The 72,089-nt window shown below is 27.5% G+C and overlaps 3 protein-coding genes across 3 annotated transcripts; all 3 read right to left on the bottom strand.

Moving 5' to 3' along the window:
- Positions 1-13,044: 13,044 nt before the first annotated feature.
- On the bottom strand, positions 13,045-17,776 carry LOC135926143 (troponin C-like). Its single transcript, XM_065461866.1, has 6 exons — positions 17,651-17,776; positions 17,567-17,600; positions 14,427-14,570; positions 13,700-13,813; positions 13,458-13,592; positions 13,045-13,362 (listed from the first exon to the last, which is right to left on the bottom strand). Exons 1-6 carry the CDS (start codon positions 17,651-17,653, stop codon positions 13,325-13,327), a joined length of 468 nt encoding a protein of 155 aa, XP_065317938.1. The 5' UTR covers positions 17,654-17,776; the 3' UTR covers positions 13,045-13,324.
- An 8,517-nt stretch (positions 17,777-26,293) lies between these two features.
- On the bottom strand, positions 26,294-41,521 carry LOC135925999 (splicing factor 1-like). Its single transcript, XM_065461629.1, has 12 exons — positions 41,431-41,521; positions 40,961-41,386; positions 40,841-40,916; positions 40,304-40,456; positions 38,040-38,160; positions 37,213-37,365; positions 36,609-36,977; positions 29,393-29,662; positions 29,130-29,221; positions 28,811-28,896; positions 27,252-27,314; positions 26,294-26,807 (listed from the first exon to the last, which is right to left on the bottom strand). Exons 1-12 carry the CDS (start codon positions 41,456-41,458, stop codon positions 26,587-26,589), a joined length of 2,058 nt encoding a protein of 685 aa, XP_065317701.1. The 5' UTR covers positions 41,459-41,521; the 3' UTR covers positions 26,294-26,586.
- A 5,147-nt stretch (positions 41,522-46,668) lies between these two features.
- Positions 46,669-68,761, bottom strand: LOC135927690 (adapter molecule Crk-like). Its single transcript, XM_065463850.1, has 7 exons — positions 68,641-68,761; positions 56,609-56,731; positions 54,840-55,005; positions 53,492-53,536; positions 52,775-52,903; positions 47,825-48,160; positions 46,669-47,457 (listed from the first exon to the last, which is right to left on the bottom strand). Exons 1-7 carry the CDS (start codon positions 68,670-68,672, stop codon positions 47,197-47,199), a joined length of 1,092 nt encoding a protein of 363 aa, XP_065319922.1. The 5' UTR covers positions 68,673-68,761; the 3' UTR covers positions 46,669-47,196.
- Between the last annotated feature and the right edge of the window lie 3,328 nt (positions 68,762-72,089).

Raw genomic sequence — 72,089 nt, 5'->3', positions numbered from 1 at the left:
TTATGAAATGAAGATAGCAAATTATTTGCAGAAGTTGAAGAAACAAATAATTTTTAAAATATCGTAAATATTATGTATAAAAATATATCTTGCATTTAAGGAATTGTATAGAGCTACTCAGCAGCCATCACCATTGAGGGTATTAACGGCTTCTTATGCGGCCTCATTCTCTAAACTAAAGAGAGTTCTATCGAGCACTAGGGAATCGATGAAAGATCGATGTAAACAAAATTTGTATTAATGGCTTATGAAAAATAAATAACACATAATTTAGCTTTTAAATTCATTTATGTTATAAAAATAAAAATCGTCGTAATATATTATATTATAGATTTATTTTGTATATTCATATTATAGTAATATTTTGAATTCATATTTACATTTACAAATTTTTAATAAAAATAGCAAAATATTTCTCGGGGTGCCTAACTATTTGTTTTATTCCAGCAAAATATTGTCCTCCCTCCAAGTAAACAGTTACCCCCCCCCCCACCTGTCAGTTGGAAATTCTTGGCTACGGCCCTACAGCAGGGGCATATTTAAAAATGAATCTTATAAACAAATCGAATAATTTACTAGTCGTATTCATATATGTAATAGAATTTACTGCTCTTATTTCATTAATATAATAACGAATTTGTTTAAAAGAACTCGAATAATTTATTTTTTATTCGTTTTTGAATAGGCCTATCAGGTAATTTTGAGATATCTATATCAACAAAGTATCGGAGCTTCACGTGAACATATGTTAGCTTTTAATAAATTGATACCATTTTAACTCAATATTTGATATACCATAACCTTGAATGATATAATTCAAAGAAATGGCATTATACTTAATATTGGAAAAGGCGTTGAACGCCGTTGCTTTTACTTTTATTGTCCCTGAACCTCAGCTTCAAATTATTATCATGATTGAATTAAAGATATTTGATAATTTGAGAGGCTGAGGTTCAGGGAAAATAATTCTTATTATTTAACATTTTTAGTAAAGCTCCCTATCTATATCTTTCATTTTATTACTTCCTAAGGCGCTACTTGAAAAAGATAGCGCGTTAAAGCTATAACTACTTTCCCCCAATAAAGTAGTATCGCTATACTGATTCTGATTAGATACATTCTCAGTCGCTATTTAAGTGGCTACTTTGATAATTTGAGAGGCTGAGGTTCAGAGAATATAATTCTTATTATTTTACATTTTTCGTAAAGCTCTCTATCTATATCTTTCATTTTATTACTTCCTAAGGCGCTACTTGAAAAAGATAGCGCGTTAAAGCTATAACTACTTTCCCCCAATAAAGTAGTATCGCTATACTGATTCTGATTAGATACATTCTCAGTCGCTATTTAAGTGGCTACTTAAAAAAATGTGTCTATATTTTTTTACCTTAAAGAGCTAATAAATAGAAGGAGAATAAGGAAATTATTTTTTTTAAAAAAAGAAAATCAAAGATTGTCCAAAATTACAAAAAAAAAGGAATAACAAAAATGAGGGTAAAACATTTAAGAAAATTAAAGATTGTAGGGTCATAAAGACAAAAAAAGGATAAGAAAAATGAAGAGAAAAAAAATTAGGAAAAGTGAGGTTGACCAAAATAGATTAAAAATTGCAAAAAATTAGTGAGATCGCGAAAAGTTAGGAAAAAAATTGAAAGAAAATTAAGAATAACTAAAAATTAAAGAAAAATGCCAAAATAAAGAGATTGCAGGAGGATTATTAATGATATTTTTTTTTCTTTACAAAATAATTAAATAAGAACGATTTCCCTTTGTGAATGTGAATTTTTTGATAAAATATTTCCTTTTTTGTGTGGGACTTTTTTTTTGTTGATTTGTTACTTTTCCTTTTTAGGTTGACACTTTTTTGATTGGTTCTTATAAGGCTTTGGAACTTTTTCTTTTTTTGATTAAATCTTCTTTTTTTTTCAACTAGTAACTTTTGAATGAAAAATTCTCCTTAATCAAAAGATTTTTAATATCATATTCACAATAAATAACTTTATCTTATTATTTATATATTTATAAATAAAAATCTTTAACATTTTACTATTTATACTTTTACTTTATATATAAGATAATAAACGTTCACAATTTTTTCTTTCTCTTTCTCACAATTTCAAAGCGCATTTTTAATCTTGAAAAAAAGCCTTCATATAATCGTTGAACATGGTCCTTCAAATGATGTGTAGTAATCACCCGTATTATTTTTTTGTAAAACTTTTCGATGGTGTTTTTTTTATTTTGACTTCAATTGTAGGGGATTTGGAGGGGAAGGGTGTAGATCTTCCTGTAATTGATCCTCCTTTAATTGAATCTGTTTTGGATTTTCTTTTTTTTAATTCTATCTTTTTTATTGTTGGGTGTGATAACCTCAACTTTACAGATTTTGTGCTGTGGATGCTTTCGTTATCCTTTTCCTTGGGAACGTTTTTAATAGTTTCGGTTTTATGAATCTTTTCGGATTTTTTGGATTTTTTGGACTTTTCGGATTTTTTAGACATTTTTTTTTTGCTCTTTGCGGGCTCACACTCTATTTCGGTCTGAGAACATTCAGATTTTTCTATTTTTTTTAGTGGCTCAATTTCTTCCGTTGTGTGGGTAGGTATGGGTTCGCCCTTTTTTTGATCCAAGTAATTGAGATGTAACCATAACGCACTTCTGCATATACATAGAATCAATAAGATAAGCAGAATTATAATCCCTAATAAGGATAAAGTGTAAATGATTTCGGCAGGAATGTCGAAGTTCACATCTCTAGCAACATGAATTTGTACGGGTTTATTATATAGTGGCTGAGCCGGCCTCTGAGCGTATATCGGCTGAGCGGGTTTCTTAGGATGAACGGGTTTTTTAGGTTGAACGGGCTTCGGCTTACCAGATAGTGGGCCATGGACCGGCTTCATGGGAAGCCTCTCTATAGGGGCCATTTTTTATTGATTAATAGATAAATAGATTACAGTAAATTTGAATCGATATATTTCAATGCTATAAATATATATATGTAATAAAGGTTTATGGTGAAAAATAATAATAAATTTTTCAATTATTGATGATATTGAATTATTGATGATATTGAATTTTGAATCAACTTTTCCAATCCTTTTTTTTACAACAATCAACAATTAATTTATTAATCTAAATTTATCATGGTCCTTTCGTTTCTGAAGAGTTTTATTATAAAATATTTCGGCTAAATCAATAATAAGAACCTAACTCAGATCAAAAATAGTCACTTAAGTTGTATTGTCTGAAAAATTAACATATAAAAAGAGAACAAAATATTGATATACTTTTCTTCAGACTTTTAAACGTGGGGGGGGGGGGGCAAATATGCCTGTTCTACATTTTTAACTGAGAAAATTCCCCCCTCCCCCAACACCCCCACTCCTTAATAAAAATGTATACAATATATCACTGTAAAAAAGATTTTAAAAGAAAAATATGCTATTTCAAATAAAACCAATTTAATATTTTATTTGCCAATTTGAACATTAAATATGAAAGTTTTGTTAGTATTTTGAGTCAGAATCTGCTTCATTTCACACTCGCTCGGAACCCGACACCAAGCCTCTGGCCAAAAAAATTTAAACTAGAAATCTGTGCTGGGCTAGTCAGATTTTAAAAATTAAAACCCGAGCTGGCTAGTCAGATTTTAAAAATTAAAATCCGAGCTGGCTAGTCAGATTTTAAAAATTAAAATCCTAACTGGCTAATCAGATTTTAAAAATTAAAATCCGAGCTAATTTTTAAAGATAGGTTGGAAAATCATATAACGAGAGCGTATATTAATTTACTTCCCATATTAGCTGATTAATTGATATAGTATAATTTAAAATCATTATTTTTTAAATCGGCCGGTGTAGATTTATAATTTTTAAAATTTTTAAGCTCGGCTCGAATAGTTAAAATCATGTCATTACTCGGCTTTTTGCCTAGCCGGGTTCCAAGCCGGGCCTGCAGGCCTCTGTTATCTTCAGTATCTTTTTTTATTTTAATCATGGCCGAAAACCTCTGGCAATGAAAAACTAATGCCAAACTCGGGAAGCCAAGATCCAGAGTATTATCACCTCTTTTTCAGATATATATTATATATATATATATAAAACAGGAAATCTTCTAGAGATGAGGAATACACTTCCCATAATGTCCCATAAGGGGATTAAAGATTATAGATGCTCCACCAATTAGTCCAAAAAATAAATCACCTAAATTATAAATTCCTTTCAAAATCGAAATATATACTAGTACATAAAAACGAATTCGTTCGAGTTAGTCCTTCATAAATCGAATATGTTCGCGTTCAAAATTCGTTTGCAAAAAAAAATTTTTTTAATACATTTAATTATAATGCATATTTCATTTTTATAATCATTTTGGGGTTTCAATTTATTTTATAAAAATATTTATTTTAAAAAAATTTGAATTATAGTCGTTATTTTAAAAAGTTATTATTTTTCTAAATAAAATTTCAAATTCTTCCTTATAGTATGCATACATTTTTTAGATAAGGAGGGGGGGGGGAGTGTAGGGTAAAATTTTCTGACATAAAATGATTCTTACGGGAACATTGTTCAGCCCGAACAATCTAGGTGTACGTCAAAGTACAAATAAATCTACATTTGAGAATTAAGGTAAAAGTAAGGGGGAAATTATTTTTATTTTGTTCTTGATTAATTTCTAGACTTAAATCCGAGCACATATAAGCCTACATTATAATTATTCTGGTAAAACAGGAGTACCTCATAGTACAAATAAACTTAATTCAGATATCAAATTACTTAACGTAATTCCCATTATAATAAAAATAATATTGATTATATTAACTAATTTTTAGAATAATTTAGAAGCTTTAAAAGAAAATTGAGAAGGATGATAACTTTATTTGGATAAAATTATCTTACAATAAAATTTTGGAAATAAAATGGGAAAGGACTGAGAATTAAAATGATTGATTTTTATTAATTCCTCACAGATAGGAATAGTGTTGTTAAACGGCTAACTCAATATTTTAGACAGAAATCTACTTTCTAAGCCTCAAGATTTCGATAATATATGTCTAGACATTTGTTCCTTCTATGAGCAAAATCTTCAGACTTGGATAACATTTTTCTGGATGTAGTATTGAGTAAGCCGATTTTAAAAATCGGCTCAAAACGAGCCGTTTAACAACACTAGATAGGAATTATAAGTAAAATTTGGAAAATTCATACAAAGGTTGATATATTTCTCAGGACATGGTTTAGAAGTTATTTGGCTTTATAAATATAAAAAAAACATGATTAAATTATACATTTATTAATCAATCCAATCCCACGGTGGCAAAAGAATGGAGAACGGGGATATTCGATAGGAACAAAAAGGCAAAAGGTTGACAGGAAGAGAGAATAGTGTAAATTAGAAGAGTCAATGAATAGAAATATATCATGATGGGATAATGGGATAGAGCGAACGTAAAAGAGGAAAGAAATAGATGTCATATGGAGAATACTAGTCGAATATGAAGGAATGGATTAATTATATCATAGGTTGAGTACATCGAGTGCAATGAAGTATTGAAAAATATAATAACCCGGAAAAGAATAATTACAAAGTTTGGACCTGGGTTGTAAAAAAATCAATACAAAGGCAGTAGACAGCGAGGTGTTCATGGAGCTATGATATTCCCATAAAGAGTCCACAAATTGGAAATTAATAGAGAATAGAGGGTGAACAATTGCATAGAAAGAAAAGTAGCAAGAAGATAAGGATAGATCCAAATGAAGGAGATGTCATATTATTGGGATATATGAAGGTGAAGAGAGAAAAGAGAAGTATTATTTGAATTTTTTTTAAATATTCATTCATTGTTTTTAGAAAAGATCTGTTTCATAAAGGTGTTTTAAATTTAATTTTAAAAAATATATATTCAATTCAAGTATATCGCCACTAACGACGATACCCTAAAATTAATTTTCAAGGATAATCAATTTTTTCTTCTTTTAAAATAAATTTGAACATAAATAGTTCACACGAATAATAAAGTTATCTTTATAATTTAATTTTAACTGTAATTAATACAATAATCAGCTCTTTCAAAATTATTACACCTGTTAAAATTAAAATTAATCATCTGATCTATAAAAATTTACATAAAAGAATGAAAACTACAACAATTTTCATATTAAATTTTGATTGCAAATTGGATGAATTATACAAAACGATGATATATATGTATTGTTAAATAAGATAATATTATAATGGAATAAATATAATGAAAAATTAAATTTAAAAGAAACAAGCATATTAATAATTAAATGAATTTCATATAAAATAAAGTATATAAAATTAATGTCTTAAATATAAAAATATACTTAAAAATTAAAATAAGAATATAGGATAATTAATTATATTTAATTGGCTAGGTGGCATATTTTATCTAAAAAATAAATTTTGAGATTTTTGGATTAATTTTTTTGTTTTATATAATGTAAAGTAAATCGCTAGATTTTTAACATGATTTATTTTGAATAAATTGCAAATGCCTAGGTAAACTGCAATTTCTTAGGCAAACTCAGGTCTTTAAGGCACGTGTTGCAGGTTTAGTTATTTATATACTCTATTAATTAAGTTCGATATCATCTTATATATTAAAACAAGCTTTAAAATTTTTATTGCTACATATATTTTAATAATTAAAGTGATATAAATTAATAGTTATATTTCATTTAATCTAAAAATATAAGGTTTAAATCTTTTAATATAATTATATTCCAGATAATAGGAAATCAATAATATTTATTTAACTAGATTTCACTAGGTGGTGGCTTTTATTTAAATATTTTTCTCAATTTTTTGATTATTATTTGGATGAGAAAGGGTTTGTTATTATGGTTGAGGTTAAAAGGGTCAACAGGTATGAGGTAGGTTTAATATATAGTTAAAAATATTATACAATAAAATTTGAATAAACAACGGCCCAAACTAAAACTGCCAATATCACTGCCCGAGGTAAAAAAGTAAAATGAGTGTCTTATACTGTTTTCAAAGCATTAATATAAATATGAATCTCAATTTGTTGAATAATTTATTATAATAAACTTGTAAAAGCAAATATTGTTTAAATGATTTTAATTGTTGAATAATATTATGGAGATTCAACTTATTATAATGGTCCATTAACGTTTTGGTGGGTAAAGGCATTCAACAAAATCTTTAAGATATTAATGTTTGAAACTGTAGCTCTAAAGCAAAGCCTAGACAGGGCTAAAGTAGATATTTTATATATGATTTATAGATTATTTTTTTTGAAAACATGTTTTAAAAATTTCATAAATCTTTCAAGGGGGAGGAAATAGGCGGGAGCAAAATATATTTTTGGAGTAGGAGATAAATCTTTTGCCTCCAATTTTTTTGAAGACATTAACAGATTAAAATAATTGAAATAAAAACTTCTTTGTTCTTAAATTGTGTCTTTTAAAACATGTTTCATGCAAAAATAATTCACAAATCATATAAGGAAGGAAGGAAGGAAGGAAGGAAGGAAGGAAGGAAGGAAGGAAGGAAGGAAGGAAGGAAGGAAGAAGGAAGGAAGGAAGATATCTACTTTAGTCCATATCTCGGCTTTATTTTTAAAGCTACGGATTAATACTTGTACTTTATATCTTAAGGATTTCGGCTTGAAATTTGTTATGTGTTTAATTTTTTATTTTCACCAAAATTTACTATTTTCATCAATTTAAAAAAATGAATAATTGAACATAAAAAATGCAAATTTTTTTTTGAATAATTAGGGATAGGGGTGCAGATAGATGAGGGTAGTATTCTAAAAGGGAAGGGAATATCCAGGGAAGTCTGCTAAATGTTATGACCTTATTCATATAACTATATCCTTATACAACTCTAATGAAGTTATTGCTTCATTCTCCCATAATTCAAGGTACTGATTTGTTAGGATGATTTGCCCTTTTGTTCTGAATTTTGGAAGAGAAATTTCTAAAAAAATATAGTAAAAATTTGAGTCTGCATTAAATCGTTCAATTAAAACACATTATAAAAGAAATGACATAGGTTAAGATTTGTCAACGGAATTTAAAGAATATTTTTCTGAATTATTATTTCGACGAATGTAAAAGGCAAAATATTAAATCAGTTTTAAAACATGCTTATAGAGAAATATGTAACTATGTGTATATAGCATATGTGTTAAAAAAAACAATTCCTTCGGGAACAACCAAATTCCGATCGAATGAATAACTGATAAAGATAGCATTGTTTTTTTTTATCTCTAAAATGTTTTCACTCCCAAACTCAAACATCTTTTCTTCTTTTTACAAAACCTATGCAACCAACATCTATATTAATATAAATAAAAGGAAAGAATGTATTTCATGATAAGAAAGGATATTAGTGAAAGCAGTGCAAATGATATAGCGTCTGTTTTAAATAAATCTTATTAATTTTATTGTGAAAAATTATCTCACATCAAATAAATCATTTTGTAAGTTTTGGAAATTTGGACTGATTTGTGAATTTTACACAATCAAAATTATATAATGTCCTTTTATTTTAATACACATTCTGATTAACCTTCAATCATACGAGTAACCTTAGGAAATGTCCATTTTTTGTGAATCTTAGCCCTCTAACCCCCTCCCCCGTCTCCCAAAAATGTATGCAAAATTAAAATTAATGACTACAATTAATATTTTTATTGAAAAAAGCATTTATATATATTTTTAAAAAAAGTGAAAACCAAAAATATTATTTAAGAAATTATAAGCCAGAGGTAGAGTTGTTAATTTGTTGGTTGTGTAAAACCCAAAACTGGGGCTTGGGTCTAAAAATCGACTAAACCAGCTCTGAGCATGAACCACAAGCTTAGACCGGGTAAGACCCGTGGTTCAGATGAATAATGTTATTCCAAATAGTTCAAATAAAAAATATTTAGAAACAGCAAAATGCAATAGAATTTTCTGAGGTTAGATAGTAAAGAAGTATCTCAGCTTAGGGGTTAAAAATTTTTTAACCGGGACCACATAGGGCTTAGAAATACCAAAAAAATAGGATTAAAATGAATTATCATGTTGGTTGGCAGAGCGATTATTTCCAGCTATACCATCCTAGTTCAGCAGAATTAGATACGAACTTTCTGGCCGGATTTGTTTAATTTCATTGCTATTTTTTAAACACGTATTGATTTTTTTCCCAATTTTAGAAATGTATGTTAGACAAGTACATTTGATAATATTTTTTAAAGGGGGTAAGGGGTAGTTGATTAAAAATATTCGTATTATTAATTAAATTCTTATAAGAATTTGATAATTATATAAGCAGAAAGTGTCCTCTCGTTTATAGCAACCGCGATTAAACGATGCGTAATTCATTGCTAAACGATAGAACATCTGTATAATTTAACATTTTGTAAACAGACTCTATGTAGCTCTATTTTCGCTTTTAGAATGATGCCTAATCTTATATTATAATAATAATTACCGTAAAGTTTCTATATTACAAAAATAATCCTTGAGACAAAATAATAATTACCAATCACCTTCAACGGCGTCGTTAGATTTACGGTACTGGACTAAAAAAAATTGTTTATGCGTTAGTGCCCTTCCCATTTATGATAACAATGTATTTTAAAAATATCGTAAAGAATAAATAGACAAGATAAACTATTCCTTAATTTTTACCAATTTATTCACATATACTATTAACATTCATTAAACTATTAATACTAAAACCTTTCGTGCATTTAAAATGTAACATGATACTGGCCTGGCATCCATATATTTTTTTAATACACATTATCAGTCGTTAATATAAAAAACGAATAATGTTTCTGTATCAAATTAAAGGTTAAATAATATTTAGAACTTTTATTAGCTATTAGAACTAGTACTGCTTTTCATTCTCGAAGGCTTTCCATCTTTCGATGATTTACGAGAGCTACCTTTATCCTTTGAACTCTTATCCTTCTTCGGGGCATCTTTTACTATCAACATAACTTTTGATCCTTTAAGACGAGGTTTTTTAGTGATACTTATTTGAGATACTTTTTTAGTTAATCTTGAGTGAGCAGGTTTAGAGATACTTGGTTGAGATGATTTTTTACCGGTACCAGTACCGGATTTAACTGATTTTTTCTTATCTGTGGAGGTTGATTTTCCAACCTTGGAGGTAGATTTCTTAACTTTGGAGGAGCTTGGTTTCGCTATCAATAGCTGTTTTGCATCTGTAGCAGCGTAAGCATCCTTGCGTTTTTTCCTTATGTAGAGTAATACAGCCCTACCTAGGCAGCAGCATAATAGAATTAATAGCATCAGGATCAATAATAGAGGTAGAATATGTATCGACCTCGAAAATATTACAATGTCCAGACCCCTGGAATTGTCTTCATCTGGTAGAATAGATGATTCGTCAGGCTGCTCGTTTGCAACTTCTGATTGACCTTCGGGGGGAATATTATTTGATAATGTTCTGATATTTCCAAATTTCTGAGATTTAGGTTTGGAACCTATTTTACCTATAGATATCCTGTATGATTTATCCGGAGAACCTATTTTACCGCCATGAGATTTGGCATGGAATTTATTCTTAGAACCTACTTTACCACCTCGAGACTTTCCATCTGATATATATATATCCAGGGGGGTCATTTTACCACCATGAGACTTTCCGCCTAATTTATCCATAGAACCCATTTTACCAGCTATAAACTTTCGACGAGATTTATCCAAAGGCCCCGTTTTACTACCGCGAGAGGCTCCGTGAGATTTATCCAGGGAACCCATTTTACCATGCTGAGACTTTCCACGAAATTTATCTAAATGAACCATTTTTCCACCGTGGGATCCTCCATAAGATTTGTTTTGGGAACCTATTTTACCTCCGATAGACCTTCCATTAGAATTATACGGAGATCCCATTTTCCCACCGAGAGACGTTCCTTTAGATTTATCCAGGGAACCCATTTTGTCGAGAGGTGCTGTGTGAGATTTATCGACACCCATTTTATAGATAGAGGTTCCGTTATTTCCTAGTCCATCTGAGGGCTTGATTGAAGAATCTTCAAATACCCCCTTATTTCCCCATTTCGCCCCGTTATTTCCCCAATCTGAGGAAATTCCTTTATTGAATTTTCTATTATCCTTCAAAAAAAATCCCATATAATCTTTGCCATCAGAAGCCGTTTTATCGAGAGATGATCTAAAATTCGGATGTCTCACGGTAGCTCCTACATAAATCTCTTCGAAGCAAATCGTTTTAGCTTTTCTATATTTCATGTTAGCGTTGGCGTTATACACGATGTTATTGCCAGATGGTCTTACGAAGTTGATACTTATATTAACGACATAATTTTGGGATTTCTTAATTATAAAAACAAACGTTAAAAGTTGGAAATAAAGTCTTGTAAAAAGTTTAAGATTAATAATTTTAAACTAATTATTAAAATAATAATGCAATGATTATTATTATAAACTTATAAAATCAATTAACATATCTATAACAGATTTTTTTAACAATCAACTACTCTATTATAATTAATTCCAATTATAAATTAAGTAACTTTTTTGGTTTTATCAGCTTTATTTTTTGAATAATTTATCGTGTCATTAAATTAGTTGTTCCACTTTAAACCCTACACAATTAGATCCATTTTTTTGTCAAGCCTCTTTATTAGTAATCAGCTACCATTGATCATTTTTTTAAAATCCATTCATTATTTTTAAAATTATTTTTTTTCCTTTTTTTAACCAACACAAACTCTGATTTATTTATTAATATTCATAAAACAATTTAGTTCTACTTATATTTATATCAAAATCAGTTATATAATTGGATAAATAATCAATGATTCGACTACTTTCCGATCAACTCAAAAATATACATCACATATTAAAAAATAAATAAAAATTTCCCATTGCTTAAAAAATCGGAGGGATTCGATGGAGAAAATGGCGATGCTAGGTTTAGAGCTGAAGGTTGCACCATAATATAAAAATAGAGAAGAATTCGAGTTATAAAAGGGTTACGCGGAAAATAATTCCCTCAATTTGGGAGGGGAGAGATGCCAGGGGGGGGGGGGGGGTATTGTAGAAAAAAATTTTAAAATAATTATTAGAAGAGGAGGGTTTTTTCGAGGAATTATTTTTCGTCTCAAATAATTTACTTTAGTTTGAAAAAAAAATCTTCAACAATTTTATCAAATTTACCTAAAAATGCCAAATTTTTTTTATAAAAAATTTAGTAAATATTTTATAATTTTCATGCATAAAAAATCTTTCAAGATGAAATAAAAAATCTTTCTATCATATTTGTTCATTTCAACAATACTTTTCCTTTTCATTAATAAACGGAATCATTTTATGAATGATATTAGAGATCTGAAAAAGTACGGAAGAGCCAATTTTTTAAAAGAAAATTCGGTTCTGGCTGGGTCGGAATTAATATTATTTCCAAATTGGGTGACCGGGTTGGGTGTGAATTATGAAATAAAATTAAATATACTTCAAAATTTTTCAAAGAAAAAAAAGGCGCCAATATTTTTTTTTATTTGTTTGTAGTAAAAAAATTTGTTCGGAACCCTGAGAATATTATTTAAAGTTCATGCCAGGCTGGCCTTGAAAGCCCGATGCAGATCAACACCATATGCTGGTGGAACATGCTTCTCTAATGCCGAGATCTCATTTAAACGATCGAATGTTTAAATGTAAATTTTCGATAAATTTTCAACTATTTGTTTAAAATAATGTTAATACGCTAAATATCTAAGAAAGATGAAAGATTGAGTTTTTTTTTCTTCGACAACCAAACAATTATGTTCTGAATTAGATAATTTAATAAATTATCAACTAAGGTGATTTTAAATAAGTAAAAAGTATTACATATCTCTAAATAAAAATCCTATCCCGTTGAGTCAATTTTATTTATTTAATTGGACGTGCTAGGGAACACTTTTTGCTCGAATATAAAATTTACGCGAATAGAGAAATAACATTAAACGCAGCATTCTTTATTGAGAAGTGAGTTTTCTTGGTGATTTCTTTAAAATTATTTTCCATGCCATCATATAAAAAAAATACATTTTGAAGTAAAATATGTCTAATTTAAAAAGCAGTTTCTCAAAGAATATTTAAAGTATAAAACTTTAAAAATATATATATTTAGATATTGCCTAGCAAATTGTTTATATGTACATTTGAATTTGAAAAATCAAAATAATTGAAAAATTAAATACAAGGCCTTTTATAGTACAAGTTATTGGTAACAACTATTATTTAATTTATTGGAATACGATTTATAATAAGATGATAATTAATGTTAGCTAGATTTAACGGCAATATTAATTTTTCTTTTTAGCTCCCATCATCTCCATGAATTCTTTATTAAATATAAAATTAGATATATAAAATTCAAAGAGATATTAAAGTTTAAGATATAATAAATAAATTTTGAATTATTAACAATACAACTACCATCATAATCAACAGTCCCACTGCTGTCGGAGTCGATTTCTTTTATCATTTGATCCAATTCTTGTTCGCTAATGTTCTCATCTATAGCTCTTAATAGATCTCTCAAGTCACTAACTTTGATGTAACCATTGCTTTCTTTTAAAAAATATACGTATTATGATATTATCAATAAATTAATATAATTTTAAATATCTCATATTTATTTTTAAATAAAATAATAAATTAAAATATAGCTAATCGACCTTTATCATAGAGCCTAAATGCTTCTCTTAACTCCTCCTCAGCACCGGTGTCCTGATCTAGAACCCATTTGGCAACTATCATACAGAAATCATCGAAATCCAATTTGCCACTATCTTCATTAATAATTCGTATGCATGAACAATAAAAAATATTTCTATAATTTTCTATTTAAAAATATCTAATATAATTTCCTATTTGCTTGGTTACCATCCCCCCCCTCCCATCTAGGCCTGTAAAGAACATTTAAAATTTTGTAAAATGTTAAGATTATTCGGATTATAATCTATAATATGATGAATATCCCAGTAATTACTAATATGGTATGACAAATCTTAACGATATTATTTTATTATTTTACCATTATTAATAAAAATATCAAATATAAATCTGAATAATATTCTAAATTATTTCACCATTATTAATAAAAATATCAAAAATATATCTGACGATTCTAATTCTATTAATTTTTATTGGGAAACTTAAAATATTTATTTAACATTTGTACTCTATATCATCCGTCTGCAGCCATTCGTCCACATTGAATGATCCAAGATTAAAAAACTCACTTTATCTCAAAAAATAAATGGCATTAAAGTAGAAATGCATTTCTTTAAAAAAATATATATAACTTTTCACAAAATATTACACTCTTTCTTTCTAAACAATATTTAACGCTATTGGCAATGATACTTTAACATTGGAAATAGTATAATATATAAAATATACTTCCGGGATCAAATTCTCTAATCATCTCCCTAAGATCTGATGGAGCAAACGAATGGCCTAAAACCTTCAAAGCCATGGCTAAATTACTCGTGGGGATTTCACCTTTGCCCTCTTTATCGAATTGGGAAAAGGCTTTGCGATACTCTAAATATTTATTTAAAAGGAAAAATTTTAAATAGTTTTGAAAAAAAGTAAGGGTTTCGTTTACAGTCAATAATACTAGTGTTGTTTAAGTTTTTAAGTATTTTCAAAAAAATTCATTTATATAAGTAACGCTTCTTATTAGAGCGGGCTATGTAGGTCCCTTACCTTTTTTAAGCTAGGTCAGGCGGACTTGAGATAATACTGCGTACGGAGCAGGAGAGAAAATTTTTTAAATTTACTTAATCATAATATTGTACTAATAAATTATAATATATTTTGTTTATTAAAATTTATAACCCATTTCTCCATTTTTAATCTCCCTTTATAATATAAAGGCCGTAATTTTAAACTAGGTCGGATTTAAATGTTGAATATTTCACCCCCTGTCCGGATTGTTAGAATTTATTTTATATAATTCTGGCTGTATTTTGTGAATAGTTTCTAAGAAAATTGAAAATATAAACAGTAAAAATTATATGACACTTTCTTATTAAAGTGGGCAAGACTTTGTATAAAAAAAAATTATTTCAGGCCCGGCCCTAGTGCTATTAAACTATTTTATCGATTTCAAATTAAGATTTTAGTCATTAATAAGCAAGCCTCGAGTTTTCATTAATGAATGAATGAATGAATGAAAGAAAGAAAGAAAGAAAGAAAGAAAGAAAGAAAGAAAGAAAGAAAGAAAGAAAGAAAGAAAGAAAGAAAGAAAGAAAGAAAGAAAGAAAGAAAGAAAGAAAGAAAGAAAGAAAGAAAGAAAGAAAGAAAGAAAGAAAGAAAGAAAGAAAGAAAGAAAGAAAGAAAGAAAGAAAGAAAGAAAGAAAGAAAGAAAGAAAGAAAGAAAGAAAAAAAGAAAGAAAGAAACAAACAAACAAACAAACAAACAAACAAAGAAACAAACAAACAAAGAAACAAACAAACAAAATCCCAAGACTTGCGTAATATTTATTGGCAATTATGGGGTTAGCCGTTTTTAAAAATCGAGCCATCTAACAACAGTACCCAGCCCTTATTCTTAATCCTTTTTTTTATACGGACCTGTTCTATTTAATTATACCATTTGTCAGCCCGTTTCAGCCTAGGCCTACAAGCCTCTGATTATTGCAAAAATGACTGGGATAATCAAATATTTTTTTATAATTAGTGTGAAGAAAGGAGGAGTGGTAAAATGTAAGGTGGCAAAATTGCTTTTAAAGGGGGGAAAAATAAGTTTATCCTAGGAATGTTTAAGTGCTATACAAACATGAGTAATAAATTAAATTCCTTAGTTTTATAAAGATGACGTTATAATAAAGATTTTTTTTAAATATAAACATCTTCTCAGATCGTTGGCCGATAAAAAGAAAATGAGATGGAACCATATAAAATTATTGAAACTTAAAATTATAAAAATTAAACTTAAAGGTGTTTTAAAAAAAGTTAAATGCATAGCAAAATATCAATACGAAAAAGTTTTATAACACATTTCAATATGCCCAAAGGCTCCGCCCTCTCCCGATCAATGTTTCTTGGATTCTCCCCTTCTCTATATTAATATAATAAAAGTTTTGTACTATAGCTATACCATTCTAAATTAGTTTCTTGTTTCCCATAATATGCTGTTTTATTAAAATGTCTGCCTTTTTACCATAAATAAAAGTGATAATTGGGTGGGAAATAATCCTAGAACAAAAGATTTAAAACTAAATAAAAATGCATTCTGGACAATTTAGAGCTAATATACAATTCTAGTGCTATTTATTTATTTGGATACTCTATAGTGATGAAAAAACGATCCATTAGGACCAATTTAAAAAAAGTCCGAATTTTATCCAGAAAAATATTACGCAAGCCTGAAGAGTTCGCTCATAAATGGCATATAAGTTTGGACATCCATTAGGGAATTATCGAAGCTTATATAATATTTTTTCTGGCTAAAATACTCTTAGCCGTTTTTAAAAATCGGCTCAAATGGAGAGATTTTGAAACATCAATACTTTACTTGCATATGTTGAAAATTAATTAGTGATATAAAATCACGATTAGGCGGAATAAATAAATGCTAAAATTTTTTTAAGTTTTTACCTTTTTATTGAATTACTTTTCTATACTACCTGGATGGAGTCGTAAAATGGCACGATTCTAAAAATCCGGGGGAATTTAAATTATATAAATTTAGTAACTAGTTTGGAAAAATCACTGCTCGTTATCCCTTATAAAATTTACTTTATTTAAAATCTTAAATATCCCAGCTGATCCGTAAAATAATCCAAATAATCCGGTCCAAATTTTAAAAAAAGAAAAAATTTAACTCGGGCCAAAATAAACAAAAAAAAATACATCTTGACCGGGATTTAAAATGTGCAATTTATTTTAGATTCAACCTAGCCTCCAAATTTGACCTTTGAAGGTCTCTGATATACTTTAATTTGCATAGACCATTTTTTACAAAATCCCCCCCCTTTCCCTAATTGAATTACTTCCAGTTCACGCTTTTGGTAACTATTATCAGGTTCCTTTTTTTTATCCTTTTATTTTTCTACTTTTGAATGAAAGTGTCAAATAAATTTAGTAAATTATTTAATCAATAAATAAAATAAAAATAATATCCAGTTAAGTTGAAGTAACTACTTCAAGAAAATTCGATCTTTTTCTCATCTCTAAGTTTAAATTTCATAAAAATATTATTTGTAAAATATCGGGTTAGAATAAATTTTGCCAAGATTAACATGAATTTTTCTCAATTTTCAAAATTTTTATTTATTTATTTTCCAAATAAACAAAGATTCCCTTATTAGGAACACAATGCCAAATAAATAAATAACGTTTTAAATTAAAAAATATTAAAATAATCTGTATAATAATAAAGTAAAAGAAATCACTGAAAAAAAAATATCATGACAAATTTTATTGTGAGATGAGACCAAATTTAAGTTTTGTAAAATAAAAATTTTGATTCATTTATAAAAAATAAGGAATAAAAATATGATTTTTAAAGTTAAATTTTTTTTAAAATTTACCTGCAACTTGATGTTTGTTAAATCCAAGATCAGTCTATGAAATATAAGAATTAAATACAGGTTAATTAAATTAATAATCATTACCATTTAAAATATAAACTGGAAAAAATGAATATTATTTTAAAAAATGAAATCGAGTGAAATAAAAATAATTTTGATTTATAAATAATAATTCTAATCGATTAAATTTATTTTTTTCAACAAAAAAACAGAAAATATTATATAAATATATTTGAAACAGATGTTAAATGAAATAGCGGTTGTGTAATAGCATCATAGCATATTATCAATTCGTGAAGAATCAAGATAAATTCTCGATCAATTAATTTTTTTTTTTTCAAATAACCATTTATATTTCCTTCTTTTTTTTCTAATTTTGATTTTATAGGACGGGAGTAGGTGAGGGTAGAAGGTAGATGTAAAATTTTTCAAGGAGGAGGGAACTATTAGGCGAGTTTTTCCTCCATAAATTTTATTGGAAGGTCCAATTGTAGGCCTTGGCTATATTATATTTTTATAAAAATAATTTTGAGTTTTCACTTTTTTTTTAAAAAAAATGCTTTTTTTAAAAAATTTTGTATAGTCGTATTAAATTTTCTTTCAAATTCTTCTTTGTAGTGATATTTAAAATATTGGGGGGGGGGGGACAGGAGGGAAATTATTAATAGCTTAAAATGATATTTACGAGAACAGAGAAATTATGGAGGGGAGATTCCTATAACTAAATAAATTGAGTTTGTAACTCAAAAATACTTACCAAAGTTAAGAACTTTAAAGGAAGAATACGCTCTCCTTATCTCAAATCCCCAAAGCTTGTATTTTTTACCCTTGGTCGCTGATGCTGTTCGCTGGGGGCATAGATGCCCCGCCCATTTTTCAAATGATTTCGGGTCATTCCATGTCAAATTGACCAAAAAAGGCACATTTTCGGCCGACCCCTTTTAAATTGTTAAAAATATCTGGAATTATTTAGATAGGTAAATAAGAAAACCATTTATTTTAGCTCGCTAACACACCTGATTCCCGAGATATAGGGACTCATATGTGCAAAAAAGAGCCATTTTGGAATCTGTAAAATTTTTAAAATGCTTATATCTCTAAAACTATTTATAGTAAAAAATATAGAATAAATCATATTGTAGGCAAAAGAAATCTCTAAAGGGCCATCAGAAAACAATAAAAATTGGCGCTAATTTGAGTCTTTAACTTCCGGTTTACCTAAATTGCTTTATCTGTATTTTTAAGCAAAAAAGGGAGTTCGTTTTCAAAATTATTTTTTGCTTTTTATTTAGACCTTTTATAAATATATTTACGATCTCAAAACCTTGTCGACGCTAATGACTCTTCCGAAATATACATTTTAATTAAAATTGAAAAAAACATATAGCACTAATGGTTGAAAAATATTATTATTCTTAAGGAAAATGAAAATATTGATACGTTTATAATATGATAAAATTTCCCAGTTCTGCCTCCCCCCCCCCTTTAAGAATTTTTACATTTTTTTTAAACCTCTACTTTGCTACTATAGCGAATTACTTATTAGCTCGATAATGTACAACTAGATGCCGTCACCGTTGCTATTGTCAAAACTTTTTAAAGCATGAGAAAAGGGATTTTGTTTCTATAAAATGGTGAAAAGATTTAAATCCAAAAAAGATTATTTATAATCAATTTACGAGAGCTATATCTTAAATTCAAAGATATTCATCAAATATCAAAATTGGATTATCTAAATTTTGTGATCTTCGTCCCGAGAATTGTGTATTTGTTGGCAGCAGTGATACCCATTCAATATGTGTTTGCTCCAATCAAAACACAGAATTCTGATGAGTTTGCTCAAAATTACTTTAAATGAAAATATAATTAAGATTACATATAACGATATATTGCCAAAAATAATTTGTAATCCAGCAATACCAAAACGCTTTTTTGATGACTGTGCTCAATTCCCTGGATCTTCTAATTTAAAGGCCATGATAAGTGAAATATTATATTAAAGTTATATCGAATATATTACCTGCAAGCAGTGGGTAACTAGAGATCGTACATATCTTTTAACTATCACTTCATCAACCTCCACTTTTTTAAAAACACTTTTCAAAAAGCGAAATATTTTACTATTACACTCATTCATAACAAAGGAGCAAGCAATATTCATGAATTCTCTTAAAATGAATTTAAATGAAGGAGAATATATCGTTCAGGCAGATTTTGCTGAAAGTTATGCCTTCAAAATGAAGTACGGGGGTTTCATTGGAATAAATCTCAAGTTGCCATTCATCCTTTGTGATTTATTACAAGTTATTTAATAATTTAAATCATTTAAGCTTCGTAATAATATCTGAATCTCTCGTTCATAATACACTTGCCGTTCATTCATTCCAAAAATATTTAGTTCGCTAATTAACAGAGAAATTTTAATGCCGACCAAAAAAATTCTTCCAATTTTTAGATAGAGCAACAACAATATAAAAATCGTAGAAAATTTAATCAATCTTTGCCAACATGAAAATGATTTCGGGATAAAAGCTGAGTGGCATTTTAGGGCAATATCTCATGGCAAATCAGCTTGTGACAGGGTCGGACAGTCAAACGTTTAGTGGCCAGGGCTAGTTTACAAAGACCTGTTTCAGAACAAATAACTTGTCCTAAAGAATTTTTTACCTATTTTAAGGAAAATATTAAAGGTATAAGATTTATAATTTATTAATGCATATTATAATTTTTTTAATTGAGGAATAGATTTCTCCTATATTATGGAAGATGAATATGAGAAAGAGCAAATAATTTTGGAAGAGAGATTCAATGCACGTACAAAACTAAGAAAGCAAAAATTTCATACTTTTCATCCAATCTCTCAGGGTAAAATTAATTTTATTCAAACTCAACAGAATCGCAAATAATAAATATAACATTTCACCCGAATATTAATACGAATATACTATATGAAAAAATTAAAGGATACAACATGTATCTAAGACAATCAATGGTGGATGGCTTATGTTTTAGATAAAAAAATCAAAAAAGTGGTATTAGTTAGTTTTTTGCATCCTCAAAGACCTTCAAATTCTCATACATATCCCTCCTTGATTAATAAATTGTGGATACATAAAACACAAATTTTAGATGTAGTCAGTCCTTCAACTGCTACCGGACGAAAATACACTTTACATAAAAGGATGAGACAATTAAAACTTTTAATTAATTTTCTTAAAATATATAATAATTTTTATTTATATCTAACTAAATTTTGTTTCAAATATATTTTAAATATGGAATGATTATGATTATCTATCTATATTTCTATATTATTAATAAAAATGAATAATAAAAAAATTATATTAAAGATATTTATTATTGGAAATTTGTTACATTATTAAGTGTTTAATGGGCATATTCCCACACTGCCCCTCAGTTTAATTAGTATAGTTAATATATCGAAATTTTATATATTTAAATCAGAGACCTGCAGAAGTACCATTTAAATAACTCGAGCCGAATTTTTTTTCAAATTTTTTCTAAAATTTTTTGGCCCAACCCGGGTTTTATATTTTCAAACCCGAGCCTTGATTAGTTTAGAATATATTATTTTTAATTTTTATAAATGGCGAATTAAAATATTCGCCCCGGCCCGGGTATTTTTTAAAAAAATTGAGCCCGGAATGGCTTAAATTTAGGCCTGACCCGTGTATATTCAAAAAAAATACGAACACGATCAGTGTTCTTGGACACTTAGGGCCGGGCCTGCAGGTCTCTGATTTAAATGTGGAGGGCTACTCTATGTAATATATTTACTTCGTTCGTAAAATTAGCACAATTTTGGATAAACATATATGTAGTGATGGCCTAAAAAATATACTTCCTTGGTTGATTAACCAGAATAAGGCATTAACGATATAATTTGCATTATATGACATAAAAAATGAAAAAATAAAGATGATTTTAATATATTAACGATGAATTTTAAATGATTAAGCAACTTGGATCTAACATGAAGAATTTTCTACGACTTAATCCTGGCAAGAATAGCAAAAGAATTGATAAAAAAAAATGGTGTTTTATCCAATGAAAATTATAAAGGCTGGAAGTGTTTTTCAACTATTTTATAGATGTTATTCGAAAATTTATTTTCGATTAAAAGAGTCGCATGATGCCTGACAAAAACCGTTATAAGGTTAAAAAGAGAACCAATTGAAGAGAATACAATTTTATGTTATCATAAGGAATTGTATTCTAATTAGAAACTCATATTGATATAAAAGTGAACTTTAATAAATTGATTTAAGACCATTTCTAAATTAAAATAATTGGTTTTCTTGAAATCAAAATTTATCAAAATTGTTTTTTTCTGATGGTGTAGTAATCAATATGAATAAAATTCATAATCGAAGCCATCATGAACTTGAATTTGGAATCAAAACGGAATGACAATTTTCGTAATAACCCATGGCAAACATTACCAAAAGGTTAGCAGAGAGTGCCTTCAGCGTATATATGAGAGTTAAATATCAAACACCTTAGATTCATTTAATTTTTATAAAGCAAATATCGCTGTAATTAATTACGTATATATATATATATGTATGTATAAGATGAATATGAAAAAATATCTGGTCAAATCCATTTTAGGAATACAAAAGTTTCATGTTTTTATGCCACTTAGGGAAAATTAAATTAAAATAAAATTATTTTCATAGTGAATATTATTGTAGTTACAATATATAGAAAATAAATTATAATCAAAAATTGTTTTGTATTTTTTAGTTATATTGATGAAGAGAATTCAACTCATCATATATATTAATTAACCCCCCCCCCTTCCCCAACAAAAATAATTTCCCAGATCATATTTATTAAGAATATTTTCAATAAATCAGTTGGGCAGGTCCTGATACAGATTCTTTATAATAAAAATGATCTTAGATACAGATACTAGTATCTTATTCAAAATATCAAAAAGATACAAGATACTTGTATCTTAAAAACAAGATACTTTTATAAATTTATCATTATCAATTAGAATAGTTTATAAAATACAATTTTTATTATATGAGTGAAGAACATAACATATGCATAATGTGAATATTTACAATAATTAATAAAATATTTAATGACGAGCTAATTATAATAACCAATTATCAGGCATTTTAATATTAGTTTTCGCCCATTCATAGCAAAGGAGACTAATATTTTTAAAGAGTATTTAAAATAGATTAAATCAAATCATTACTTTTTAAGATAATCAATTTTTCTGAGGGGTCGGGTTGAAAATTGTGTATTTAAGTTGATTTGCCATGCAGTATTATGAAATTTCCATTCAAATATTTTTATTTTTGAGATAAAAAGGCATTAAATAAAAGTATATCAAAATGTATCTTTATAAAGTATTTGAAGATAAATACCTTTAAAATAGTATCTAGATATCGATACTTTTTATGTGTATCTACCTACCGATACGACATTTTTATATCTAGATAATTTAACAACTATGCAAATATTACATGAAATACATTTTTATACCTAATTTTTAAAGTCTGACTACTCAAGTTAAAAATCTAGCGACGCCATTGATTTTACAGAGGGAGAGAGAGGGAAGATTAAATACATAAATATACTTGCCTGATTTACTGCTACAATATCAAGAATCTTGGGTGATATTGGTTAGTATAAAATAAATATTTTTTATAATAACACTTGTATGAGTAACCATTTATCGTTATTAAAAAAATATATAAAATTGCTGTGAAATTCAAGATATGTAGCAGTAGTTAGCGTCTTCGTGAGGGAAAAGGATTTGAAGGCAACTAGACATAAAAATAATAACTAAAATCTTTACATCTTAAAAAATAAACTACTGCCTAACCTTATTAGAGGCAACTTTTTCAGTTCAAAACAATTTCTCTTTAACGTGATATTTAAAAATATTATATTATATTATGTATTAAAATATTGCAACAGTCTTTGTATCAAAATTGTTATATATTATATTATAAAACCTCAGTATAAGCATAAAACATTGTTCATGCTTAATATGACCCATGCACAAACAAACTTTTGGGTGTCAAATAATATAGACAATCTTCTGAACAAAAAAAACTAAAGAGGGGGAGACTGGAGTCAAACGATAATTGTTTTGCCCTTTTACAATAAAAATGTTATTACTATTTTCCAATTAAAAATATAATTGCCATTCATTAGCTTCAAAACAAGATATTTAGTTTAATAACTTATAGTTTAGGAGATAGCCTCTTTATCAATGTCAAATTATATATTTTTTCACTTCGCTGGGGTAAAACGGAAGAGACCTTGAGTTATGGCAGTTTTATTTATCATAGAAATGTATAGAGCGGTTGCATTATAAACATTAAAAATAGTGGTATATTTGAAATGGGCTTAATCGAGTGTATATTTTACACTTAAATTATATTAGGGGTTCTAATGTTTATCATTATTAGCTAGAGATTGCTTAACCACCACCCAACTTCAAATTCTTATGAAAATAATTTTCCAAAGTAATAACTTAATAAGGAAAACTATATAAGGGGGCAGATGATATAATCTTTTCGGCATTACATTGTGGTCTACAGTTCCATTTTTAAAAATACGCCCCACCCAAACCCCGATCTTTTACTTTCAGGCAAGGATGCAAATCTGGCAAAATTTTTACCTGGGTTTGGTTTAAGGTAAAAAATAGCTGAGTTCGGTTCGGGGAAATATTTTTTAATCCGGGTTCAGCTCAGGTTTAAGAATTTCTGAATTGATAAAAAAAATTCTATATTTAAATCATAATTAAAAAACTAGATATAAATTTGGTATAAAAAATAAATTTTTTATTTTATTTAGAGGCAAATAATAGTTAAAAACATAAGTTTACAAAAACTGCCCTACATCTTTTATAAGAATTTTTAAGTTAGATTTTGAGAAATTTTTAAATTAACAATATTCAATATAATAATTTTTACTTTGACTTGTTCACTTTCATTTTCCTCTAATCAGAGTTGTTAAGGAGCGGAGGAGCTACAGGAGCGGCGCTCCTGGAGTGCCGCTACATTTTTCCAAAAACACCTGGAGCGCCCTCCTTTTTAAAAATGAGCGGGAGCTAGCTCCTTTTAGGGCTGGAGTGGAGGAGCGCCGATCCACCGCTCCTTTAAATTTATGGTATAAATTAAATTATTTTTCAAATATTAATATTTGTTAATTAAAATTTGATAAAAATGAAATTTTATTTTATTTAAATTTATCCATTATTAAATGTTGAGCCGAGTTTTATATTGGTTTTTCTTCTATATTAAATGTTAAACATCAAGTTTTTTATTTTTATATTGAAAATTTTGTAAGTCATATTACTATTCATTTTATAGATATATAATAAAAAATAGTTTTTGATATTATGGATTTAGAGATCATAGAAGAATTTCCATTTCTATCATACAAGAAATATTTTAAACTTCTAAAAGATGTTGATCCAAATGATCAAACAAATTTAAGGGCAAAATGCCTTTTGTATTTCATTTCCAAAAGTGAGCAGCTCCAATCTAAAAAAGCATCTAAACATAAAAAATCTTTCTTTACGATAGCTATATTTTATTTTATTTTGGAATAATTTTTTTTTTAAATGGTTATAATTATGGGCAATTCATTATAGTTGAGCTTGGGTTGTTAGATATGATGCCTTTTAAAATGTATTTTAATTTTCTCATTACTTGTTCAACCTCCTTTTTTATACCTGAATCGAAAAATATCTTAATAAAATACAATACACGGCTTCCCTCTAGTGCTCCTGTGGAGCGCTTATTTAGTATTGCAAAACAGGTCTTAGGGGAAAGGCGTGGATGTTTGTTAGATTCTAATTTAGAAAATTTATTACTTTTAAAGGCTAATATATATTTTGATAGATCATTTAAAATAAATAAAACTTTTTGATAAAACGTGTACTTTCTAAAAAAATGAGAATCAAAGGAGAAGTTATGGAGTGGCACTCCATTACTTGGAGCGGGAGCTAGCTCCTTTTAAAAATGTAGTAGCAGGAGCTGGAGCTAGCTCCTTTTGAGAAGGGAGCTAGTTACTTTTAAAAAGGAGCGTTAACCTCTGCCTCAAATTAATAAATCTTTGAGAATAAGTTAAAAATAAAAATAAATGAATTTAATTGTTTAAAATTTATTAAAAGTTCACTTAATTGGAAATTAGAAAATATTATAAAATCTCAATTAAATTATTAAAATTTTTATTTACAATTATACAAATATCTTAATATATGATTTTAAACAATATACTGAACACGGGTTAAAATAAAATTGTGGGTTAGGTTCAGCGTTTGAAAATTTTATAAACGGGGTTCGGGTTCAGATTTTTACAAAATCCTGGGTTTTCTTCTCCGAATTCGGGTTCGCCTGCTTTCAAGTATAGTCCAAATTCTGTAAAAATTATTTAAATCGCGATTTTTAATATTACTTTTTTCCTTATTAACCAGAAAATTACATCTAAATTCTCTAATAAATAAATATAAATAGTTTTTAAGAAATGCTAAATATTCTCATATTTGTAGCAAATTTCATTTTTAAAAATGTTTTTTTTAAAAGCAATACAAACTTTCAATCTATAAATTAGCCTTTCTAAATGATGATTAAAGTTATAAATAAAACACGATATTAATTTACTTTATTATATTAATGAATCGTGAACAGAAATTTTTATAATTATGTAGGTATAGAGGTAAATAAATTAATATATAAGGTAAAATATTAGCCCAAAAACAAATTTTAAAATAGAGACAAAAAATTTATTTATATTCGCATTTTTATATTAATATATGAATTTGTGTAATAAAATATATTAATTATAAAATTAGCTAACATTACAAGGATAGGTAAGTCTTTAATCGTACACACATATATTAAGTCATATAAAAGACACAAAGTTAAACATGAAAGTTTATTTAAAATTGATATAAAGCTAAACCCTTATAATGACATTAATTATATAATCCTTCATAAATTTTGTAAAAAATTTTTTTTAAATTAATCATCACAATCATCGAGGTCATGAGGAGGGGCGGGAGGAGGAGGGAGAGGGTCAAGGCTAAAACCAGTGAGAGAGGGAGGAGGTGGTGGAGGCAAAATGGGTTGTGGGGGCAGCTCATTATCTTCGTCACTATCGGGGCCTGGAGCGTAATTGCACGCATTATTGTTGTTGTATTGGTTTGAAAAATTGTAGTCATTGTTGCTTTGCATCGAGTTATCTTGATAATACATGTGAGATGTAAAATTATGTATTAAAACCCAGGATTCCGAACCGAATTCAGGTTCAGAAATTTAAGATGTTTGGTTGGGCATTTTAAAACCTCAGACCAATAAGTTCTTCCACTAAATAGTTTAAAATTCCTAAACCCGAACTGCTGCTAAAATTTTTAAAAATATGGTTCATATATATCAATTATCAATAATGTTGATAAATTTTAAATAACTGTAAAAATTATAAATTCTCGGTGATAAGATAAAATTTCTGACTTAAATAATTTATACAAACCTGGAGATTTTGATAATAGATGGGAGATATGTTTCAGCATCTTTTAACAAAATCTAGAGGCTTGCATAATATTTTTTGCCTAAAATATTGGGTTAGCTGTTTGTAAAAATCGAGCCGTTAAACAATACTTAAATTTAAATAATCATGAATTAATTACCTCCTAGCCAAGGAGGATTCATATGAAAGTTGGAATTTGGATCACTGACAGTAGGCGCAGAAGCTAAATTGACAAATAATGTTATTACCAATTAAAGAATAAATTTTTATTTAATAGTTTTTATTTCAATTATAAAATTTCCATCGATGTAAATTACAAGTTTATTTGGCATAAATTCTGCCCATAAAATAGCATAAAATGTTTGTCATGTTAGGAACAAATATTTGTAAAAAATTAAGGGACTGCTAGATAAAACAATAGTTGATAACTCATGGATATTATATTTTAATGTACAAATTAGACTTAAAAAGATATAAAATATGGCTCATTTAAATGATTACGTTTAAAAAACTCAAAAAATGTTTAAATTGGTCTTAGAAAAAAGAAAATGAATAAAACTATAGGAATTATATTTAATTTAGAAAAAAAAATCAGGGTCATAATTATTAGATTATACTAATGCTGCACATAAAATCCGTTTTCTTAGGAAAAATAAATATTGTTTTTAATTTTTTTAGGGCTGTGCCGATATTAAATATCGGATCGGCACCGATATTAAATATCGGATCGGCACCGATATTTTGCGTTTTCCAAAAATATCGGATCGGGCCAATACTTGTAAAAACCTATCCGATCTGATCTTTTTACTTTTCTTTTTTTTGTTATTTTATGTACATTTATTTTACATTAATAATATTTCCAAATAATTTTTTTAAGCAATGCAAATCACCATCACCCCTTAAATTTTATTTATTTTTTTAAATAGATTTATAGTATTTTAAAAGTTTTTTATAAAAATAGAAAGGAACAACCAAAGTTTTTTTAAATATTTTTAAACATGGTATTTGAATTATGGAAATATTTTACAAAAGACAGAGATAATTTTGCAAAATGCGTTATCTGCGGAATTCTAATTTCATGGGGAGGAATAATGAAAAATCATTTAATACTACCAATATTTGTAAACTTTTTTAATTATTGTAGAAAATTAAATTAAATGCATAATTCGATTTTTTGCATAAAAAATATTGATTTCTTAATTATATTTGGTTCAATGGGGGATGGTGAAAAATTAATATAAATATCGGATCGGATCGATAAAAAATATATGAATCAGCACAGCCCTAAATTTTTAATCTACTATAATCTTTATGGAAAACATAATCTACCAATATCTAATTGAAACTTTTTCAATATAATAATCATTTTTCGCTAATTTATTGTTTATTATATTTTTTATTTGTTTGAAAAATAGTTTTTTTTACATCCCCTTGGTATATGCAAGTAACTATATATAAATGAAGAGTTAATACTTAAGGGGGTTTTCAACAAAAAAACCATATGGAGCTCTAATCTCTATATAAATTTCAAATAAACGTTATGGATTACTTAACCAATTTGGTAAACCTACCATAGGGGTATGGTGGGGAGTTCGATTATAGCATTATAATTATTAGGATCAAACATATTTTATTTCTTATGCTTTGTTTTTTTATATTTTAAAAAAAATTCTGGCAAATTATTAAAATAAATTATAAGATAATATTAATTAATTTAACTGATTTGCGAATTAGACATTCCAAACATATAAGAATTGTAGTTTGAATTTTGAGAATCAGATGTTGATTGATCTGTATTATGAGCCCTAATATAAATCAATAAAATAGTTAAACAATTAATTTGTAAATGATTATTTTTATCTAATTCATATAAGTCTGGCAAGGATTCTGTGAGATAATTATTTAAAATTTGGCTTAATTTATATAATATAATATTAATACTAATTAAAATCTCATTTATATTTATAAATTTAATTTCATGCCTTATCATAATTATTTTTACAACATTTCTATAAAATAAAATTTAGATATGTATTACATCATAGGGTTCATGGGAAATGGATTCATAAGTGGAGGTGCCATAGGTAGCCCCATACCAGGGTATGGCGAAAAACCAGTGAAAAGAGACGACTATTGATAAAGGTGATATTATATTTTTAAAAATAAATTATTATTAAAATTAATAATAGTAAATTGTCAATAAATCGATTTAAGGTAAATCAGTTTTACAGGTTTATATCTAAAATTATTTTATTTAAAAAGCCGAAATTTAAGAAAATTTTTATGTAGAGTATAACTTACTGGGTAAGGAGGATTGTTAGTTCCGCCACTGTACATGGGGTTGGTTGAATAACAAGGACCGAGGGGTGATGGGTTTGGAATCATGTTAGATCTAGAGCATTTTGAATCGAGCACTCTTTTGACGAGAGGGGCTATACTTTCTAATTTACGAGGTGCAGATGCTTGTTGGGCAGCTATTATCTGATTCAACTGGTTGAGTTTAGCAGTCCCAGCTGATAGGGGCTGATCTAGGACAGAGTTTTGACCCAGCTCGGCCATCAGCGACATATACTATTGAGTAAATGAGATTGAGGACCAAAAATTTAAGAATTAATTAAAATTTGATATTAAAAAATTTCGATTTAAGTCGATTTTTAAAAAAGGCTAACTCAATATTTTTACCAGAAAAATTTTACGTAAGCCTGAAGATTTTGCTTATAAATGACACAAAGGTTTGGACATCTATGAGCAGAATCTCTAGGCTTAGGCAATATTTTTCTCGCTAAAACATTAAGTTAGCCGTTTATAAAAATCGGCTCAAATCGAGCCGTTTAACTATACTTAATTAGGGGGTATGTGTAAATATATCCAAACTTGATACCTTTTCCCATACTAACTATTTTATCCCTGTATTGCATACTGTGTATCTCATTCCATCTACTACAAATTGTATAATAAATATCTTATAAATAAATTTTAAATCAATTGCATGGTGTGTATTTGAAGCCATATTCTATATCTTCGATTGAAATTTTAATTTGGGCCACGTGATCTATTATTTATTTTTAATTTCGCATTTTAATAAACCCTATTTTTAAAAATGGCTATTTTTTTATAAAATTTTTCTTCTCAATTTTCTACCCATCGGAAAAGGAAAAAAAATATATTTGACAAATTTCAAAACATTAAAATTAGATGAATAAAAGGTAAAAATAAATGTTTATGAAATTATTTTATATATATTTATTATTTTTGATAATTATATTTTGTAATAATCATACGTGGTTTTAGAGACACATTATGCAAATAAGGTATTTTATTTGAGTTTTATATTTTTAGAATTATGAATTGTGGTGACATACCTAATGATGAAGATTCAAATTTAAGTGAAACGTCTGATGAGGAGTTTCTATCAACACAAAATAATGATTTAGGTATATTTTTTAAAATTTATGCTCTTATATAATCTATAAATATATAGATTTCAATGAGACAGATGATTCGGAAGAAAAAGAAAATATCAATAATGAAAAAGAAAACACTAGGAGAAAAATAGTTTGGAATTCCACTTGGAAGTGAAGGCCATGACCCACTACATAAAATTAGACCCCTAATAACTCTAACCAATAACATACTAAAATCTTTATCAATAAACGAAAACATTTGCGTAGATGAGCAAATTATTCCATACAAAGGTATAGCAGGTTGAAACAATATAACCCTCAAAAGCCCAAAAAATGGGGCTATAAAGTATTTCTACTATGCGGAGATGATGGCCTTCTGTATAATTTTGAAATATATTCTGGGAAAATACTAGCAGCGGAAGGATTGCCTATGTTGGAGCAAGTGGCAATGCTGTGCTCCGTTTAATTTCTTATATACCGCAGCAAATTAATTATAAATTATTTTTTGATAACTGGTTTTGTTCCCAGGGTTGCCATGTCTCCTCCCATCAGTGGGAGTCTCCCACAATTTTTTAGTTTACCCACATACATCTCACTCCCACAAAACTCCCACAATTAGAAATCTCCCACAAAAAGCTCCCACAATTTTTTAATTTCTCCCACAATTTTTTTTTAGCATTTTAATGTTTTTAATATATAAATAATAATTTTGAGAGACAGTATTTGATTATTTTTATATTTTTAAAATAAATTTTAAATATTTATTCGAAAAACATGTCTAGTTGTAAATTTCTTTCTATCCTGTTTTATTTTTATTCAATAATAAATCAACACCATTTCATTCATACATATAAGTCAGTACAGGGAATTATATTAACATCGATTGCAATACAAAAATATTCTCAAAAATAATAAATAATCGTATACATCTATCATGTAGTTCAACATTCACAGAGCTATTTTTCATCACAATGTGGGTCGAATCTTTTCCCCATAATATTTAACGACTCCAAAATAAGTGCTAACTTTACTTGTGGTAGGACAAAAATGAGCAAGGCTATCACAAATGTGTTAGGACCTGAATCCAAGAGGTCAATTCTAGACGATTTGAAAGAAGGACATCCATATGTTATTTTAATAGATGCATCAAATAAGGGAAATATTAAAACATTTCCCCTAATTCTTCGCTATTTTATCAAGAATAAGGGCATTTCTATATAACTATTGAAATTTTTTTCATCCGATAGTGAAAAATCCAACGATATAGCTAACCACATAATGGTAAATATAGCTGATTCAGGGTTATCAATGAGTTGCATGTCAGCTTTCTGCGCTGATAATGCCTCTGTTAATTTTGGCAAAAATCAAAGTGTATTTACCGAATTGAGGCAGCACAATAATGAATTAATACCAATTGGCTGTATATGCCATATACTGCATAATTCTTGCAAGAAGGCAATGAATGTACTATCTGTAGATGTCGAAGTAATTGTGATGAAATGTTTTAACGAATTTAGTTCATCAACTAAAAGAGTCACTGAATTAAAAGAATTGGTGGAGTGGTCTGATTTGGAATGGTGTGAGTTGTTGCGATATGTACCTATCAGGTGGTTATCATTAATACCTGCCATCGAGAGAATTTTAAAATTAAACGAACCCTTAAAGAAATACTTCTTAAATAAAGATTTTAAAAGCTGTCCTAAAATTTTGAAAAATTTTTCGAGGATGAAATGTCAGAAGCATATTTGGGATTAGTTTCACATGTAGGAAATCTATTTCATGTAGTTAATATTCAGTTGCAATCAGAAGATTCTTTATTGATAAAGATTCACAAAATCATGCTACAGCTCTGTTCATCCTACAGTTAAAAATAGATAATAAATTTTATGGCGCTATTGCTAAAAATATCATATTAAAATGTTCAAATATTACTATAATTAACGTATTTTTAAATGAAGCAAATATTTTTATTAAGACAATTTTGGAATATTTACAATCAAGATTTGATTTTAATAACTCTATTTACAAGTGTATAAATATTATGACCTTGGAACAGAAACCATCATTTGATGGTTTTTGTAATTTAATAATATATTAAAATTACCGATAGACATTGAAGCCTTGTTTGAAGAGATTGTAATTTTTCCCATTTTTTATGATTCGCCAGAATACTTAAAGTTAGATGGTCTCAGCGTCTACATGACAGGATTTTCACCCCCTTCAAAAACCTTTGCCTACCCCCTAAAAAATTTTGTCGCCTTCAGCGGCTGTGTCTGTCTATTATTATTTTCACCTTTTTAATTCATTGATACTCTTTTCAGAGAATTTATCTAGGATAACTTAAATTAATCTATCTCTATTACCAACTATCGATATTTTGTGTATATACAGAATTTATTTTTTAGATAATAAATTCAATTAAAACCTCCATTATTTACAATGAATTAATTATTATAGCATTATGAGCTTGCTGAAATATCTAAACCTTTTAAATTACATTTAAAAGGATAGCAGAAAGTTTTATTTGGAAAACAATGTGTATGATTGTTTGCAATATATAGATTTGGTCGATGAATTGTATTATAATAATTCTATAATAAAAGTATTAATTTTTATAGCAATAAATTTTGTCCTATTTCATCTCAAAATTTAATAGATAACCCCCCAAAAAATTTCTCCTACCCCCATTAAAGCAGCCTATCCCCTACCCCTCTCAAAAAAATAGGATGCAAACTGTTCCTACCCCTCCCGCTCATGTAGATGCTGGATGATCTAAAAGCAGAGGAGAAATGGGTGGAATTTTTTCGTAATAACGATAAATCCCCATGCTTGGAAAAAATTTGCGAGTATGTTTTCTCCTTACCTCATTCTAATGCCTCATCGAAGCGCATTTTTAGCCTGATGAGGACTGCCTGAAGAAAGGAAAGAAATTGAATTGCTTTAACAACATTAGAGGCCGAGTTAATGGTTAAACAAAATTATAAAATGTCATGCCAGGAATTTTATAAATATCTTAATATCGACGGTAAACGTTTATTTCCGTTATTTAAATCTCAAATAAAATATAATTAACTATAACTATTTGACTTTCTATATTTTATAAAATCTTATTTATACATTTGCATAAAATCAAATAAATTTATTTTTTTCATTGTAAAATTAATATTTTGAATATTTTGGCAAATCATAAAAATAAAGAAGCATTACAATCTCCTCAAACATGACATCATATTAAATCTTATTAATAATTATCCGATAATAGTAATAATATTCTTACTTTGGCATTTCTGCAGAATAATTTAGTGAACCTTTATTAAATTATATTCTTCTGATTGCAACTGCATATTAACAGCATATAGTAGATTTCCTATATGTAAAATTCCTAAATATACTTCTGCCATTTATTTTTGAAAATTTTTTTCAAAATATTAGGACAGCTTTTATAATCTATTTATTTTTTAAAGGTTTGTAAAATTTTAAAATTCTACGATGGCGCGTATTAGGAGGAACCTGTCAACCAACATTTTGCTGACTCAATTCTGTAAATACACTCTGGTTTTTGCCAAATTCACTGAGGAATTATCAGATCAGAAAGCTGTCATGCAATTCATTGGTAATGCCAAATCTGTCATATTTACCATTATATATGGTTAGCTATGTCTTTGGATATTTCATATCTGGAGAAAATTTTTTGATAGTTTTATTGAAATGACATTAATTTTGTTGAAATAGGGGAGGATCAAGGCAAATGTTTTGATATCTCCTTATTAGATGCATCTGTTAGAATTGCATATGTTTGCACATCTTTCAAGTCAAGAATTGACCTTCTGGATTTATATCCTAAAACATTGATGATAGCCTTGCTCATTTGTGTTCTACAAAGTATACTTTTCATTTATATTAGTCGTTAAATATTATGGGGAAAGATTCTACCAACATTGTGATGTTAAGTAGCTCTCTGAATGTTGTACTGCATGATAGGTATTTACCATTTCCGCAACTGTAGTTGCATCTGTATTATTTCTTATTTTTGAAGAATATTTTTATTTTGCAATAGATGTTGATAGACTGCCCTGTACTGATTTATGCTTTGAAGATTTTAGATGCCTCAAAATATCATATTACCTTCCCCCATTGTATTAACTAAATACTGTAGAACAACTTCCTCGCACTGATTATAATTATTTTTTACATTGTAAATTTAAAATTGTTTGTTTTTTTATAAAATCTTATTTATACATTAGCATAAAATATATTTTTTTACATTGTAAAATTACAATTTTTTTATAAAATTTTATCTTCTTTACATTCTTTTGTATTTAAAAAAGATCGTTGGTTATTATTTTTAAACAAAATTAATATATTATAATAAATCAATATTATTTTAATAATAAAGATAGTATTTAAGAAATTTTGTGTCGTACTATAATTACCTATTTTGAAAAATAGTTGCGTATTTTATTTTGAAAAAGAGTTGGATATTTTATTTTGAAAAATAGTTGGCTATTTTATTTTGAAAAATAGTTGGCTATTTTATTTTGAAAAATAGTTGGCTATTTTATTTTAAATAGTTGGCTATTTTATTTTGAAAATAGTTGGCTATTTTATTTTAAAAAATAGTTGGCTATTTTATTTTAAATAGTTGGCTATTTTATTTTGAAAAATAGTTGGCTATTTTATTTTGAAAAATAGTTGGCTATTTTATTTTGAAAAATAATTACCTATTTTATTTTGGAAAATAGATTCGATTTTATATTTATAAAAAATAATAAGCGGATAACATTCTAAATCCCAAAATTTTTTTTTAGTAATTTTCATATTTCTTCCACAATTTTTATATTACTCCCACAAAATACCGAATTTCTCCCACAATTTGAAAATTTTGACCTGGCAACCCTGTTTGTTCCCCAAATTTGCTAGTCGTACTAGCTCAAAGAGGGATATTTTGCGCGGCCACGGTCAGAGGTAATCGACTTCCAAATATAAACTTCCCAACAAATAAGGAGTTAAAAAAAGGCGAGGATTTTTTGTTTAAAAAAAAACAATAATAACCGGTGGAGCTAAAGTGGCACGACGATCGTGCTGTGACTTTATTAAGCACTCCAATAGACTGTGAAAGATATGATAGGAAAAAAAGGAAAAAATCATGATAAAATGTCCAAATATTGTTGAAATATATAATAAATCAATGGGAAGTGTAGATCTCATGGATTCCTTACTTTCCTTATATAGAATTCATACGAAATAAAAAAAATGGTACCATAGAATTTTATTTCATATGTTTGACATGTTACTTATAAATTCAGGTTGCTATATAAACGTGATTGTAATAGTATATCAATAGCATGCAAGGATCGATTAAGTTTGTACAATTTCAAAATTTCAGTGGCGAAAGTCCTTTGCAAATTTGGCAAATGCACTTCAAACAATATACCAAAACGAAAATCAGTTCAAACTGGTTATCGGGAAAAATGTAAAAAAGGACCAGCCCAATATTTACCACTTGAAGAGGTTAGGAAAGACCTCACGGCTCATTGGCCAAAATATAATTATAAGAAGGGTAGATGTAAAATGCCAGGATGCTTATTTATAACAAAAGTATCTTGCAAAAAATGTGGTGTATATTTATGTTTTACACCCACAAATAATTGTTTTATAGATTTTCATGAAAATTAAAATGTTTAAACCTTTAATATTTGTTGTATTTAAATAAAATTTTATATATTTATAGTTTAAAGTACAATAAAAATTATTGTGGAAATAATTGAAATTTGTATCCTTAATTGCATAATGTGTATTTAAATCCACATACCGTTCATCTTCTAAGAAATTTAGAATTTTTTTTAAAAAAGTGAGCCATGAGATTATCAATAGTATCTAGAGAAATAAAAAATCTAGTTTGCCAAAAAAAAAATTATTCTAACATAGTACATGCAATACAGGGTTATTATTTATTCAAGACACACTTTATAAGGCATAAATAATAAAGAAATCTAAATGATAATATATTAATATGTCATCATTAAATATATTCATTCACATTTGAATTGACATGACAATAAACGAAATCAAGGGCCAGGAGATAAGGAAATAAAATAATAAATAGTATTAACCTCCCTATCGAGAGCAGTCTCGGGCCCAAGTCCTCCTTCCCCTCCAGTTCCTCCAACCATCTTGCAATCGATAGTCAAATGACCAATCCCACCACACAACCCACATACAGTGCTGGCAGTCAAATTTAGTCCTTCTGGACAGGCCCAAGTTTTGTGATCTTCTGATCCACAATTTGAACACCGGTTTCCGCCGCCTGCTCCACCAATCAAGGCCATAACTGAAGCTGAGCCTGCCGCCAAGGCAGATAGGGAACCAGCACCCTCGCCACGGAGAGTTCCATTAAGTAAGGCCAGTTGTTTGAGCTGGTTCTTACGGAGTTCATTCTCAGTCTCAGGAACGGTAACAGCTTCCTTAAGAATTTTAGTCACCTTCATATCATTTTTGAATAAGAAAATTATTCATACAAAATAGGTAACAATAGTTCAATTGAATTAATAAATTTAATAATCATTATCAATAAAGAATCGTTTGAATTAAAAATTTAAAATCAAGTGTATTTGGAAATAGGCAATTGTCAAAGTAGAACTCATGATTTTTTTATTCTATACTCTCCGTTAGGCGGAATCTCTTAGGTAATATATAAAAAATGATAAAGTTACTAACCAAATCCATAGCCTTTTTCAGACAGTCTTCGGTAGTTGCAGTTATGTAAGCATGAAGTGGTTCGTCAGCTCCAGGAAGGGGCTGTCCATCAGGCCGTCCAATTTTCCCCTCTTTCATTGAACCTTTTCCACGAATTATTATCTTGGCTCCAGTCTTTTAATAACAAACAAAATTTAATATTAGGGGACCTTTTTTAAAAAACGAGCCTTTCAAAGATATCAACCAACATGAGACAAAAATAAAATAGTCAAAACTTAGAAAGATAGCAAAAATTTCAAATCTTTTATTATTTTTTAATTTTACAACTTTTTGGTTTGCAATTGCATCTTATAAAAAAAAATTTGTGCAAACCAAATTTATTTTTCAAAAATATCCTAACTAATATTACTGAAACTATAACTCACCTAAACAAATTCACAAACATTTTTTTAAGATAAAATAATATTATTAAAATGATTCGTATTTTTATGTCATACTGATAACTATTAATTAAGCAGACCAATATTATCTTTTAAAAAGTTTTTATAGTATATACTAGAAGTCAAGGTATCCCAACCTGTGGTCTATGACAAAGTGTTCAAAATATATTTACTCAGACCAAGGTAGTTATAGCTGATATTAGATAAATATATACGTTCTTTCATTATAAATTTATTTGAACTGAGGTGGATAACCTGTATTAAATATTAACAAGCCATGTAAAATAATTATAAATCAGACCAAGCAAAAAACCCCAATAGAAAATTTTAATGGTACATACATTTCATGTGTAGATATTTTTGTAACAATTTTAAAATAATAACTTAAATATTTAATAAATGCTTTACTTCTTTTTCAAGTTGTTTGAGGGTGTTTCCTCGGGGACCTATGATCAATCCCACAAAGTTGACAGTCGGATATGCTTCTTGGGGAATCCACACCTTGTCAATGTATTTCTGTTGCAATGGTCTGTTTCAATATATCAAACCATCCCAACGAAAAAATATTTTGATAAAGATTTCTTTTAAACTTTGAAATTTATTATTATAAAAGTTAATCTGAACTTAGGTTAAGGCCATACTGAGCCTTCTACCACATTTTTAAAAGATAGCAAGACAAAAATAGACCAGTGTAAAATATTACATGCAAAAATTTGAATATTTCCAGCATTTGCCCATTAAAATTTTCATCACTTACTTTCAGGTTGTATTAATTACGAATATTAATATTTTAAAATAATGGATGTATATATTCTAAATTTCAAAACTACTGAAAACAAAAGGCTCAATATCTCATATGCTAGAACGTACTGGTATGGCTTTAACCTTAGAAAAAGAAATTTGAAATGCATCTATGTTGCATAAACTATGGGGTTTAATTATTAAAAACTGGAAATTTATAAGCTTTTGATGTGACTTCATGAAAATAGGTTTTTTAAAGCAATCCTTCGCCTATAATTTCTAGTGTGTTACTTTATCTAATAACCAACAAATTAGCTTTAATATATAGAATAATTGCTTGCTTTTCCTTTGGTTTTTATTAATTGGGTATCAAAAATCTCACAAATCTATTAACATATTAAATTAAATTTATTTTAAGAATACATTTTCTTTACATATGATAACCTTGACAACCTTAGTGATAAACTGCTGCCACAAAAATCTGATGCTTTTATTCCTATGACAAATTCGTAAAATCTTTTTTAATTAAGTATTCTGATCTGACAGTGACAAAGTTGAAGCATTAAAAAAAAAGAGATATCCAAAGGCAAAAAATATAAATGCCTTATATTTTATCAAAAATTGTATATATTTTTTAATTCAAATATATACCTCATACCTACACAATTAAGTCAAAAATCTTAAAAAATATATGTTTCAAATCTAAAAAAAATTACATATGAAAGCATAATGAAGGAAAAATATATCTCAATTTATTCCAAGTCAAACATAATTTGAAACGTGACTAGTCTGAAGTTTGTGAAATTAACATATCAAAGAAAAGCAACTGTTAAATATAATAGACTCATTGGATAGATATCATGACAAATCGACTGAAATAACGTGATTTTTGGTTGACTTTTAAATAAGATGAAACTTGCTGTGAAGACTAAATAGTAGTATGGTTAATTGGTTGGTTTTACACAATCACGACCCTGGTTTTTGGTCTAAAAATCAAACAGAACCAACCCATTCATAATTATTCTTATATATCCTACTTATTACTATCTAGCTGGCACCAACTTCTCCTTTTTCTTAAAAAGTAATAATTTTTATCATATTAATATGTTGGTTTAGAGTTGGTGCTTGAGTCAACACTTGGGTCTATGGATTTGGTCAACCAGATAAACCCATTTGGTTGGGTTTGTTCTGGCTCATTTTTTCCACCAAAAACCTACCAAAAATAAAACTAATTCAATCCAACCAAGCAATTTAACCATACTACTAAATAGATTGTATATTTTATATCAAAGACCTGCAGACCTGGGTACACACCGGGCCTATTTTAATTTTTTTAATGCCCGGGCCGGCCCTAAAAAATTTTTTTAAAAATACCTGGAACAGGCCTGAAAATAATAAACCCAGGCTGAGCTGGTCCGTTTTTTTAAATATTTGCACACTAATGGCCAAGCAAATGGTACCTCTACAAGTCTGTTTTATATAAATCAAATTTTAATGCTCGAATTCAAATATATCCCAAGCTCTTTTAATGAATCTCATTACTCAAAAAAGGATATTAAAATTTGAATTTATATAAAATATACAATATTTAACCTTAATATAAATATACTATTTTCTTAAATTAATTGTATTGTTAAATTACTTAATTAAAGTTTCATTTATTTGGTTTAAATTATTTAATTATATCAGTCAATAAACAATATTTCATTTCATAAAAAAATATTAGTGCATCCTTAGCTTAAAGTGATATTTACAAATGGTGCAAATTTTTTACTGAGGATTTCTCACTCTCCTCCCCTTGGTTGTCAATAAATTACTGACCTATGCAGATCATCAGTCATAATTTAATTTTATTCTGATTTAATATTTATCTTACTAATTATTTTAATGAAATAATATTTTAAATAATTTTAAAAAAAACAAATAAATACCTGTAATCCAAAGGTGGCCTATACTCTGGATTAATTTTAATCAACTCAGCAATCATAGCATATCTTTGCTCCTCTAAGCGTTTTCTAGTACGTACTTCCCTTGTGTTCATCCTAATACCTAAATTGTTATATATAGGTTCAGGTGATGGTGATCTTCAATGAATTTCGTTTTATTATCATAACCAAAGGGTTTTAAAAAAACAAAAATACTATATAATAAATTGTATGTAAAAAAATATTAATATTAAAATTTTATTACCTCAGCTAAAATAAATATATATTAATTATTTTTTTATTTCCAGCCAGAGCTCTTAGCAAGTATCTAATAGTAATAAGATTTAACATATTAAATTATTATAAATAATGGGCAACAGATTGATGTCACTACCATGATCTAAAAATTGATTAATGCTAAAATAACATTACAAAATTACTATTAATTTTGTATATCTTAAAGCATTACTAAGGATCTGAAAAAAAAATTATATAAATTTATAAATTGTTAAAATTATTATGTAAATTTGTAGAAATTAGTACCTATCTTCAACTTTTTCTGGAATGCCCAATTTTCCAGTTATTAATCTTTTACCAAACTCTTCAATCTTAAGTTGCACTAAAATATAAATATATATAAAATTATAGTGCATCAAAATTTACATAAAAATGCTTTTTCCTGTAGAGGGGTTAAATTAGGAGGTAAAACAGTTGGAACTCCAACAACCTCTGAAGTGGCCATCCACCTACTTTTGCGTTTTCTCTTAACAGTCTGGTCTTCAGTATTTTGATTTGACTTCATTTGTGGTGCTAAACTATTTAAAAAGTCATTTATTTGTTGATCATTCTGGTTATTTTCTGATCTATCTGAATGTTTTTTACTATGAGTTGCTGATTCATAATCTCCTCCATAATCATATTTACCTCTATTTGAATGTCCGTCATTTCTACGTCTATCTCTCCTATCGTCATATCTATCTCGGCTTCGCCTTTCTCTACTTCTTTTCCGGCTTCTGCTCCTATGGCCATGCCTGTCGTAATTCCTATCAGATTCTTTTCTTTTTTTCTTTTTGGAAGATGAATGCATTCCTGAATTAAATATATTAAATAAGCGAATATGGCATGTATGAAACTTTCAATGGAATCTCTCAAACTGGGCATTTAGAAATTAGTCAAATAAAACAAATTTGCAAATATTATTTTAAAAATTTAATTTTAAAAATATTAAGACAACTTTTTTGTTGTTAAAAGAGTGTTTGTAATGGACCTGATATGTTACTTCCATAAATATTTTAACTTATAGTTTAATTGTCAATTTTTTTTAGAACAGTTGAAGAATTAAAAAAATTGTCTGATAAAGGTGTACCGGCAAAAATGCACCATTCCCAAGTGTTGTTAAAAAGCCCGTCGGTCTATTAAAACGACCAGGATTTTAGCCAACGAAAAATATTATATAGGCCTCAAGATTTGGTAAATAGATGTCTATACTATTCTGATCTACTAGAATCTTCAGACTAATGTTATTAAAAAGCCGGATTCGGGTCGATTTTAAAAAACGGCCTGAGTGAGATTCCAAAATAACATAAAGTAAGCCTAAAGATTTAGCACAAAGATTTAACCTGAATTCGGCTTTTTAACAATACTATTAGCTACGTTGTATTTTATAAATAACCAGTTACTAGTTAGTAGTCACCGTTAAATATCAAAAGTAACTAAATTGAAAATTATTTTGTAAATAATTATAACTTATTATTTCTAATACTAATTTAATTTTTTTCTATTATACAATATTTTTAGAAATATAAATCAAAGGAATAATTATGTTGAAACAATATCACATCATTTTTTGTATATATATTATAGTTGAGTTCGCTTATTTAAAATAGATAAATTACACATAATTCTTACAATGGAGAGAAAAGATCTTGACATTTGTTTTCATGGATTTCATTAATTTTCTAATTAATTTATTATATATATCAAAATTTTAGGATATTTTTATATATAAATAAAATATATTGACTTGTATTTTGCGATGTATTTTCGTGGAGAATAAATGAATTTGGAATATTGGTTGTTATTAAAATCTCAATTTGGATAATATTATTATATAAGATAAAATACTATAAATTATCATTTAAAAAAGGTGATAAAGATTTGAAATGTTGTGCTCAATTAATATACATATCATGTCCATGTTAAATTGGGAGTGTGCAAATTGCACAATATCATCAGGTTAATTTGTTGTTAATATATTTGATATTTTTATTTAGGCATATATTATGTCAAAGAAATTTTTGTAAATGTACCCCAATTATTTAGCTTTAGGTGAATGTTGCACTAGTCCCCCATTTTATCTATACTTGAAAAATATTGAGAATGATTTTATTTTAAGCTTCATCATTTAATTGAAAACAATCATAACAATAAAAATTCGAATAGCTTTAATAATAATATCAGGATGCTGAAGATCAATCCATTGATATATACAACGGAACAAAATTATTTTATCATAAATTTTAAAATCATTTTAAAAATTTTAAAACACCAACTCAATTTAATCAATATTTTTTATATAAAAAAACTAATTATCAAAAAGGGTCAAACATCCATGTCCAACCTACAGCTATGACTAGAAGAGAAAGAATAAAAAATGAAATACAAATATGATATTACATATCTTTTTATATATTATTTATATAACTATTTTTAATATGGCAACTCTTTTTATATATTTTTATCTTGTGTATACATTATATTTTCTTATACATTTTGTATTATATTATATATCAGTTAAGAATATAATAAATCATTTACAATTTTAAGATTTTCAATGGGTAAACATTTTAACTATACTCCTTATTTAATAATAAGCAAACATCAATTATTGAAGATTCCCAGATTATATTTTCTTCTCATTCAATGATCAATCTCAATAGAGTGACCCAAGCAGCTATTCCATTGCTGATGATTATTCGCATTTCGCAACAATTAAAGATAAAAATTTCATATTAAGTATATTTATTTTGAAAGAAACATTGAAATACACACATGAGGCTTGTATTAAAATGCAGGGCAGGCAGTTGGTAATGATTTGATTATGATCACCAAATTAATATAACAAAAATAATTCACAAAGACTAAGAAGTTAATATTAATTACTATTAATTTAGCTAGTGGGAACAATATTTATTTTAAATTACTTTACATATTTATTAGTTGTTTGAAAAATAAAAATATAATAACTGATATGTATAATTTAAAATCAATATTAAATTAGATAAAATAGAATTCAATAATTATTTTAACAAAAAAAACAAGTTGTGATTTTTTTTTAAAATTATTATTTAGCTTTATAGATACAAAATGGAAATATTTTTCCCTTAAAGGCAAATTAGAGATCTGCAAAGTTAGGCACAGCCTCCGGCCCGGCCCGTACGGGCTTCGGGCCGGACTCGGGCCTAATTCTGTTTAAAATAATCAAGTTCGGGCCTTATATTTTTTAAAAAAAATTGAGCCGGGTCTGGTCGGACCTTGGAAATTATTTTAAATATATCTAAATTTATCAATTTTATATTGAATTTTTTATGTAAAATAAAAATATTTAATTTTATTTATTGAAACTAAACGACATATAACTTATGTCTTTTATTTTGAGTAATTATAATAAAAATTAATTTCTATATTTAAATAATTTCGGGCCGCGCCGGATAAATTTTTTTAAAAAAAAATTGGGGTTCGGGCCGCTTGAAAAATTAAGCCCGATATCACTATTGCAAATTAATCAAACAAAAGAAAATATAAACACAAAATTATGACCAAAACAAAAAAATGGCTAAAATATTCTTACAATAGCATATCCAGGAGGGGGGGGGGGTACTATTAGATGAATTTTTTCTCCATCAATTTTTCTGAAAATCTTTAGGTCCAATTTTTGTAGGCCTTTGGCTATATTAGATTTTTATTAAAATAATTTTTGGTTTTCACTTTTTTTATATTAAAATCCTTTTTAAAATAAAATTTGAATTATAGTCATTATTTTAAAAAGTTATTAACTTTTATGAATTTTTCTTTCAATACTCCCTTTTAACGATATATTGTATACATGGGGGGGGGGGGGGGGGGGGATTTTATTAGCTTAAAATGATACTTTTGAGAATATGCAAATTTCCTTCCCCCCCTCCCCATTGGATACCCACCTGTACTTTTATATACTAAAGGTATACTAATTTTTCTCTAAATTATACGATTCGAATAATGCATTATCGAATAAACAAATTGTGTTCTGGGCCATTGCGGGCATCACTAAAGGTTATGGAGGAGGAATCAAATAGTTGATCGTTCGGGAATTTCGAGGGTAGAGACACGGTGTGAATCTTAGTATTCGATCACTAATTTAAAATCAACAAAAAAAACAAGTGCACTTGCGTTTACAAAGGACGACTTGAAACCCGACACATTTTATTTAAGTTACAAACTAAATTCTAGTAGCAAGATGATTCACACTATTATTCCTAAACATATTAACTACTATACGCAACCCTGTACGGTTTACACTGCACAACTGTATAAGAGTAGATTTAAAGTTTACGCTATTTTAAATTAGGCGAGAAAGTTTACACCGCTCTACTGTATAAGAGTGTTAAGTCTAAGTTAATTTAAAAGTAAAGTATCTGAAACATTTATCCATAAAGATCTTTGAGAATTTTTTTAAATTGGAATGGTAATCCATTAAGATAATAGTTCTAATAACTTGACAAGTAGAAGATAAGATAAAACTATTAAATTAATTAACCTTTATTTTTACAAATTTTTATTGTCAAGCTTATAGATAATAAATGCATTCCTTAGAAAAGAAGGTAATAGATTATTAAAGTTTTCACAATATTTTTTTGTTTTTTCTCTTTGTGTAATATTTTGTGATGATTTATGTAATTTATTATGATTCTAGATGACGTCTCTATCAGTGAAACAAAATAAATAAAATATTTAAGATCAGAAATTTACTTTACTTTATCTTTTATTTTTAAAATATTTTTTCTTATTCTTTAATTCTAGATGATTTCTTATAATATAAAAATTTATTTAATAACTATTTTGAATGTGAATTGAATACCATTATAAATGCGAGTTTAATAAAATTATATATTCTATTACTTGGCGAAATTAGATGACGAGTCTGCAAGCCACTTACAAATTTATGGAATTCCTTCCTGCAGTTATTTTATTATTCATTTGGTATGTTCATGTTGGGTGACTTCAAATAAATTTCAATTTAATATGCTTAATTTATATTTGTACTTTCGGATTCTATTATTATATCTTCGATAGTTTGATTCATAATTTATTGGGTAATGATGGATGTATAGCGATTTTAATAATATCATAGTTGTTTAACAAGTTGTTATATGACGACCAACATCATATATCATTACCCTTAAAGGTCTGCAAAGTAATTTTTTTGCAGCCCGAGTCCGAATTTAAAAAACTTTTTTTTTATCCTAGCCCGAGCACACATTTTTAGTGGAACCCGACCCGAGCCTAAATAAAATTTTACAATTTGAGTTTGAATATTATAATATGAAAAAAATTTTGGGTAATTATTCATTTGCCTCCTCAAATAAAAGTTTGTTTACAGCCATAATCTAATCAACAAGATAAATATTAAGTTGCAATTTAATTTGTAAAAAATATTATAAGTTGAAATACAATCGAATTTAAAAATTATTGCCATTATATAAAAACAATAAGCATGATTTATGTCGAATGTAGATGATATAATAAGTAATATAGAGACTAAAAAATATAATAAAGAACATATTATAATGACATATCAATATCATTATCAAAAGTATCACAAAGCGAATAATTTTGGGAGTCCAGTTTATCTGGCTTAAAACTAGTCCTTTTCTCTTCAAAGGCCCTACCAGCAGCTGAAAACGCTCTTTCACTGAGTTCTCTAATTACCCTATCTTAAATCGAATTAAATTTTTCATTTAATTTCTAACAATATTTAAATTAACTAATATATTTTTTTTAAATCTGTATCTATTAAAATGCAAAGTTGATTAAGATACAGATATTTTAAAATAATTTTTATCTTGGATACAAGATCTTTTCGAAAAGTTTATCTATTATACAAATATCCGCGATATAGCCCAATCCTTCCAAACAGATACTAAACTTTTCAGCTAGAAAATAAGATAAAAATTAAATTTTTCAAAATTTCGGAGTGCGTCGATTATTTTAATATAAGTATATGGATATTATTTTATTACTAAATTCGCATATTTATATAAACATTATATAGCGAAATTTATATAAATTATGTAGATTATATAAAATATATATTATTTAATTCATGGGCCGAATAAAAAATGCATGAAATTATTATAATATAATAATAAAATATGATATAAATTTATTATCAATAATTGATGGACATTATATTTTTTTTTACAATGCACAAGTGATTTAAAAATTTTTTGTAATAATATATTTGTATATAAAAAATAATTTTATAATTGGCAAGCTCTAATTAGAAACGAGAAACTTAGAAGGGTTATTCTCGCAAACAAATATAAGATATGGATTGAGATTATTATTTTGGATATTTATTATTAAATTAAACAATAAAGAGAAAATTACATGTATAACCTATTATTTATATAAGTAATTCGAGATCACAAAAGTATAAAAGTAGGCAATTTTAAAATTGTTTTTTATAAAATAATAATATTTATTAATAAATAAGCTATCATTTTTTAAAAAAAAATCTGATAGAGCATAGGATTACATTTTCGTTACAAAAAAAATTTTTATATTATAGACATGCGAGGGTAACTCTTTTTTTAAAAAGTAGGGTCGAGAAAAAAATAATATTTAAAAAAAACTATAAGTTATATAGAAGTGACTGAGGATGAAATAAGGGTTGTTGATTCGATGATTCCATTACTCTTCTTATTTCCGTTTATACCGTTTTTCATGAGGCAGTTAGTGAGTTTATCGTCGTGATGATGATTTGTCATCAACAGATTCGTTTGGTCGTTAGTTTCGATGAATTGAATGTGAGTGAAAGGAAAAAATCCAGATTTTCCATTTAATTCCCCTTCCCATTGCCCGTTCATATTCATTTTTGTCACGTTTACGATGTCGCCAACCTAGAAGGAATACATTCATTATTTAAGATACCAATTGATTTATTTCTTTCTAATATGATCACTTCCTTAAATCATAAATCACTTGACATTTGTTTATAAAATAGTAATTGTGTAATAACTTTATTGTTGTATCATAATTTATATAGCTGCATTTAAAAATAAATCTATATTTATTAATTACTATATTATAATAATTATATTTTAAGATAATTATTTCACTGGGAATAGGAAAAAAACTGGCTCGACATACTTAAATATACTATTAATATGTACAATTTACCTTTTTTTTATCATATATATTATAAAATGATTCTTAAAAAGATATCATTTGTTAAATAACAAAATAAGAGTAGGAAAAAATTTTTACCCTTAATTTGAGAGCCGTTTTATCGTAGGCGTTAGGATTTCTGACTTGTTTCACTAAGGCGAGAGCCGGTAAACTTTTTGGAGGAACGAGCAAATTTTGCAAAACTTTGGGGAATCCATCCTTGAGTCTATTCGAATTGTGGCCATTTGCGATATTGTTATGGTTATAAGAGGTAATTTTTTTATTTTCCGCGCTATTTTTTAGGTTATCGAACAAACCGTTGGCGTGGATCTGATTAGAATTAATGGTATTGGGCTGAGGCATTGACAAAGAAATGGGAGAATCGTCTATGTTATTAGAAGTATTTTGGAATGGAGTGGAGGAATCGGATTTAAGCTACAATTTTATAATTATATATTTAAGTTTAGATATATTGTAAATCGAAAAATGAATGAAAGAATATAATAGTGATCATGTCTGACCTTAAAAACAAAATTAAAGTTTGTAACCTAGTTTTATTATAAAAAAATTTTATTTTTGTGGTCGGTTAATTATCTTTTTAATAATAATTATTCTGATGATTTAAAATTTTCTTCTTCATAACGTCATGTGAAGAAGGCAAAAGAAAAGTTGAGAAGATAATAATCAAAGGAAACTACATTTTAAAAAAAAATATATATTTCACACTTGATTCATAAATATTAGATGCCAAAAAAATAATATATTATTCAAGATTAAAACTCGTGATATCTTTTTTTTGTAGAAACTCATGATTATGACACCTATTATGATTTTCGAAATTCCGAAAATATATGTTATATAAGTATATAATATATAAAAGTGTAAACTTTATCCAAAATTATCAACTCAACCATGGCCTTTTCTCTGAAAAATGCTAAATTTTGAATTAGAAATTATTGGATACAAAATATTTAAAAGCGAATTTAATATTGTTAAAAAATATTATAGAGAAGACCCTTTCAACACTTTCCTGGTATGTCGGACAGCCAACATAATCTTATATAGTTCACATAGTTAGCTCTTATTTTTTTTGTCATCTAATCCTTCGATGAAAAGGCATATAGAGCAGAGGAACTCAAATTCAAAATATTTATTTTAATTTTACTCATTAAACAAATTATAACGTTGCTAATGATTTTTACTTATTTACAAAATATAAGAAAATTAATAGTAAATGTATCCATCTTGATTTTTACTTAAAACTTTTCCAATTTTTAAAATTCATTTTATAATTGTGATAATTAATCAAGTGAAAATGAAAGAATGGCATGGAAATATATAATTCATATTTTTCAGGCCATGGGCTGGGTCTATATGGAAAGCCAGCCCTGCGAGATTTACATCCGATATGCTACCTCATAGTCATCTATCTCGGAGGGTGGGGGGGGGGGGATTATGATACAATAACATGATTAGAATTGTATGGGGGGCCGGGTTTTAAGACATAATTATTGTTATTTTGCCCCCTCAATCCCGCTTTTCCCTTATTTTGATTATGCCAATGGGGGAAGGGGCTGACTACAATTGTTACCTCTGTGCGCAAGAGACACGCCTTAAAGCCCTAATGCAAGTAATAAGATCAGAAATCAACGTACCCAATCAAATAAAAAATATCAATAATATGACTTGAGGTTGGCTAAAGTTTTAAGTTCATATAGTATTGTTAAAGTGTATATTATTTTATGTGACTTATAAATTTATTAAAAAATATGTTTTAAAGACACAAATAAGAGTAAAGGCAATTAGTAGGGCTCATCATAGGGGATAGTTTTATTCCAGGGTAGGTAATTTCTTCTCAAATAATTCAAAAATTAATAAACTTTGAGATTTGAAATTTAAGTCAAATATCTATTTTAATATGGCGCTTAAGTAGGTCTAAAAATGTTACACTGCTTCATGAGAAATTTTAAATGCAAATTTAAATTTTAACACGTCAAAAGTAACATTTTAATTTTTTACATTTATACTAATTTTTTTTATAAATGTTACTTATACTAAATATCAATTCTAAATGATAAAGTAAACTCAATTTTATCATGTTAAAAATACTAACATTATTTATGGTAATTTAATATCCTCAAATTAAATTTTAGTTAATTGTGAAGACCTGGGGCAGGTTTTGGTAGGGCACGTATTAGCCATTTTTAAGCAGGGATTATTTTGAATAAAAAAAATCCTATTTATAAGAACAGAGGCCACTAGTTTCCATAGGGTCCCACAATTATCAAAATGATTGACTAATTTTTTGTAAATTGCTTGACAGTTTTAAGTGACAGCAAGTTCTTTCTGGTGATATATATATATAATTCGAGCAGTGCTGGCAGATTCACCAATTTTTCACCGATCCGATATTACTAAACTATATTCATATTGATTTTTAATTACAATCTATCTTTGTATCAATGTCATAAATATATCAATATTTTCTACCTTAAAAAAACCAACTTTCACGAATGATTAAGTGAATTTTATTTTTTCCATTTTTTCTAAGTTAATATTCTCATTTAAAATAATTTCAATGTTTATGGATGAATGCAGTGTTGTTAAACAGTTCCATTTCGCTGATTTTTAAAAGGACCAAATCAAAATTTTAGCCAAATTATTATTGCCTATGCCTCGAAATTTCGCCAATAGAAGTCCAAACTAGAGATCTGCAAAGTTAGGCCTGGCCCGTACCCGGCCCGCGGGCTTCGAGCAAGACTCGGGTCTAATTCTATTTAAAATAACCGGGTTCGGGTCGGGCCGGGCTTAATATTTTTTAAAAAAATTCGGGCCGGGTCGGGTCGGACCTTGGAATTTTTTCAAATATATCTAAATTTCTCAATTTTATATTGTATTTTTTATGTAAAATAAAAATATTTGATTTTATTTACTGAAACTAAACGACATATAACATATGTCTTTTATTTTGAGTAATTATAAAAATTAATTTCTATATTTAAATAAATTCGGGCCGGATCGGGCTGGTAAATTTTTTTTAAAAAAAATCGGGTTCGGGCCGGGTTTGCAAAATAAAGCCCGATGCAGATCACTAGTCCAAACATTTCTGATATCTGTGGGAAAAATCAATAAGCATGGGTAATTTACTCTTGGCCAAAATTTTGAGTTAATTGTTTTTAAAATTGGCTAAATCGAGTCGTTTAACAACACTAACTCAATGTGACTTGTTAGATATTTTAAAGTTTAAAGATAATTAAAACATTACAACAAATAAATTTTATATTTTTCATTAAATTATTATTATGAAATTATTTATAAAATTTAAAAAGATATATTATTATAAATTATAAAATAATCAAAAACAATAAAAAAATATCGGATCGGGTTTTATTTAAAAATCGGCCCGATCTGATCCGATATTAAATCTCGGTAAGCCCTATATACAATATAGATGAAACTAATGAATTTAACATATTTGGCAATTTATTTTCATTTATTTATTTAGAATTAGCATTTTTATATATAAAAAATTTTAAAAAAAGAAGCGATAAGACACGCAATGTGAAAGAATAATAGGTACTCCGAGTGTTTTTCATAATTCCCAAATTTTCATTTTGTTTAAATTTTATACTGATAAAAAACTAAAAATTTGTTTCTTAAATATTAATTTCGGCCATTGATATACGTAAAGAATAAAAATATGTTTAAACATTTTAAAAAATTTGCCTTATCTATTTTTTATAGCTCTTCAATTTTTATGGACAATATAACCCCAGTGCCCCCTACTTTACCACAATCTGTGAGGGACTTCATGAGAGAGAAAAAAAATAGGATGAAACATGCCAAGATTTACTGCTTACCCCAAAATATTTTTCACTCTTTACCCTCCTAAGAGTATACTCTATATGATATATGGAGGCAAATGACCCCCCCCCTTCGATGCCGTTTAAAAGATTTAAAATTTGGCATAACTTTTTTAAAGGTAGGGGGGAGTGTTTATGTCAACTTAGAAGGAGAAAGGACACTGTCCTATCTAACTCTAAAAATGTTTCAAAAGTAGATGTCAACACATGTTTTTTACAGAGGGCTCACAGTCCTGTGGTATTGGTATATAAGCCAAAATAAAGATAATTTATAAATGTTTTTTCATTGAGCCAACATATCTTCTAATCCTATATTAATCAAAATGTTAATTATCCTCGAATGATTCATATTTATGCAGGGATTCGAACCGAACCCGGAGAAGAAAACCCGGGTTTTTGGGGAAAAAATCTGAATCCGAACCGAACCTGAAACCCGTTTATAAAATTTTCAAAACCCCGAATCGAACCCAGGAATTTTATTTAAACCCGGATTCAACCGGGTTCAGTGTATTGTTTAAAATCATATAAGATATTTGTATAATTGTAAATAGAAATATATGAATAATTTAATTGAGATTTTATAATATTTTCAAATTTCCAATTAAGTGAAGTATTAATAAATTAAACAACTTAATTCATTTACCCCATTTTTAAATATTTTTAAATTTATTTCCAAAGATTCCTATGGAGTGCTAATAAATTTTAAACAATGATATTCATTTAATTTTTAACTTATTCTCAACGATTATTAATTAGAGAAAAATTAAAGTGAACAAGTCAAAGTAAAAAAAATTATTATATAGGATATTGTTAATTTAAAGAAATACGTCTAAATAAAATTTTTAAAATTGATACATGACTATGCTTTGTATTTTTAACTATATTTTGCCTATAAATAAAATAAAAAATTTATTTCTTATACCAAATCTATGTCTAGTTTTTTAATTATGATATAAATATAGAATATTTTTTTATCAATTTAAAAATTCTTATACCCGAGATGAACCGAAACCAAACCTGGGTTTAAAAATATTTCCATGAACAGAACCCGAACCGAACCTACCTATTTTTTTCCTTAAACCGAACCGAAACCGGGCAAAAATTTTGACGGGTTCGAATCCCTGTAGTTATGGAGTTTCTACTGCATAGTTTAAAAAAATAAACAAAAAAATAATCATAACTTAACTATTTTTATGTAAGTTGATGGTATGGTCCCGCAGGCTCCTTCCTCATTTTTTGCTGTCCACCAATTTTCTTCATTTTTCTTGATGCCAGTTAAAGTGTGTCCCTTTTTAAATGGCAGATCTTCGCTATCCTATTTTGTATACATGATATCAAAATCAAACATTATAAATATAATGTTTAGAAATAATCCATTATTACGCTATTAAACGTGTTATCTTCAAGCGTTACGTTATTACAGCTATATCAGTTTCAAAAACTAATTTAAGATAAAGCTAAAAAAGAATTATTTTATATAATATTTAAGAAAAATCATATATATCTTTTTAACGAATTCGCTATTATTTTTATAATCATATTGCATATTTCTTATAATCGCAACGCATATTTTTCAAACATGACATTCCATATTTATAAATTTATACCTATTTATTGGCTTTATTTTGTAATAACGCAACGCTTGAACAAAACGAGTTTACTATAAATGCAGCCTTGGTTAATTTTTTTAAACACAGGCGTTGCTAGAGGGCAAAAAGATTATCTGTCATTATGCAGAACTAATGATAGATACAAAATGGTAGAGACTCCATAATTAACTTTAATTTTCAAATCTCAAAAAACGATATTTTTTAAATGTTATTTCTATTTTTTGCATAGAGGTATAATAAAATGAAAAATTATTTTTAAATAATGATAAAAATATATATAAATTTTTAGTAACTTTTCCTTGAAAATCGTAAAGTGCGATGAATTTTAATTTGGCGGCCTATTAAAAAAAAATAATCATTTTAAAATATTATATATTAAATTGAAAGTTCTAATTCGACAATCATTTTTTTTACAGTGGTGGAATTTCTTAAAATATTCTTATAAAAAAAAATATTCTTCAAAATAAATTTTTGGAGGATTCTTTTTAATTTAAAAAGGGTGAATTTTGAAGAAAAGTGAAATTAGATACCCATAATATTTCATTTAAAAATATGTTAAAATATTTTTATAAAATCTATAGTATAACTTAAGAATGGTGAAGGTCAACGGCCCGGCCCTATCGGTCTTAGACTAGGAACGGACCGGATAACGAACCGGTCTTTTTTCGAGGATCACAGTCGGGACAAGTTTTTTATTAGTATTTAAGTTTGCCTTATTACTCAATTCACATTTTTGTATATATTCTATTTTGTTTTACTTTTCTAGTGGATTTACCTTAGTTTTTGTGATTCTTTTTCTTTTTTAATTCATTTTTATTTTGAAATATTTGAAAATCAAATATCTGTCAAAAAAGTATTTAACTTTTTAATAAACTAATTGTTTTATATATTTGATTTAATATTGTTAACATAAAATACTTTTATATTTAATAAAATCATAAAGCAAGATTTAAATTATGGAAAAATTATGTTATTTTTAAAATAACAAAAAAAAATAAAAAAACCTGTCCTGAACCGATGTTTATATTTAGTACCAGGTCGGGACCGGTTTTTTAAAGAACCGTGATATCGGCCCAGACCAAAGATAGGACCGTAACTTTCACTGCTTAAAAATAGTTGCAGCTCCATTTTAAACAACACTTATTTCTTAATAAATTATCAAATTACAACAATTAAAATTTGGCCGTGACTTGAGATAGCAATTGCTATGTTTATGCAAAGCTAGCATCTATTCCATATTTAAATTATCTCCATACATTCTAACTCTTTTAAACCGTGCAGCTAGGGATTGAACTCATGTATGTTTCAGTCTAGATCTCTAACTCTCTAAGCCACAGCTAATTATAAAAAAAAGCAATAATTTTTTTTGTATAGATAATCTAAAACTAGACATCCTTGACTGAATTATTATAAATAAATTATATCAATAAAATAACCAGTTGATTTTGTAAAAATTGTATTATATGGTTTGGAGGCCAATTAATTGAGTAACTATTTCGCGGTCGTCATCATAACAAGTTTTATTGTGTATAAAAAGAGTTTAAAACAAATTTTTTCCGAACCGAAAAAAAATTTCGATTAAAATATTCAAAAAGCCTGGGACATAAATGGGTGCACTTATTAAAAGATGAAGTTTTATACTGGTTTTGAAAGGGTGCTGTTATCCAGGCAATTAGTTGTGTAATGCCTAAGAAGGCTAGCTACGTCGGAAAAAATTTCGTCCCCGATTTTGAAACGTATGCTGTTTCGATTTCCCGCGGCTGCCTCCATCTTTTTGATTATGTAGTGACGAATAGCTTTTGTTTCCCTGTACATTTTTTGAAATGCGTAATTATTGATTTCGTGATGAGAATATACTCTTAACATTTTAAAATTATTCTAAAAATAGTTTTTTTTTCCTTGAAAATATTATTTAATGTGCCTTAAACTCTTATAAACGTATATAGATTATAAATCAAATTTTAGACATTTTAACACTTTGCTCGTGTTTCTCGTGTATATTTATTTTAAGATCTCTGGTATCGAAATCAATATACTAAAAGCGAGAAAATATTATAACAAATTATGCGGGTTCTTTATAAATTTCTGAACAACACTATCTCACCTAATTTGTTAGAAATTGTTTGGAAATTATTTCCCCCTTTTTTGAAAAAAAAAATAAAAATATCTTTATCCAATCAAAAGATATTTGTTACATTTTTGAAATTACTATTATAAAAGAGCGTTTATATTATAAATGATGAAATGTATATATTTTATTTATTATTATAATTAATATCCATAAATTTAAGGCTTTTCCTTTTTTTATTATAATAAATAAGAATTTATAATATATAACATTAATTAGTCCTATAGGAAGGGAAGTAAAGAGTGAAATTGCTCATGATAAAAAAAAAATTGTGTTATATAAACATGATGACTATGTTTTGAATAAATTTATATAAAATTAATTGTATTAATTATTAAATATTTATAAGTATTTAATCATAATTGCAAATTCTATTTTCTCAGCCCTTTTGATTATGGTGTATTGTATTGTATATCCTCTATCTTGTAAGGCAATGCACTTATCTTTTTTTTGAAATTGAATATTATGTAATTACGAAATATATTTTTTTTAAATAAATTAAAATAAAAAAAAACGTGATAGTATAGTAGTAATATGCGTTTTGTTTAAAATATTTTTTTTGGTCAAAGGCAGTATTGTCACATGACATAAATTTTAAATTACTAATCATAATATTGCGTAATTTTTATCTTATCTGCTTAATTACGTTAACATCTTCCCGCATTCAGTTTAGAAGCCTGCAAAAGCCTTTGATCCGACAAAACTCGAATTGGTAAAACCGACTTTAGGAGTCGATAGGGCCAAGGTTCTGTCGGTCTCGGTATTGGCCAGTTAAATGTCAGCAAAATTGTAAATTATTTTGTTTTCCTTAAATACTTTTTTTTCTTTTTAGGCTATGCCCAAAATCTTTTTTAAAAAATTGTAAAACTTTCGCAAATTTTTAAATTTTAATGAATAGTATGTTAAAATTTTTCTAGAATTATGTTTTGGGCATGTTTTTATTATATTTAAAATACTTATTTATTGATTTTCATGTAAGGTTTCGAAAGTTACTGAATTTAATTTTTTGATATTTTGGTCACTAATAATTTCCTCGAGCGCTTATAATTTTCCTGCTTTCCATGAAAAATATTTTAAAATTTTTATTAAACATCTTTATTTTTTTTGGATAAACTCAGACACTATTTCACGTCGAATCAGATTGAACCTATTTCTACAAATAATGGTTCATAACGGATAGAATTTTGACCTTCCAAATAAAAAATCGAATCGGGTCCGACAAGAAAGTTTTTTGAGCCGGTCCTGTAGGTATAATATTTATATTTAAAAAAAATTTTTATACTTCACGCAAAGAACGAAATCTCCGGGGCATGTGGCGCTATCTCTGATCAAAAAAGTACCCATGTCAAGTTCTCTCTCCAGAATATCTTGGGCTTCTTGTCGTTTCAAAGCTCCAAAATACCAACTATATAAATGTTTTAAAAATTGTAGATAAACAAAAAATATATCCTTAATTAATATTGAATAAGCACAACATTCATTTATGAAAAAAATATAATAAGCCTCGCATATCTTGTATTCACAGTTGACGCAAATTCGCGGCAAGCAGCGGATCCGCGCTAGCTATAAATGCAAGGACATGCGATAATCAGATTAAAAATGTCATCAGAAAGTAAATTGTAGGATTAAAGTAAAATAAATGAAAATCTAAATTATCAAAGCAATAATATTTTTCGGAGACTGCAGTGATTATTATTACCCGGGCTGTTAACCCGATCCTATCAGGTCGGGTCCGGGTTATACAAAAAAAATTGGTCAATTGAAATATTTTTGGCCGTATCCTTGAAAAATAGTTTAAAAGAAAAATCGATGGTAAGAGCATGAATGTTTTTTTTTATTGTTTTTGATAAGAAAAATGATCTGTAATGTGATCTAAATACTAATTTTAAATTTATTTACAAAATTCGGCCCAGCCCGGCATCGTGAAAAAAATATTTTGAGAATAGACCAGAGTTTTTTCATAAATTTTAAAGCAGAACAGGAATTTGGTATGAGCCTGAAAGATCATGGTATATTTTTAAAATTTTATTTATACCATTACCTTTAAATTTAGAAAGAGTTCTGAAAAAAAAAATTAATTATTTTATCTATGATTTGTTTTAAATTACCAATCAAATCAAACGATTTTAAAAAAAATCATTGATTATTATTATATGTTAAATATGATGATCAAATCTATTAAATTGTTTAAAGTTCACTCCAAAAAAAAATTTCTTTATAGAGATAAGTGTTTAATGCCTATTTCATCCTTTGCTTCTTTATTAGCTTTAACCATGTCATAATCTCAAAACTCCTCCGAGCCCAGATTGAATACCCAAATATTTGTAATAAATTTTCTTCTTATAGAATGAAATGAAGTAACCTATAAATAAATATTGCCTATTTCTTCCAGCATAAATACAAATAATCGTAAATTACCTCTGCCCTTAGGAAATGTGTTAACACTCCTGTTTTTTTACTACATCAAATAATATTTGACATTCATTTATAAAATAACGAATGACAAATTTTTTTGAACAGATTATAAAATTAAACAATAAAAAGGAAGAGAAAATTAAACCCTTGTTGCCTGTGGCAATTCAATTAATAATATAGTTATACATTTATAATAATAAAAACAAAATTTTAGAAAAGTTTAAGAGGATATTAGGTAAAAATAAAATTTATTAAGATAATACGTGAAAATAAGCATGAATAATATTTATTATGATATATTAATAATACTTAACAAGGTGATTTTATATGGCATTACAATACAAAAATGAGGAGTATTAATAAAATAACTAAAGAAATTTTATTGTTGGGCAATAAGATTAATAAGATCAAATAGGAATTCAGATGAACTAGTTGATTCGTGATTGTAATGGGTTTTTAGTTGAAATATTAATTTTAAAAAACACTTTTAAAAATTATAAAATACATTATTTTAAAACTTGCAGAATATAAACATTTATAAATCTAGGTAAACTAAATAAAACATAAAAACAACAAACATAATATTTTTTAAAAAATATTGCGAATTTCAAGACAAGTTAAAAAATCTTGATTTTCGGCTTGTTTGTGGTATTATTGTTAAAAAGCCGGATTTGGGTCGATTTTTAAAAACAACCCAATTAAAACTTTAGCCAAAATAATATTATGAATGAGCCTCGTAATTTGGCAAATAAATATTCGAACCATTGCCATCTATGAGCAAAATCTCCACACTTATATAATATTATTTTTGTTATAATTTTGATCGGACCGTTTTTTAAAATCGATCAGAATCGGGCACAACACTAGTTTGTAGTGTAGTGTCTAGAAAAATTTTTAGATTTCATTCTCACCCAGGGGCCAAGATAAATGCGCTCAAAGTGCAAAATTTATCAAATTTTTGAATTTTAAAAATGCAAATTTTTATGAATATTCATTTAAATATTTGGTAGCTTAATAATTTTAATATTATATAAAAATTATAATTGCCGGGAAAAAAAATAAGTTAGATAGTCAGTTTTAAATCCCTTGTCGTATATAAAGCTTTTCGTTGGGATCTCAGGTTTCTACAGTTATTTATTTTCGAGGCTTTTAATTAATTGGAAAGCCTCGTCACAAAGACTTCCAGGGTGTTGGTAAATATGGACATAAATGTAATATTTTGAAGATCGAAGTATTTGCTACTTTTTAAAGTTCGGCGTGGGCCAGGGGCCCCTACAACGGGGGGGGGGGGGTCCGAAGCAACTGCTTCAGTAAATTTGAGTGGGGGTACTTCTTTTTTTTAATTTTTTTTATTTTAATTTTTTTTTTTTACATCCATCATGATCATGTGATTTCTGGTTTATAAATGTAATAATAAGACCCCCCCCCCACCACTTAATATTTATTAGTAAATTTTATTTATCTCGTAACCAAGCCTTCTGGGGGAACAGGCAACAAGAAGGGAATATGATGGCAGATTCTGAACCTATACTAAAAATGTATATACAGCAAAATGAAGAAAGAAAAAAGGATAAAAAAAATAAGGGATTAAAAACGAAATTATATTCAAACCTATTATCATATAATAACTGTTATTATATGATAATAGGTTACATAAACATTCTCATTGAAACCATGAAAAATATGGTTATAAAAAAAATTCAAAATGAGATTACATTTAACAGGTACTTTTCAATCATAGTTGATGGCACATACGATGTTTCGAAATCAGAAGCAATAGCTTTGATAGTAAGATATGTTGAAAATAGTGAGACGCCGAAGCCTGTTGAAAAACTGATTGACATATATTGTACGGGAAATACCACAGGTCTCGATATAAAGCATAATATAATATCCAAACTTGGCTCGATGAATTTACCCCTTGAATATCTAGTTGGGCAAAGTTATGATGGCGCCTCAAACATGAGTGGAAGAATCAATAGTGTGCAAGCCTTGATTAGAGCAGAGGCGCATAAGGCATCTTTTATTTGGTGTTATTGTGATCGATTAAATTTAATCGTTGTTCAATTATGCCAATCAATTAAAGAACTTCGAAATTTCTAGGATTACTAGATGAGATTTATGTCTATTTTAATGGTGTAAAAAGATATAAGGTGCTCAAAAAATTTCAGTGTAATGATCTGAAAAAATCGCAACGATTTCTACGCCTCAAGAATACCACTAGGTAATAGTACCTTATTTATTTAGATTTAAAATGTTTTTTTATTTAAAAGCTGGTTATCCTCATATAAAGCTATTGTAAATTTTTTTCTACTTTATGATGCCTTGAGGGCAGAAGGATTCTAAAGATTCTGCCACTTCCACTATTGCTAGTGCTATAGTCTTTAGAATAGAAAAATTTGATTTTATTTATCTTATCACTTTGTGTTTTGGATAAAATATTGTTGATAACAAGTTTAGCTTGTACAAAATTGCAAACCATTTCGAAGGATATAGGGTTTGCAATAAATCAAATTCAATTGGCAAAAGATTGCTTGATTAATTTGAGAAGTATAATATAAATTATTTATTGTCTTAATTATTTTTTAATCTAATAGATAATAACACTGAATTTTTGGATATTTTCTCAAAGGCAAAAGATTTTATGAAGGAGAGAAATCTACCTTTTGATTTTGAAAGTTCTAAACTTCAAACATTACAATCCAAAAAGGAGAGGTATATATACTTTCATCATTAAATAAAGAAATTTTTTTTAGCTTTAAAATAGGTGTGTTTTATGCTGCACTCGATAATTATTGCAGTTTAACGAAAGATTTAATGATGATTCGATGAAATTTTTACATCAAACATCATTTTTTACGCCAAATAATGTGGCAGAAAAATCAATTATTAAGGAAGATATCGAGGATATCTGTGAATTTTACAATTTAAATTCAAGTCAAATTCAAATCAAATTTTCGAAGAAATGGAAGTTTAGAAATATTTATAAGATGGCCAAAATGGGGAATGTAATTATTACTCATGAGCTAGAGGTTCAAGAATCTAAAGATTTGTCAGATTCTGAGAATTGTAAATTTAATTAATTAAAATATTTTTACCTATACATTATTTAGCTTCTTCTGATGATGATGATAATTCAGGGACTTACGATTCAGATTGGAAAAACTATACATTTATTTTACCTTATCGTTTACTTTAAAATTTTCTGCTTTCCCTAATTTAAGAATTTTATATAAATATTTATTAACCATTCCCACAATCTCATGTACTGCCGAAAGAGTCATGAGTAAAATTAAATTAATTAAAACAAGACTGCGCAGTACCATGAAAGATTCTTTTCTTAATAATTTAACCATATTATCAATGGAAAAATTTTTATTTAAACAATTAAATATTGATGAAATTATAAATTCTTTCACTTTCTCTTCCCCTAATTTATCCAAATTATTAATTTAAAAATAATATTTATAAAGTTATATTTTTTGCATTTTATTTATATTATATATTAAAAATTGATGCAATAAAAATTATTTTTGAAATTTATGGGTGTCATAATTATCATTTTTTCGAAGGGGGGGGGGGTACTTTTCGGGGTATTCTGCTTCATTCACTCAAAAAGTGTAGGGGCCACTGGCGTGGGCCAAAGCAAGTATGAATTGTTTGATTTTGATGAAAAATCCAAAGTGTAGTTCCAGGCTAAGGAAGCCATTAGACAAAGGTATTAAAGAAAAGTAATACCATCCGGTCTTTTAGAACTGTCATTAAGGATATCTACTGCGAGGGTGGATGGTATGTCAGCTTTTACGAAAGCTTGTAGAATGATGTTGTTCATTGCTTGGTGGCGGGGTTGGCGTCCGTGAGAATATTTGATGTGTAGTGGTTTATGGTACCTATTATCTATTAATTTACCACAGTCAACACAGATTGTGTTAATGTGTTACATCGAGGTTAATGGAGATACTAAGTTGCTCTGCCGAGAGCAGCAACCCGAGGTAGGAGCTGGGTATTGTCTCTAGCCATTCATGCCTTGTTTTCGCTTTAAAAATTATTGAATTTGGATTCACCTCAAGGTGGCCGTTCGGAAAGAGGTAATCAACAGAACTGCCAACAAGTGGAGAATTTCAGTCTTTTGGACTTAGGAGTGGGTCTAATGTGAGATGGGGGCAGTTTTTGCCCCAGGGGACGAGAGTTAAGGTTAGGTCGCCGTCTGGGTGAGCGATTGAAGACCGAGGAATTCGTGGGAAGAAAAAATAGATGAAATGAAAGCCTTAGAGATAGGCACAATGAGTGGGTGCCAATCCCGCCAGATTTATAATATGGCAAAATGGCTTTAGTTTTAACGCGATTCCAGTAGCATTAAATTTAAATAATCAGCAATAATTCTGATAATTAAATATAGTGCTGTAAACATTTTTAAAAAAATCGAACGCGTTCGCGTTCAACGTTCATTGACAAAAATCGAACGCGTTCATGTTCACGTTCAAATTCAAAAAAAGGAACGCGTTCAAGTTAATGAACGCGTTCATGCGTTCAAAATTTTATGATAAATTTTTTTTTAAATTTAATTTAATATAAATAAATGCCTTATATTTTTCAACACAATATATTAGCCATGATAAAAAATAATAGTTTTATTTTGATAATATAATTATAAATACAATATAATAGAGCGATAAAAAAATAAATTTATAAAAAATTTTTCTTATTAATTTTTAATAATAATTGCTTTTCAAAATTTTCATCTGATAGGTATGAACGCTTGGCAGTTAATACAGCGTTAGCTATACTAAAAACTCGCTCACAGGGGCAGATGAAGGGATTGCGGTGTTATACTTGATAAACAATTCTTTTAAAAGGGGGAATTTATTAAAAACATTTAATGTTTTATCCATTGTCTCAAAAAATTGAGCTATGTTATCATCCTTCAATCTGCCCTCTTCTTCCTCGTCAAAAAAAAGGATATCTCGGAATTAATTTTAAAACAGTGAAATATTTTTGATATTTGGGCCATGGTAATTCTAATTCATCTAATATTGAATTTTGATTTTCAGAATCTGATGATGAAATATTTATATCCATGCAAATGATTAAATTAAAATATAAAATATTCAAATTAATAAACTTTAATCTTATCTTCTCTAGCAGTAGCACGTTATGGTACGTTAATTGCAATATGAAAGAGGAAAAAGTAAAAACAGCTGATTAAAAAATATAAGACTTTTTTGTTAAAAAATTGGATTAAATATTAATTTTTCAAAAATAAAAATATAAGACTTTTTTGTTAAAAAATGCGGATTAATATTAATTTTTCAAATAAAAACAAATAAAAAGTGTTTTTAAAATTGAACAAACGTAAAATTGAACGCGTTCATCAAAGAAAAGGAACGCGTTCCCGTTCAAAGTTCGTCAAAAAAAAAGGAACGCCTTTCATCACTTTTTTTCAAAAAAACGAACTTCGTTCACGAACGCGTTCGTTTACAACACTAATTAAATATGATGTGAAAATGATTATCCTCTCATCTAAATAAGGATGGTGGTTGGTTGCTGCTGAATAAGCATGTATAGTGAATAATTTTACTTCCGGCCGTGACTTGACCCGCTACTTTTTAAAAGCTTCTTTTATTATAAATTAATTTTAATTGTAATATTGTACAATCAGAGGAAAAGGAAGAATGAAAATATATTTATTTTTTTATAGCTGTAGGGTCTGGCCGTGCCATTATTTTATACATGTTACTGCTGACTTGGCTAGGCTGCAAATTAACCCTGAATAACCCGAATGTGTAATTTAAAAAAATGAGAGCATGGTTGAAAAAATATATAAACAAGATAATGAATTATCATGGCAAATTTGATGGCCCTTTAGTAATTAAAAAGTTATTTAGGATAATTTAATTCTAGCAATTTTGGCAATTGGTATCAGTAGGAATTTAAAAGATTTTGGTGACTCAAGGGTTATATTAGGAGGAAAAGAATAGCATCTAATAGGAATTCATATAAATTATGAAGTGAAGCGGTCTATTAACGTTAGTAAAAAAAAAATATCCTTTTAACATCTTGGAATCAATATAATTTAATATCTAGATGAAAGGTCTAAAATGATATAAAATCTGTTTATTTTGAAAATATATAATTAATATTGGACAGTCGAAACATTGCTAATTTTTTTGGGATCAGCATCCTAATATTAATTTAAAACAAATTTTATTAGCAGTTTTATCCTACCTTATTATATATCCTTGTCTTGAGTAGTGAAGAAAACCTACATTTAGGTGCTTTTTAAAAACCGGCGAAAATCAAGATAACAAAAAAATATTACCCAAGATTCGAGATTCGAACAAATGAAGGCTAAACCTTTCTGCCATGTTATATGAGAAATCTTGCTTGAGGCATAGATAAACCAATTTAAGAAAAATAGTTGCATGGATGTTTGATTTTTATGCATATTATTTTTCATAGGAAAAATGATAAATGCATTTCTAACTCAGCGAGGGGAAGCGAAAGTGGTATAAAGTTTAAATATTTTGGCAGATCATTACTGCAATTTATATGGTCACGGTGTATTTTTACACTTTTTTAATAAATTGAGCAATAGAATGCCATAAAAAATGACTTTAAAAATGAGGTAATAACAACATCTACTGATGGAAATGGATAACCTGATGTTTAAAAAAAAAATAATATGAAAATGAATACAGTAAAATCTGTCTAATATTTGAACACATTGAAGAAACGGTAATTTATGGTTCAAATTACGCCGTCATTTAAAAGTGCTTTTTATTTATTATTATAATAATATTATATCAACTTATAATTAATTACTTTTCTAAGCTAAAGCTATATCTAAAATCTATTTTAAAAAATTCGGATTTAAAACTTTCGAAAGTTTTAAAATTTTAATGAAATAGTATGTTAAGTTTTTGAAATTATAATTAAATATTTGGGCATGTTTTTATTTTATATTTTAAAAAATATTTCTTCTTTTCGATAAAGTTTCAAAAGTTTGGGAAAACAAATTTTTTTATTTATATAAAATAAAGCTATAGTAAATAAGAGAGTTGAATGAATCATATCTTAAAAATGTATATTTTGAACACATCATATTCATCTAAGATATTTATCAAATCTATAAGGGGAGGAGGGTGGGGGGTTACTAAAATATTTTCACTTTTTTAAATTAATAAAATAATGCAAAATATTTACAATTTGTTTATACAATAATTTTAAACAGCTTTTTGGATTTTTAAAAAATTATAGTTAAACAGACACAGCTGTCAATTATCTTTAGAAATTGATTAGAAATTTTAGCGTATTTATCTAACATAATACCCTAGATACTAGTCATAAATTGATTAATAAATCAAAAGTTGTTTCCTCTAATGTGATATCAATGTGGAAAATATATCTTAAATTCAAAAAAAGGCCTTATAAATAACAAAACTGCGAAAAGCGTCAAAATGTAAAATCCGATTTGAGATAGAACAGAAACTATGTTTGAATGGAAACTTTATGCCCTTCAAAGGCATCGAATCAGACACGGAATTTGAATTTAAAGACTATTTAAACTTGATCAAGGTGGTGGGCATTATTTTTCAAGTTTTATAATTAAGAAAAAATTGGTCTTTTTTGATAATTTTAGAATTCGGTCTCTCTCCGACTAGGGTTTTTAAATTTTTTTTTTGATAATCCCGATTTCTTATAAAAATATTAAAAGAGTTGTTAGCCATTTTGGTGGCGATTTAAAAAAAAATACTGCGTTTAAAATAAAATTATTAAGCAATTTCGGATATATAATTAATAAATTAAGTTTCAAAAAAAAATAATAGAATTATACATAAAATTAATTTCAGACTAATCTTAGTCCTCTTGCACAATTTTCAAAATGATAAAAAATAGTAATAATTGGAAAAATTCCAAGAATAATAAATATCGAATAATTTCGGCGGGATCGATCATTCCTTTTAACCAGGGTTGGCAAGTCGGTTAATTGACCGGAGGGAGTATTAGACCGGTCAAATACTCTAAAATAACGGGCATGACTAAAATACGCGTCCCCGAAAACTACGCGTCCCTACGCGTCCCCGGTCAAACGGGTTTAATTTATATAATATTAATAAAAAAATCTTATTTAGCTTTATAAGATGAGTTAAAAAATGTTTTTTATGATTTTAAAAAAAATGATAACTTAGTAAATTTTTTAAAAAATTATTTTTTTACATCAAAAAGTCCCTTTTTTTAAATTTTATTAAGTTGCCACTTTTTTTTATTTTTTTTTAAATAAAAAAAAACATTTTCTGTATCCATTTAATGAGCTAAATATGAATCTGCTTTTATTTTTTTTAAAAAAATGTATCTTGACCGGGGACGCGTAGTTTAGTCAAAAAAATTTTTCGAAAAATAATTTTTAAAAAAAAAAAATTATAAATACCATTTTCGAAAATCTCCTTGAAAAACTATACACGATTCTAAATTCATATTTATAAAAATAATCTATCTTGACCGGGGACGCGTAGGGACGCGTATTTTAGTAAAAAATGAAGAAAAAAGTGTTTTTACAAAATTTTACTAAGTTACCACTTTTTTTTAAATCAAAAAAAACATTTTCTGTATCCATTTAATGAGCTAAATATGAATCTGCTTTTATTTTTTTAAAAAAAATGTATCTTGACCGGGGACGCGTAGTTTTTTTATGTAAAAAATTAGTATTTTAAAAATTTTACTAACCACTTTTTTTTTAAATCAAAACATTTTCTATATCCATTTAATGAGCTAAATATGAATCTGCTTTTATTTTTAAAAAAAAAATATATCTTGACCGGGGACGCGTAGTTTTTAATTTAAAAAAATAATTTTTTAAAAATTTTACTAAGTTATAATTTTTTTTAAATCATAAAAAACATTTTCTATATTCATTTAATGAGCTAAATATGAATCTGCTTTTATTTTTTAAAATGTATCTTGACCGGGGACGCGTAGTTTTTTGATGTAAAAAAATCATTTTTTAAAAAATTTACTGTTATCATTTTTTTTTAAATCATAAAAAACATTTTTTAACTCATCTTATAAAGCTAAATAAGATTTTTTATTAATATTATATAAATTAAACCCGTTTGACCGGGGACGCGTAGTTTTCGGGGACGCGTATTTTAGTCATGCCCTAAAAGGGCACGTATTTTAGTCATGCCCTAAAATAATTGAAGAAAAAATTTTTTAAAATATCTTTGAAAAAAAAATATAATGAGATAAATTCATGAGATCACAATACTGCTTATTTATTGTCCCTAATATCAAGGGAAGCATCTTACTAGTAATGAATTTAAAGAAGTATGTATTATAATATAAGAATTAGGCATTTTAAAAAGTGGTAATGATCAAAATATTTAAGTGATATCATAATTTCAGAAGTAAAAGTGGTTAGTTTATAGAAAATTATGTGAAAAAAAGTAGCTCCCATAAAAAACAATTAGATTGCCTGGGGTTGAATAGGCATTTAACTAAAAATTATCATTTCTTCTTCTTCAGAAATAAATTGGTTGATTTGGGTTAATATTCCTACAAAAAGAGAAATCCATTGAAGATCTCAACAACAGAAAAATTGATTAAAAAATATTTAAGAAAATGCTAATACTAATCATGAATCAAACTGCCACAGAGAGCAAATTTGTATATAATAGTAAAATAAATCTATTTAATTTAATAATATTTTTTAAATTCATTGTTATTCAATAAGTTAGTATTGTCTTAAAATACATTTGAATTAGACAAATATTGGTTAATTGACTGAATCTTATTTGACTGGTCAAATGCACAACTCTGCTTTTAATACTAGGACAAGAAGGAGAGCTATTCAATTCCAACTGATATTTAATGAAGATTTTTATAAGGCTCCTCATATCTTCTATAACTATTCTGTTTTTACATTATTTTTTAATCCATTGATAATAGCATTTTCATATTCCTTAACTTTTTATTTGTGAATGTTTGTATATAACATTTTTCTTTTTCTTGTCTATATTTTATAGAATGTAAAATGTCTAATTTGACTTGGAGAAACCTGTAATTATTTCCTTTCCATGAAATTTGTATGATTCTATAACTTTATAATATATTTTATATAATTAATTATATATTTCGTTTTATTTTATGTGCTGACTTTAATTTATAAATATATAAACACAACACTAATTAACTTTTAAAAAAATGAGTATCATGTACTATTTTAAATAATTAGTTTATGCAAGAGCATTGTATAGAAAATATTATAAATTAACCCTTAGATTAAATGGTTATATAAGTTACGTTAGCTTGATTCTAATTTTATTAGATCTGGGTTAGGCAGAAATATATTTTGGTGCTGGCTAGCTTATAATGTTTTTGATTAAATATTGGTTGGCTAAACAAAAAGTACAAAGAGAAAATAAGTTTTAACAAAATACAATATTGGCTTTACACATATCTAAATAATACCAAATTGAATGATAATAAAAAAAAAATTTTTTAAATAAATTATCCAAAAAAAATCAATGCATGTTATAAAAAAGTTATACCTAAATAATGTCAATGAAAGAGCAATGATATTGAGTAAGACTATATATTAATAAGTTATTATTTTAATTACCTAACAGACAGAGCCTGAAGTTTTTTAAATGGATATTTATCATTTTAAAATTAACAATATTTGAATAAAATATATATATAAATCATAAACATTTCTGTAAGCATTATAATCAGATTTAAACTTAATTAAAAAAATATATATTTGATAAGTAGCAGAGGATAAATTTTAATGAAATATTTTATTATTTATGTAATAATTGCAAGAACAAGCTAAACATATATATTTTAAATAAAAATTGTAATATAATGGGCTAAAAATATATATACAAAAAAAAATAAGACCTCTCTTTATCCATGGGATCAAATTTATCCATTTATTTTTTATTTCATTGTATCAACAATGTTAATTACAGCCGTTTAATGGTAAACATGTAGAATACCTAAAAGTAATTTATGGTCAATCATTGTCAAATTTAACATATATTTTGATTTTTTTTCTGTAAGATGTGCCTAAATATTTTTAAAAATGTTTTTTAATTGGAAATAATAGATTTGTTAAATTTTATGATTATCTATAATAATCTTCAAGTTAATTCTAAACTTGAGGAGGGTAAATTACTTATCAATTTAAATTATTATTTAAATTTATTATATTAAATATTATAAAACCAGAGAACTTACCCTAGACCTGTGCTCTAAAATAAAACCATGGTTTTAACTTAGAACTGATGTAGTCTAGAGAAATATAATAAACAATATTTGTTTCGCTCCTTTTTAAAAGTAGCCAGCTTCCGCTCCTACCTTCTCAAAAGGAACTCCTGCTCCTACTACTGAGTTTTTGAAAGGAGCTAGCTCCTGTTCCAAATAATGCAGTGCCTTTTTATAGCCGCTTCTTTGATTTTTATTTGTCATAAAAACACTAAACTAAATCATATTTTTTTGCCAAAATATTTTTTATAAAATGTTATATCAAAATATTTATAATCTTCTATCAGCTTTTAGAGACAATAAATTTTTTGAATTTGAATCTAACAAACATCCGCGCCCCCCCCCTAAATCTGTTTAGCAGTACTGAATAGGCACTCATCAGGAGCAATAGAGAAAAGCGGGTTATAGTATTTTATATAAATATTTTTTAATTCAGAAAATATATCAAAAATAGTAATTTGTTATTATAAAAAAATTTGTCCAATATAATATCTTCCCGATGATCAGTTTCATGGAATCCAAAAAAATCTTCCAAATTCCAGTGTACTCGTATCTATTCTTGCTTTAGAAATTTGCTTCTTAAAAAATTAATTATTTGTATTTTCATTCCATATTTTATTTATCTATTCCCATTTTAATTTGAATGCAGGATGGATAATAGCCACATATTTTTGTCATTATAAACATTTGAAAATCTGCAATAATTGTAGTAAAGAAGTAATCTATTGTAATATTTTATCATATTATATGTTATATTTGCCAGTTAGATATGATTATATATATATATATTTATGATTAATATAATAGGTGTTGTTTAACTTCCTAATGTATTATGTACACATCAATCTATTAACGTGTAATTATATATCGCCATTTGTAATTAAGTTGCACCTTATGTTTAATTATACTGAATAAAATGTCAATGAAAACTGATGCCTATTGTAAATGAGTTATAGAATTAAATAAATATAAATAATGGTTCTACTCTCGTTAAAGTGGCGACGACGTGGATTCTAATATTCTAATTAAAACAAGAAGAAAATAGTTATTAATTTTATAAATTATGCCTCAGTCCAAAAATACTAGTATAATTGATAAGTTAGAAAAATATCAAATTAATGGGTCTATACAACGTTGGTTCCAATTTTGGGACGCAACGTTAAGATTAAAGAACTGGACACCGACCGATCAAGAAAATAAGGATTTGTTCATGGTGAGTTTTGGCGCTGAGGGCATTGATATTCTCGAACAATATTTATTTCCTGAAACCATTCTAACAACTAAATTTGATAAGATAAGGAGTGTCTCGCTACATATTTTTGAGGAGAATAAAACCATTTTCGGTAGTAGATTAGACTTAATAAGGTTAATTAGGAATGAGAATGAACCAATTGGAGAGTTCGCTAATAGAATCAAAATAACTGCGAAAGCGTGTTGTTTAGCGCAGTCAGAAGTTGACGGCCGGTTAAGAGATCAATTAGTTGCGGGTATAGATCTACCAGGTCTCGAAGTTCAACTTAAGACTAAATATCCTTTAGCATTTGATGTGAACAAAATGTCCCTGACGTTCCAGTTCGTGCTAGATATGGCCACGGCAACAGAAAATGCTCAAAACGAAATGACTATCAAGAAAGACTTGGTCAAGATTGCAAACATAAAATGCCTATTTCACAAGAGTGTGTTAAGAGAGACATTAATTATAGGAAGCCTGATAACAAGTTTTAAGATAATAATTGTAAGAATTGTGCCGGCTGGCATGAAAGATATTTATGCCCAGCTAAAGACAAAACATGTTTTAAGTGCCAAAGAACTGGACATTTCGCAGCATGTTGCCGTAGTATATCGCAATTTATACTCAGTGAAACCACATTTTCACTCAAGTGATTCAATTAATAATCTCTGGACAAGGGGATTAAATAAAATGGCAAAGATCACAGCCAAAATAAATGGACTTAGTGTCACTTTTGATTATGATACAGGAGCACAAGCCTCTATTATAGGATTAAATATTTGGGAGAATTGGCAAACCACTAACATCTTTCACAAACCCATTAGCAGCCTATGGAGATAAGCCTTTGGATCTTATGGGTGAAGCCATGGTTCGTGTGCAAGTGGGAAAGGAAATTCGCAATTTATCAGTTATTATAATAAAGTTATATGACCTACCTCTGTTTGGGTTGCCATGAGTTACCGAGACAGGTAAACATACAACAGGTTCTCAAAACGAATAGAAAAACAATAACTTCAAGTTGCCACCAAACCAACGATGCTCGAATACAATCGAGGATGTCACTAACGGAAGACGTAATGGGGCATTTGTTAGCTAAACAGTTTAAAGCTGTTTTTGACGGCAAATCGGGGTTGATACGTAATTTCGCTGTGCGACTTCAATTAAAAGATACGGCTGTTCCAAAATCGTTTCCAGCTCGTCGAGTGCCATTTCCATTACGCAGAGCGGTTGAACTAGAACTTGATCGCCTTGTGGCTGCGGAGATTTTGGAGCCCATCAATTCCTCCATATCTAGGGTGCCATGGGCAACCCCAACAATAAATGTCAGGAAAAACAATGGCAAGATTCGTATTTGCGCAGATTTCAAGGTGAGTTTAAATCCCCATCTATTATATGATCATCACGTTATTCCTACGCTGGATGGCTTATTGGTGATTCAAGGGAGGAACCGTTTTACGATGATAGATTTAAAGGACGCGTATCTACAAATGGCCGTTGAGCCAGAGACCCAAGAATATTTGGTCATCTCAACACATAAAGGATATTTTCGATACCGAAGGATGCCGTTTGGGCTTTCGTGCGCATCAACTATTTTCCAGCATTACATGGACAATGTTTTGAAAGATTGCCCGATGACTGGAGTGTATTTGGACGATGTAAATATCTCCGGCAAAAATGACGCTGAACATCTGGCTAATTTAAAAATAGTACTCGATAGGCTGCAGGAAGCAGGCCTCAAAGCTAAATTTGAAAAAGTTCAATTTCTACGGAAATCTGTTTCGTTTTTAGGTATCGTTATCGACCAAAATGGGGTACATCCAAGCGAAGAGAAAGTTAAAGCAATCCAGACCGC

This window comes from Gordionus sp. m RMFG-2023, chromosome 3 (assembly GCF_954871325.1).
Source record: "Gordionus sp. m RMFG-2023 chromosome 3, tfGorSpeb1-WG-v2, whole genome shotgun sequence".
Lineage (NCBI taxonomy): Eukaryota > Metazoa > Nematomorpha > Gordioida > Chordodea > Parachordodidae > Gordionus > Gordionus sp. m RMFG-2023.
The sequence above is the reverse complement of the archived record's forward strand: the minus strand, read 5'-3'. Positions and strand labels throughout refer to the sequence as shown.

Excerpts from the sequence above, each read along its gene's own strand:
- LOC135926143 (XM_065461866.1), bottom strand. Across the intron at positions 13,814-14,426 it reads TAGAGAATTTGATCCCGGAA|ATAGTGGCAAATTGGATTTC; the intron begins GTATATTTTATA and ends TTATTAATGAAG. Across the intron at positions 13,363-13,457 it reads TGGGACTGTTGATTATGATG|AATTCATGGAGATGATGGGA; the intron begins GTAGTTGTATTG and ends TATTTAATAAAG.
- LOC135925999 (XM_065461629.1), bottom strand. The coding sequence starts at position 41,458 with ATGCCCAGTTTGAGAGATTCCATTGAAA. Across the intron at positions 40,457-40,840 it reads CCAGAAAAAGTTGAAGATAG|ATCACCATCACCTGAACCTA; the intron begins GTACTAATTTCT and ends AATTCATTGAAG. Across the intron at positions 29,663-36,608 it reads AGACTGCTCTCGATAGGGAG|TATATGTCGCTGATGGCCGA; the intron begins GTTAATACTATT and ends TTTACTCAATAG.
- LOC135927690 (XM_065463850.1), bottom strand. The coding sequence starts at position 68,672 with ATGGATAAATTTGATCCCATGGATAAAGAGAG. Across the intron at positions 55,006-56,608 it reads GATTTCGTTCTTTGCGTGAA|GGAAACAAAAGCTATTCGTC; the intron begins GTATAAAAATTT and ends AAAAATGTACAG. Across the intron at positions 53,537-54,839 it reads ACAGCACCCTTTCAAAACCA|GCCGCCAAATTAAAATTCAT; the intron begins GTATAAAACTTC and ends TTTTTTTAATAG.